This window comes from Triticum aestivum, chromosome 1B, assembly GCF_018294505.1.
Source record: "Triticum aestivum cultivar Chinese Spring chromosome 1B, IWGSC CS RefSeq v2.1, whole genome shotgun sequence".
Lineage (NCBI taxonomy): Eukaryota > Viridiplantae > Streptophyta > Magnoliopsida > Poales > Poaceae > Triticum > Triticum aestivum.
The window spans coordinates 368,227,795-368,299,883 of record NC_057795.1 but is presented as its reverse complement, the minus strand read 5'-3'; positions in this window follow the sequence as shown (position 1 = coordinate 368,299,883).

The following is a 72,089-nucleotide window of genomic DNA, read 5'->3' as shown; positions in this document are numbered from 1 at the left end:
AGAGGGTCGCCACCTGGTCCCATCTCGCCAGGCGGATCTGACAGACCGAAACTTGCACATCCAGCCGCAGTCATGCTCCAGCCATGGAGGACGACTTCAGGCAGCCAGAGAGCCACAAACCGCACCTCCACCCTCTCGACCCAGTGGCTTGGGAGTCTCCCAAGCGTTTCTAAGATGCATCAAAGCCAGAGGGCCAAGCCTCCCTTCCATCACGTGTGCACACTAGAGGACACATCCCGTTGCCATCGGCAACTAGCAGGCTTCGCTCGATGGCATGTGCCGATGACGACAAAGGGGGAGAGGAGGCCGGGGAGTAGCAGCGCCAGATGCTAGGGTTCTACCCAAGGCACTCAAAGGACCGACGTAGGGTGCACGATGTTTGTGCTATGGTCACTTGCAGTATTACATCGATGGCACAACAGAAGAGAAACAATTTGTGTTTATTTTGTGTGTAGAAATTTTTTCAAATATGTAAATCCCATAAATATAGGGTATGCAAGGTTTTTTTCACACTATTCTTAAACTTAGGAGTGTAATTTTTTATCTTTTGGAAATTTTAGGCTCTGAGTCCTCTGGGAGCCAAAATGCCTCTCTCCACTATCAAATCGTCAATATATGGCACATAGTTATGTACCATATAATTTCCCAAGTTTTCAGGAAACTTTAAAAGAACTAGACTACTGTTGTGGTCGCATAAATACAAGTGGTAGAGAAAATTTAAAAATAGCTAACACGCCATTAGATAAAAATGTATATTTTATATTGAGGTTCATGTGCATAACAACTCATAATTGGGCCCATCATCTTTTAAGTGCTACATTCTACAAACGTTGATTCCATTCTCACCCTCACATGTGATATCTATCACTTCACTTATAGTGCACCTTGCACACCTCCATTCTCCTTCGTTGCTAACTGTGGTGCATGTGTTGATTTCACATAGTTGCTTTTCTCAGTGGAGGATCAACTATGTCGACTAGGGGAGGTAAATAGTGGGCTAATTTTTAAAAAAGTGTTGATTATAGGAAATTGCTAAATCATAAATTCACTAAATTGCAACTAGTGAGCCAACCTGTATGACAATATTCAACTAGCAAGCAATATACCACAAGGACAACAAGCTAGCTAACACCAAATAAGAATATGAGCAATGGATTAAACTAACCAAGACCACATACATGAAGATGGATTATACTATAGTTCAACTCATGGGAGGAAGGGGTCTCTGGTCTCCATTAAAGAGGCTTGGGACACCAAGTCACCAATGTCCACAAAGGTCTAGATCCAACCTCAACCACTAAGAGATGATTGAGGGGCTTTCCAACACCTTTGCAAACTTTTACGAAGCTAATCCACGACATTAAAAGCTTCGAGGAACCTCCAATCTCTAGAGTTTTCTCACAACACTAAGAGTATGAAGCTTACAAACAACTCAAGGGGAAATAAATTTTGTAGTGGTGGACTTCACAAATCCTAGGTCCCTCTTTCTCCCCCTCACTCGAATCAAAGTTTGGTACACGATGCAGGAAGAAGTGGAAGCTCAGAGAGGTCAAAATGGTGGTAAATCTCATTATCTAGCTGGTACCCTCCCTTAGGGGAGAAGGGGTACCTTTTTTATGCACCCAAATAAGCGTGTAAAACAATTTTTTTCCTACGAATCAGCCAAGATCTATTCTATGGAGATGCTAGCAATGAGAGGGGGGTTATCTACATACCCTTGTAGTCTGAAAGCATTAATGATCTAACGATCATGGTTGGTGTAGTCGTACTCCCTTAGCGATCCAATGTGATCCAGCACCGAATGGACGACACCTCAGAGATGTGCACACATATGGCTCGATGACATCTCCACCTTATTGAACCAGCAAGGGAGGGTGGAGAGCCAGATGGGATCTAGGCCATCATGATGGCATGATGGTGATGGTGGTAGCGGAACAGCACCAGGGCTTCGCCAAGCGTCTGCACGAGGAGATGGGAGGAGTTGGGAGAGACGACGGCCAAGGGTCAAAGGCTGGTTGCCCCCATGCATCTCCCCTCTCTTTATATAGACTAGGGGGCAAGGGAGGGTGGCCACAACCCTCCTAGGGCTGGCCACAAGGGAGAAATCACTTTAAATTTGGAGGTAACATCTTATCTCTATATTCAACCCTTTAAATTTAGAGATAAGACCTTATCTCTAGATTGAAATGACATGGGCCTTGGGGATGGTGCAGCCAGCCCAGGTAGGTTGTAGATCCACCCCTCGGTCCATGTGGGCCCTTCTCGGGTCGTTGGGCCCGACAGTGGAACCCTCGAAACCTTCCCGGTACTCAACCAAAAATTCTCGGACTTTTCTCGAACCCTGAAAAACCACGTCCCATATATAAATCTTTACCTCCGGACTATTCTGGAGCTCCTCGTGAGGTCCTGGATCCCATCTGGGACTCCAAACTACTTTCGGTCTTCACCATATGAATATCCCAATATTACCCTAGCGTTATAGATTGTTAAGTGTGTGACCCTACTAGTTCGAGAACATGCAGACATGACCGAGACTCCTCTCCGATCAATAATCAATAGCGGGACCAAGATGCCCATATTGACTCCTAAATATTCAACAAAGATCTTTATCAGTTTGAACCACGATATCGAGGACAAAACTAATCCCATATAAAATTCTCTTTGTCCGACAATATGTTACTTGCCCGAGATTCAATCATTGGTATCTCCATACCTAGTTCAATCTCATTACAGGCAAGTCTCTTGACTCGTTCTGCAATAGAAGTTCCCATGACTAAACTCATTAGTCACATGATTGAAATCTATTCACGATGTTGTATTGCTGAGAAGGCCTAGAGATATCTCTCCGTCACATGGAGTGGCAATCCCAACTCGACCCATGAAACTCAACAAACACTTTCTAAGATACATGTAGAGAACCTTTATGATCACCCTATTATGAAGTGACATTTGATAATCCACAAAGTATTCTTCCAGTATTTAGGAGTGACATGATCTCATGGTCTAAGGAACAGATACTTGACATGAAGAAAGCTATAGCAAATAAACTAAGTGATACGATATGATGCTAAGCTTACGGTTGGGTCTGTCCATCACATCATTCTCCTACTGATGTGATCCCATTATCAAATGACAACTCATGTATGTTGTTAGGAAACCTTAACCATCTTCGATCAACGAGCTAGTCTAGTAGAGGCTTACTAGGGACACAATATTCATTTATGTGTCCACACATGTATTTAAGTTTTTGGTCAATACAATTCCAGCATGGATAATAAACATTTATCATGAACAAGGAAATATGATAATAACATCTTTATTGTTGCCTCTAGGGCATATTTAGAACAGTCTCCCACTTACACTAGAGTCAATAATATAGTTTACAACGTAACGAATGTAACACCTACAGACTTCTGGTGTTGATCATGTTTTGCTCGTGGAAGAGGTTTAGTCAACAGGTCTGCCACATTCAAATTCGTATTATTTTGCAAAGATCTATGTCTACCTCCTTGATGCTATCAAGGATGGAGTTGAAGTGATCTTTGATGTGCTTTGTTTTCTTGTGAAACCTTCATTCCTTGCCAATGGTAATGACACCAGTGTTGTCATAAAAGATAGTCATTGAATCTGATGCACTAGGTGCCACTCCCAGATCGGATATGATCTCCTTCATCCAGACTCCTTGTGTCGGTCCCGAAGCAGCTATGTATTTCTCTTCACATGTAGATGATGCTTCCACGCTCTTCTTGGAGCTACTCCAACTGACTGCTCCACCATTAAAAATAAATATGTATCTGGTTTGAGACTTTGAGTCATTCGTATTAGTGTTGAAGCTTGCTTCTACACAACCCTTTACGACGAGCTCTTCGTCATCTCCATAAACAAGAAACATTTATTTAGTCCTCTTTAGGTACTTCAGGATATTTTTGACCGCTATCCAGTGATTGATTCCTGGATCACTCTTGTACCTACCTGCCAGACTTATGGCAAGGCACACATCATGTCTGGTACACAACATGGCATACATTATATAGCCTATGGTTGAGGCATAGGGGGCGACTTTCATCCTTTCTCTTTCTTCTACCGTGGTCGGGCTTTGAGTCTTTGTCAACTTCACACCTTGTAACACAGGCAAGAACCCCTTGTTCAACTGGTCCATTTCCAACTTCTTCAATATCTTATCAAGGTATGTGCTTGGTGGAAGTCCTATCAGGCATCTCAATCCCAGGTATTTCATTGAAAACTATTGTTCAAATAACCCTTTATGTTTTCTAGAAATTATGTATCATTTCCAACCAATAATATGTCATCCACATATAGTATTAGAAATGCTACGGAGCTCCCACTCACTTTCTTCTATATACATACTTCTCCATAAGTTTGTTCAAAAACAAAAGCTTTGATCACCTCATCAAAGCGAATATTCCAACTCCAAGATGCTTGCACCAATCCATTGATGGATCGTTGGAGCTTGCATATCTTATTAGCATCCTTAGGATCGACAAAATATTCTGGCTGCGTCATATACAAATCTTCCTTAAGGAAACCATTAAGGAATGCCGTTTTGACATCCATGTGCCAGATTTCTTAATCGAAAAATGTAGCGATTGCTAACATAATCCTGAAAAACTTCAACATCACTATGAGTGAGAAAGTATCATCGTAGTCAACCTCTTGAACTTGTTGAAAACCTTTTGTGACGTGTCGAGCTTTATAGATGGTGACATTACCATCAGCGTCCGTCTTCTTCTTAAAGATCCACTTGTTCTCAATGGCTTTTCGGTCATCAAATAACTCCACCAAAGTCCATACTTGGTTTTCATACATGGATCCTATCTCGGATTTCATGGCCTCAAGCCATTTGTTAGAATCCGGGCTCATCATTGCTTCTTCATAGTTTGTAGGTTCACTGTTGTCCAACAACATGGCTTCGAGGACAGGGTTACCATACCACTCAGGGGTGGTACATGTCATGGTCGACCTACGAAGTTCTATAGTAGCGATCAGAAGTTTCATGATCATCACCATTAGCTTCCTCTCTGGTCGGTGTAGGCATCACGGGAACTTGTTTCTGTCATGCGCTACTTTCCAATTGGAGAGAAGGTACGATTAGCTCATCAAGCTCTACTTTCCTCCCACTCACTTCTTTCAAGAGAAACTCCGTCTCTAGAAATGATCCATTTGGCAACAAAGATCTTGCCCTCGGATCTATGATAGAAGGTGTACCCAATGGTCTCTTCAGGGTATCCTATGAAGACACACTTCTCTGCTTTGGGTTCGAGCTTATCACGTTGAAGCCTCCTACAATAAGTGTCGCATCCCCAAACCTTAAGAAACGACAGCTTAGGTTAGTTGCCAAACCATGATTCATATGGTGTCATCTCAACGGATTTAGACAGTGCCCTATTTAAAGTGAGTACAATTGTCTCTAATGGACAACCCCAAACACTAATGGCAAATCAGTAAGAGACATCATAGAATGCACCATATCCAACAAAGTACGATTACGACATTCGGACACACCTTTATGTTGTGGTGTTCCAGGTGGTGTGAGTTGTGAAACAGTTCAACATTGTCTTAAATGCATACGAAACTCGTAACATAGATATTCTCCTCGACGATCAGATCGTAAGAATTTTATCTTCTTATTACGATGATTCCGCACTTCACTTTGGAACTGTTTGAACTATTCAAATGTCTCAGACTTGTGTTTCATCAAGTAAATATACCCGTATCTACTCAAATCATCCGTGAAAGTTAGTAAATAGCGATATCCACTGTGTGCTTCAACATTCATTGGACCGCATCGGTATGTATTATTTCCAACAAGTCACTTGCCCGCTCCATTGTGCTGGAAAACAGGGTTTTGGTCATCTTGCCCATGAGGTATGGTTCGCATGTATCAAATGATTCAAAGTTAACTAATTCCAAAAGTCCATCAGTATGGAGTTTCTTCATGCTCTTTACACCAATATGACATAAGCGGCAGTGCCACAAATATGTGGTACTATCATCATTAACTTTGCATCTTTTGGCATCAATATTATAAACATGTGTATCACTACGATCGAGATTCAACAATAATAAACATTTACATTGGGTGCATGACCATAGAAGATATTATTCATGTAAATAGAACAACCATTATTCTCTGACTTGAATAAGTAACCGTCTCACAATAAACAAGATCCAAATATAATGTCCATGCTCAAACAGGCACCAAATATCAATTGTTCAGGTTTAAAACAAATCCCGAACGTAGACGTAGAGGGAGTGTGCGAACGGCGATTGCATCAAACTTGGGTCCATTTCCAACATGCATCATCACTTCATCCTTAGCTAGCCTTCATTTATTCTGTAGCTCCTGCTTTGAGTTACAAATATTAGCAACCGAACTATACCTAGGCGCTACTGCGAGCACTAGTAAGGTACACATCAATAACATGTTGTATATCAAATATACCTTGCAGTGGCCATTCCCCTTCCAACCTTCTTATCTGCCAAGTACTTGGGGCAGTTCCGCTTCCAGTGGCCATTCCCCTTGCAATAGAAGTACTCAGTCTCGAGTTTGGTCCAGCCTTTGGTTTCTTCATGGGACCGGCAACTAGCTTGCCAGTGTTCTTAAAGTTCCCTTTCTTTCCCTTGCCCTTCTTGAAACTGGTGGTTTTATTGACCATTAACACTTGATGCTCTTTCTTGATTTCTATGTTCGCGGTCTTAAGCATCGCGAAAAGCTCGTGGACTTTCATCTCATGCCTTGCATATTATAATTCATCATGAAGCACTTATAGCTTGGTGGCAGTGACTAGAGAACCCTGTTAATCGCTACTTCACCCGGAAGATTAACTCCCAACTTATGCAAGCGGTTGAAGTACCCAGACATTTTGAGTACGTGCTCGCTAACGGAGTTGTTCTTCTCCATATTACAACTAAAGAACTTGTCTGAGGTGTCATACCTCTCAACCCGAGCGTGAGCCTGAAATACGAATTTTAGCTCTTGGAACATCTCATATGCTCCATGGTGCTCAAAACACTTTTGGAGCCCCGTTCTAAGTCATAAAGCATGGCACACTGAACTATCGTGTAGTTATCATTTCTTGCCTGCCAGACGTTCATAGCGTTTAGATTGGCAGGAGCGGGTGGCGCACCTAGCAATGCATCAAGGACATAAGCCTTCAGTACAGTAGTGAGGATAATCCTTAGATTATGGACCCATTCCCCATAGTTGCTTCCATCATCTTTCAACTTTTCTTTCTCTAGGAACACATTAAAATTCAGGGAGCTACAACTCAAGCCATTGATCTACAACATAATTTGCAAAGACATTTAGACTATGTTCATGATAATTAGTTCACTTAATTGAATTAGGAAAAAACTCCCACTTAAATCAACATCCCTCAGGTTGTTAAGTGGTACATGATCCAAATATACTAACCCAAGTATGATCATCACATGAGATGGGGTAGTTATCAATGGTGAACATCTCCATGTTGATCATATCTTCTATATGACTCATGTTCAACCTTTCGGTCCTCCGTGTTCATAGGCCATGTCTATACATGCCAGACTCGTCAAGTTTAACCCAAGTATTCCGCCTATATCCATTGTATGCAAACGCAGAGTCTATCACACTTGATCATCACGAGGTGCTTCAAAATGATGAACTTTACCAATGGTGCATACTTTAGGGAGAACACCTTTTATCTTGAAATAATTTGTGGGAGATCATCTTATAATGACATCATCGTTCTAATCTAAAATAAGATGCATAAAAGATAAACATCACATGCAATCTATGTGACATGATATGGCCATTATCATCTTGTGCTTTTGATCTCCATCTTCAAAGAACCGACATGATCTCCATCATCACCGGCATGGCACCATGATCTCCGTCATCTTCAAGGTGCCTTCATGTGGTTGTCTCCACAAACTATTGCTAACTCGTAGCAATAAAGTAAAGCAATTACATGGTGTCTAATAATTGACACGGAGGTCATACAATAAATTAAAGACAACCCTATGGCTCCTACTGGTTTCCGTACTCATGTACATGTAAGTCATGAACTATTACAAAACATGATCATCTCATATATCAACATATATCAAATCACATCTTTTCCATACCACATCACATCATATGCCCTGCAAAAATAAGTTAGACGTCCTCTACATTGTTTTTGCAATTTTTACGTGGCTTCTAGGGGCAACTAATAAGAACCGTTCTCATCTATACAAAGCCACAACGGTGATATACAAGTTGCCTTTTAATCTTCTACAAGGACCACCATTGTCAAATTAGATTCAACAAAAGTGGGAGAGATAGACGGCGCCAGCCACTCTATGCAATACAAGTCGCATGTCAGTCGCGGAACCGGTCTCTTGTGCGTGGACAAGTAAAGTTGGTTCGGGAAGCTTCATCTCACAATACCGTCAAATCCAAAAATAACAAGGGAGGTAAGCAATCTAAACATCAACACTCACAACCAATTTGTGTTCTACTCATGCATAACATCCAAGCATATACCTACTCTATGGAACATTGCATGGAAAACAATTTTTTTCCCTAAGAATCACTCAAGATCTATTCTATGGAAATGCTAGCAATGAGAGGGGGAGTGTCTACATACCCTTTTATACCGAAAGCGTTAATGATCTAAAGATCATGGTTGGCGTAGTCGTACTCCTTTCGCTATCCAATTCGATCCAGCATTGAACAGACGACACCTCTGAGATGTGCACATGTACAACTCGACGACGTCTCCGCCTTCTTGATCCAGCAAGGCAGGGTGGATAGGTAGATGGGATCTAGGCCAACACGACAGTGTGGTGATGATGGTGGCAGCGGAACTGCAGCAGGCTTTGCTACTTCTTGACCTTGCGTTGGTTTTTCCCTTGAAGAGGGAAGGGTGATGCAGCAAAGTAGAGATAAGTATTTCCCTCTGTTTGAAAACCAAGGTAACAATCCAGTAGGAGTAACACACAAGTCACCAATGGTTGCACCTACACAAACACACAAATACTTGCACCCAACGCCAAAAAGGGGTTACCAATCCCTTCACGGTTACTTGCAAGGATGAGATCTGATAGAGACATGTATAAAAGATGAATAAAAATGTAAAATAAAGTAAAGGTAAATAAATTGTAGCAAGGTATTTTTGGGATTTTGATGTTGTAGATCTGAAAATAATATAATAAAAATAGACTCGGGGGCCATAGTTTTCACTAGAGGCTTATCTCTTGAAATAACGCATACGACGGGTAAAAACTTACTGATGAGCAATTGATAGAAAAGCGCAAAGTTATGACGATATCTAAGGCAATGATCATGAATATAGGCATCACGTTCGTGACAAGTAGACCGACTCTTGACTGCATCTACTACTATTACTCCACACATCGACCGCTACCCAGCATGCATCTAGTGTATTAAGTTAACAAGAACAAAGTAACGCCTTAAGCAAGATGACATGATGAAGAGGGATGGATCCAATCAATATGAAATAAACCCCACCTTTTTATCCTTAATGGCAACATTACAAATACGTGTCATGACCCCTTGTGTCACTGGGTATGAGCACCGCAAGATTCAACCCATTACAAAGCACCTCTCCCATTGCAAGAAAAATCTATCTTGTTAGCCAAACCAAATCAATAGATCGGAGAGAAATACAAAGCTATCTTAATCATGCATAAAAGAGTTCAGATAAGACTCAAATAATATTCATAGATAATCTGATCATAAATTCACAATTCATCGGATCTCAACAAACGCGTCGAAAAAAAAGATTACATCAAGTAGAACTCCAAGAACATCGAGGAGAACATTGTATTGAAGATCAAAGAGAGAGAAGAAGCCATATAGCTACTAGTTATGGACCCGTACGTCTGTTGTAAACTACTCACACATCATCGGAAGGGTAGAAAGCTTGATGTAGAGGCCCTACGTGATTGAAGCCCCCTCCAGTGGAGTACTGGAACAGGTCTCTAGATCAGATCTCACGAGGATAGAAACTTGCTGCAGCGGAAAAGTATTTTTAGTGTGCCCCCTGGTATACGGGGAGTATTTGAGTTAGAGGAGCATCAGGGGCCCCACAAGCCTAAGGGCGCGCCCACCCCCAAGGGCACGCCACCCGAGCTTGTCCTTAATGGGTGTCCCCTCTAACCTCCTCCCGAAGGTTCCTGGGTGTCTTCTAGTCCAAGAAAAATCATCAAAAAGTTTTGTTCTGTTTGGAATCCGTTTGGTATTGATTTTTCTGTAAAAGAAAAAAATAAGGAAAAAACAACAACTGGCATTGGGCACTAGGTTTTTAGGTTAGTCCCAAAAATGATATAAAATAGCATAATAATGCATATAAAAAAAATTATAGATACGTTGGAAACGTATCAGGCTTCGCCAAGCATCTACACGAGGAGATGGGAGGAGTTGGAAAGACGGCGGCCAAGGGCCAAAGGTTGTGAAAGCACATTTGCTCCCTTGGTGTTTTTGCTAATTCATGCCAACATAAATGTTGTTGGACTAACACTTTGACCTAGTATATTTCAGAAAAGTTCAACATTGGCATGGCAAGGACATAAGATTGTGGACCCCTTCAAAATGCTAAGGACATGGATTGGCAAAGCTTCAGGACTCTAATTTTTTGGTTAAGTGATCCAAGGTCACATTGAGTCCATAGGAAAGACAATACTATTAAAAGGGGATGAGGTCTTGATAATGACTCAATGCTCAAGTGCTTGAAGATGTTGCTCCAAAAGCCCTAAACCATTTTATCCAAGTCATATCTGTCCAAACCCTAAAAGTCCAACTCGGTCCCACCAAAACCACCCCATCAGGACTAACCTACACAATGCCAGAGCCAAACCCTAGGGTTTCAGTCTCACTGAGATGATGATCGGTCCCACCGATTTGCACTGACCAAGTTTATGTAACCCAATTGATTCACTTCGGAATTACCAAGTTGAACCGATCAGGATTACTGAAACGAAGTCTCTCTTAGGTCATCACATATCGGTCCGTCTGAGATTCTCTATTGGTCCCACTGAAAAGCTCAACTTCAAATCTTTTACACAGGTCAGTCTCACCGAGTTTTTGATTCAGTGTCACCAAGTTCAGTCAAAAGGTTGCAATGGTTGGTTTATGGGTGAAGGCTATATATATACCCCTCCACCCCACTTACTCTTAGAGAGAGCCATCAGAACGAAACAACACTTCCACCATTCATTTTTTGAGGGAGAACCACCTACTCATGTGTTGATATCAAGGCATTCCCATCTATCCATTTGAACCTAGATTTCTAGGCTCCCCAAGTTACTTTCCATCCAATCCTTTCTTCTACCCAAGCCAAATCTGAGAGAAAAAGATTGCGTGTTGAGGAGACTATCTTTGAAGCACAAGAGCAAGGAGTTCATCATCAACACACCATTTATTACCTTTTGGAGAGTGGTGTCTCCTAAATTGGTTAGGTGTCACTTGGGAGCGTTCAAGATCATGTGGAGTTCAACCAAGGAGTTTGTAAGGGCAAGGAGATTGCCTACTTCGTGAAGATCTACCCCGAGTGAGACTAGTCCTTCGTGGATGTAAGCCATGGTGGAATAGACAAGGTTCCTTCTTAATGGAACCTTCATGGGTGGAGCCCTCCATGTACTCGAGCAGCCGTTGCCCTCCATAGGTTGAAGTCTCCATCAATGTGGACATACGATAGCACCACCTATCAGAACCATGCCAAAAATCACTGTGTCTTCATTGCATTTGATCTTCCCATCTCTAGCCCTTTACTTTCCTTACACTTGCATGTTGTATTATTTTTGCTGCTCTATCTCTAGATACGCATGTGTAGAAAGTATTGGGTGTATCTTAACTAGTGCCAAAATCTGCCTAAACTTCAAGAAAACTAAAAACTACACTTTTGGTGGGTTAAGAGTCTATTCACCCCCACCCTCTAGACCTATCTTCTCAATCCCATAGGTTGGCTACCCCCATGAGCCTCCACTCTCTTTATATAAGCTAGGGGCAGGGGAAGGCGTCCAAAACCCTCCTAGGGCCAGCCACAAGTGAGAAATCCCTTTAAATTTGGAGGTAACATCTTATCTACAGAGTCAGCCCTTTAAATTTAGAGATAAGACCTTATATCTAGGTTAAAATGACATGGGCCTTCGGGATGGTGTGGCGAGTGCATGTGGGCTGTGGCCCCACTCCTTAGTCCATGTGATCCCTTGCCCGGTTGTTGGGCCCCATAGTGGAACCCCCGGAACCTTCTAGAACCTTCCCAGTACTCTACCAAAAATTCTCGAACTTTCCTGAACCCTGAAAACCCACTTCCTGTATATAGATCTTTACCTCCGGACAATTCCGGAGCTCCTCGTGAGGTCCCGGATCCCATTCAGGACTCTGAACTACTTTTGGTATTCACCATATGAATATCAAATACTACCTTAGTGTTACCGAACGTTAAGTGTGTGACCTATGGGTTCAAGAACATGCAGACATGACCAAGATTCCTCTTCGATCAATAATAAATAGCGGGACCTAGATGCCCATATTGACTCCTACATATTCAATGAAGATATTTATTGGTTGGAACCACGATGTCGAGGATTCAATTAATCCCGTATACAATTCCCTTTATCTGGCGATATGTTACTTGCTCGAGATTCGATCGTCCGTATCTCCATACCAGTTAAATCTTGTTACTGGCAAGTCTCTTTACTCATTTCATAATACAAGATCCCGTGACTGAAGTCATTAGTCACATGTTTGCAAGCTATTCACAATGTTGTATTACTGAGAAGGCCTAGAGATATCTCTTTGGCACACAGAGCGACAAATCCCAGTCTCGATCCATGCAACCCAACAAACACTTTTCGAGATACCTGTAGAGCACCTTTATGATCACCCAGTTACAAAGTGACGTTTGAAAACCACAAAGTATTCTTCTGGTATTTAGGAGTGGCATGATCTCATGGTCTAAGGAACAGATACTTGACATGAAGAAAGTTGTAGCAAATAAACTAATTAGTGATACGATCTCATGCTAAGCTTATGGCTGAGTCTGTCCATCACATCATTCTCCTAATGATGTGATCCTATGATCAAATGACAATTCATGTCTATGGTTAGGAAACCTTAACCATCTTTGATCAACGAGCTAGTCTAGTACAGGCTTACTAGGGACACAATATTCATTTATGTATCCATACATGTATTTAAGTTTCCAGTCAATAAAATTCTAGCATGTATAATAAACATTTAACATGAACAAGGAAATATGATAATATCTTTATTATTGCCTCTAGGGCATATTTCTAGCAAACCATTTTTGCCATCTTGGAGTCTCACATGCATCACTGAAATTTTAAGGTCTCCCGGAAATCATCCTAGCTGAACAGAACGGTTTGTCCCTATCCTATGTAGGCTCCAAACCTCCATGATGGCCATTTCGACAACATATCAGTTCAAGGAGAGTTCATTTTCTTAGGAGAAACAATGGAGAACCCCTACTACTATTTTACAAGTAACAAAAATTATTTACAAGCAGGTATTGAGGCAAGCCAAAAAGCAAAAAAGAAAACCAAAGGAAGGGTAATAACCCACAAGTACAGGGATCGCAACAGTTTTCGAGGGTAGAGTATTCAACCCAAATTTATTGAATCGACACAAGGGGATCCAAAGAATAATTGCAAGTATTAGCAGTGGAGTTGTCAATTCAACTACACCTAGAGACTAAATATCTGCAGCAGAGTGATCAGTAGCACAGTAGTATGGTAATTTGATAGTGATAGCACTGATAGTAACAGTAATAGTAACGGTAATAGTAGTAGCAATTGTGACAGTAGTATCAACAATAGTAACTTGGAAAGGATAACTATGTGAAAAGCTTGTGGGCATTGGATCGGTTATAACATTGGATAATATTCATCATGTAACAGCCATAACCTAGGGCAACACCGAACTAGCTCCAATTTATCAATATAATCTAGGCACGTATTCCGTATATAGTCATATGTGCTTATGGAAAAGAACTTGCATGAAATCTTTGTCCTACCCTCCCATGGCAACGAGGTCCGTAAGAAACTAAGGAATATTAAGGCCTCCTTTTAATAGAGAACCAGAACAAGCATTAACACATAGTGAATACATGAACTCCTCAAACTACGGTAATCCAAATTATTATCACCTTGGGGTATGCGGATCACAACACGTAGCAGGTGCATATAACTTGCATGGTACAATCAAGAACACAAATATATTCGCGAAAACATAAAGGGTGCATATCTGAAATCATGGCACTCGGGCCCTAGTGACAAGCATTAAGCATAGAAAAGTCATAACAACATCAATCTCAGACATAGTGGATACTAGGGATCAAGCCCCAACAAAACTAACTTGATTACATGATAAATCTTATCCAACCCATCATCGTCCAGCAAGCCTATGGAGGATTTACTCACTCCTGGCGGTGAGCATCATGAAATTGGTGATGGAGGATGGTTGATGATGATGAAGACAGAAGATCCCCCTCTCCGGAGCCCCGAACGGACCCCGGATTTGGCCTCCTGATGAAGAACAGGAGGTGGCGGCGGCTCCATATTGTGAAACGCGATGAAACTTCCTCTCCTATTTTTTTCTCGGGAAATAGGAATTTATAGTGCTAAGATTAGGGTCAGCGGATCCATGCGGGCCCCACAAGCCACTAGGGCGCGCTCTGGTGCCTTGTGGGCACAAAGTGGCCCCCTCCAGTGGGTCTTTGCTCCAGTATTTCTTATATATTCCATAAAAAATCTCCAAAAAGTTTCATCCAATTCCGAGAACTTTTATTTCTGCATAAAAACAATATCATGGTAATTCTGCTGAAAACATCATCAGTCCGGGTTAGTTTCATTCAAATTATGCAAATTAGAGTCCAAAACAAGAGCAAAAGTGTTTGAAAAAGTAGATACGACAAGACGTCTCAAAGGGTCACTTTGGGTGCTTGTATTGAGGTTTATAAAAGTGCAAATAATCTGTATACGGTATGGATCTGCACTCTTCATCCTCCACTAAACCCCTCCTATGGGTACACTTTTCAGAAATATAACAAAGAAAACTAACGATGACGTCTTGTTATTTTTTTTGCTTCCGGGGGGGGGGGGGGGGGGGTCCAATTTCCTACAACTGGGATCTGAAACCCGGATCTGAAAACGCATATCACGATCAGTGGCACAGGGCACTGGTTGGCTTGAGCAAAACTCAGGTCGCCTGAAAGGGCATGCCTGAGGGGGGTCCAGCCACTTTCACTTCATTTACATGCGAATAAATACAAGTTTATATACTCATGAATAAAATTAATCTTATAATCATCTATAAATATCACTAAAGGCCACATAGAAGCTACCTATCAGTTTAGTTGTTGGTGACATTCAACATCGTTGAGAGGAGCCATGACTGTCTTGAGATGGCTATTATTGAAAGCATGTACTCCCTTCGTCTGGAAATACTTGTCGTAGAAATGACTAAAAATGGATGTATCTAACACTAAAATACGTCTAGATACATCCATTCCTTCGACAAGTATTTCCGGACGGAGGGAGTATTATAATTTAGACTTACTAGACTGGAAGTTAAAATGGCTAATTTGAGATTGCCATTTTATGTGCTAGATGTTTTAATAAATTGAACAATAAAAACTATTCATTCTTTTCCTACATCGCATACATAAGGAAATCTCAAAACAAACTGTGAAAACATGTTTCATTTGCAAAAAGGGGAATAAGTGAAAATGGAATAGCTTGTCGAAAGCGCATCATCCTTAAAAGCACTAAGATACAACTCACTACACATGCGCTAGGGTAGCAGTGGGAGTTAGATTGTAATAACCACAGACATACGCATAAATTCAGGTTTTTCGACCGCCCGTTTCCCCGCTCCCCAACAAAAATAGATAAAGATACAAAAAATGTCTATGTATGACATTTCAAAGATCATGCTCACGCCCTCTCTCTCTCTCTCTCTCTCTAAACGAGAAAGTTGTATATCTGCAATGGCTAAATGATAAAAACACGGTATAAAACCCTAGAAATACTATTACAAAATAAGGAAACGACAAAAATAAACCTAGAATAACAACATGCGTGAAGAAACCATAAAACCATAACATGTCAACTTTAACTAGTGACACAAAGAACATACAGAGAAAAAAATGTCTGGACAATGATAATGTCATTTGCAACATCACCCCTCCACTCCCTCCCCCGTTCTCGCTCTCCAAACGAGAATTCGGAAATCCGTGATCGAGATTAAGACAACTACGAGTAAATTCTTGTTGAATGCATTTGACCCACCTCCAAACCTCTCTATTTCTCTTATTGTGTGGGTCTCCGTATTTGTCATCGCACCTCCGGTGATCGGCACCAAGGGAGCCATGAGAAATAAACCTTTGTCCATAGTCCCTACCTACTTATTATAACTTCAAGTAGAGGAAGTAAAGTTATCAACTAATGAGTAATAAACACGTATTATCTAATTTAGACTTGCTAGATTGTAAGTTAAAATGTGAATTTGAGATTGCTCTTTTATGTGCTAGATGTTTTAATAAGTTGAAAGATGAAAACTAATTGTCCTTTTTAACCAAAGTATACATAGGGAAATTTCAAAACTATATATATATATATATATATATATATATATATATATATATATATATATATATAGGAAGAAGTCAAATTGGAATAGCTCGTCAGAAGCGCATCACCTTAAAAGAACTACAACACAACTCATTACACGTGCACTAGGGGTGAAGTGGGAGATAAATTGTAAAAACCATGTACTTACTTATAATTGTTTTTGGACAAACTCTGTTCATGTAATGATCTATTACGATGTTATATTAATTACTATGAGACTTTAAGTCACATTTAATGCATTGTTCTACCATCACTATTATTCTTCATTTGAGAACTAGAATGCTAAGCTACATCAAAACCTAGACGTTCTATATAAAGAACATGTAAAGCCATTAACATGCTAATAAGTCACATGACTAGGGGTGAATAGGGTGGTCCATGAACCATCATGAAATTTTCTTCTATCTTTCTTCCCTATAATAAACAGAAGCATGCATATCATATATTCATAGAAGAAAGGGTTAAGAAGACATCCACAATTTATAAGTATTCTCGCGGCCTACGACACGCTAAACATACTCTTCGCTAATCCCCCACCTAAATAAAGTTAGGAACATGCATGTCATATTAGTCTCAAACAGTCCCACCATGCTCCAAGCTCTACCTTCGTCTATAGTTCTGGTCATAAGACGAGGCACCAATGGAGATGCGTTGTAAAAAATCATGGCATTATGATGTTTCCATGTCTCCTAAATCACTAAGAGCATAAGTGTGTGAATATATATCCTTTCGCATTTCATAGTGGTGGTTGAAAGAAGTTCTCCATTTGCGGATATCATTTATGTATAGTGCCAAAATAAAAATTCAAATGGAAAGTTCTACTCTTGGCCACCATGCAACTTTAACTAGATTCATAAAGGGTAAAAAGTGTCTAAACATGACATCAAGTATCATGCTCAAGCCCCCGCCCCCCTCTCTCTCACACACACACGATGGCTAAATGCAAAAAACATGCTATATAACCCAGGAAATACTATCATAGAAATAAGGAAACAACGAAAAATAAAGCTAGAATAATAGCCTGCGTGAACAAACCCTAAAAGTTTGAACACGTCAACTATAACTAGTTACACGAAGTACATAAAGAGTACGAAAATACGGAGTCATTTGCAACATCGCCCCTCCCCTTCCCCACTTTCTCTCTCTCTCTCTAAACAAGAAATCACATATATGTGATCAAGAGTAAGATAATAACTTTGCTAAAAGAAGTGTAAGATAATAATGATTAGATTCTTATTAAATGTATTCGACCCGCCCCAAACTCCACTATATTCTTGTTGTTTATGTGTTTTGATGTGTTCGCCATCATGCCTCCGGTGACCGGCGCCGGGGAGCCATGGGACATAAAAGTGTGTGCCCAGCTACTTATTAAAACTTCAAGTAGATGAAGTAAAGGTATCAACTGATGAGTCGAAAACACAAATTATCTAATTTATACTTGCTAGACTAGAAGTGAAAATGGTTAATTTGAAATTACTCTTTTATGTTCTAGATGTTTCAATAAGTTGAAATATGAAAACCAATCGTTCTTTTCCGGCGACGTATATATAGGAAAATCTCAAAAAAAGTGAAAAGTAAGTAAATATTTATTTATAAAGATAGGAATAAGTTAAATCAGAATAGCTCGTCATAAGCGCATCATCCTTAAAAGCACTACAACACAACTCACTACACATGCACTAGGGGAGCAGTGGGAGATAGATTGTAAAAATCACACATGTACGCATAAATTTGGGTTTCATGTAATTATCGATTAAAATGTTATATTAATTACTATGACCATTACGTGACACTATATGCATAGTTCTATCATTACTATGTATTATTCTTCATTTTGACCACTAGAATGATAAGCTACAACAAAAAACTAAACGCTTTATATAAAGCTACCATTAACATGCCAATAAGTCACGTAGTTAATGGATTAATATGGTGGTCCATAAACCACACAGAAATTTCCCTATGTATTTTATATATAGCCAAAAAAATTAAATTCAAATGGAAAGTTCTACTCTGGGGACAACATGAAACTTTAACTAGATACATAAAGAAATACATGAAGGTACTAAAAATGTCTAAGAATAATAAGGTCATTTCAAAGATCATGCCCGCACCCCCTCTCGCACACACACTCTAAATGGAAAAGGTGTATCTCTACAACATCTAAATCAACAAAAAATATAACCCAAGAAATACTATCATAGAATAAGGAAACAACGAAAATAAACTAGAATAGGACATCCGTGAAAAAACCCTAAACCATTAACACAACAACTTTAACTAGTTACACAAAGAACATAAAGAGTAAAAAATGTAAGGACAATGATGAAGTCATTTGCAACATCACCCCTCCCCTCCTCCCAGCTCTAGTTCTCTAAACAAGAATTTACATATCTTTGGTCAAGATTAAGACAAGAACGAGTAGATTCTTATTCAATGCAATCGCCAGCCCCAAACCCATTTGCGTTCCAGTCTTTTGTGTCTGTCTCCGTATTTGTTGCGCCTCCGGTGATCGGCACAGGGGATCCAAGAAACATAAAAGTTCATCCCCGACTACTTACTAGAACTTTAAGCAGAGGATTTAAAGGTATAAATAGATGAGTCAGAAGCACGTATTATCTAAATTAGACTGAGATTGCTCTTTCATGTGCTAGATTTTTTAATAAGTTGAAAGATGAAAACTATTCATTCTTTTTTTGACAATGTGTATGTAGGGAAATCTCAAAACAAAATTTGGAAAAAATAATATTTATTAAAAAAGAGAGTAATAAGTGAAAATGGAATAGCTTGTTAGAAGCGCATAACCTTAAAAGCACTACAATTCACCTCACTACATATGCGCTAGAGGAGCAATGATAGTTAGATTATAAGAACCGCGTGTGTGCACATAAATTTGGGTTTTTGGACCACTGGTGTCCATGTAATGATCTATTAAGATGTTATATTAATTATTGTGGGCCTGATAACCCACAAGTATAGGAGATCGCAACAGTCTTCGAGGATAGTATTTGACCCAAATTTATTGATCCGACACAAGGGGAGCCAAAGAATATTTGTGAGCCTTAGCAGTTGAGTTGTCAATTCAACCACACCTAGGACATTTTATTTCTGCAGCAAAGTGTTTAGTAGCACAGTAGTATGATAGTTTTGATGGTAGTAGCAACAATGGCAATAGTAACAAGAACAGTAACGATAGCAGTTTGTGATGATTGTGACAGTAGCAGCAATGAAAGTAACTTAGGGAAACCAATATGAGAAAAGTGTAGGCATTGGATCAGTGATGGATATTTGTGTTGGATGGTATCCATCATGTAGCAGTCACAACCTAGAGCGATACACAATAGCTCCAATTCATGAATGTAATGTAGCCATGTATTCCGTGTATAATCATACGTGCTTATAACAAGAACTTGCATGCCATCTTTTGTCCTAACCCCCATGGAAGCGGGGTCCATAAGGAAATCTAAGGGATATTAAGACCTCCTTTTAATAGAGAACCAGAACAAAGCATTAGGACTTAGTGAATACATGAACTCCTCATACTACGGTAATCACAGGAAAGAATCCCAGTTATTGTCTCCTTGGGGTATGCGGATCATAACACGTAGTATATAGGTGCATACAACTTGCAAGATAGGATAAAAAACTCAAATATGTCATGAAAACATAATGGGTTTGGATATGAAATCATGGCACTCGGGGCCTAGTGATAAGCATTAAGCATAGCAAAGTCATAGCAACATGAATCTCAGAACATAGTGGATAGTAGGGATCAAGCCCTAACAAATTAACTCGATTACATGGCAAATCTCATGCAACTCCATCACTGTTCAGCAAGCCTATGAAGGAATTACTCACTTCCGGTGGTGAGCATCATGGAATTGCTGATGGAGAAGGGTTGATGATGATGACGGTGATGAATTCCACCTCCGGAGCCCCGAACGGACTCCACATCAGCCCTCCCGATGAAGAACAGGAGGTGGCGGCAGCTCTGTACCGTAAAACTCAATGATTCCTTCTCTCTGTTTTTTTCTCTGTGAGACGGTACCTATGGAGTTGGACTTAGGGAAAACGGAGGCTCTAGGGGCCCACAAGCTCATAGGCTGCACCCTGGGGGGTGGGCGCGCCGCCTGAGCTTGTGGCTCCTGGGTGGCCCTCTCCAGTAGTTCTCGTTGCCGATCTTTTTTATATATTCTGGAAATAATCTCCATAAATTTTCAGCTCAATCCAATAACTTTTATTTCTGCACAAAAATAACTCCATGGCAATTATGCTGAAAACAACGCTAGTGCGGGTTAGTTCCATTCAAATCATGCAAATTAGAGTCAAAAACAAGAGCAAAAGTGTTTGAAAAAGCAGGTACATTTGGGACATATCAGGGCCTTACGCGAGATTATATCCATAATTCTAACATTACTATGTTCTATTCTTCAGTTGAGCAGATCTAAGACACATCAAAACCTAGATGCTTTATATAAAGAAACGATAAAGTCGTTAACATGCCAATAAGTCCCATAGCTAGGGGCAAATATGGTGATCCCGGAACCATCTTGATATTTCCCTACATATTATATATATATATCAACAATAAATAATTTGCAATTGAAATTTCTACTCCGGAGTCATCGTGCAACTTTAAATAGATACATAAGGAGGAAGTCCCCCCCCCCCCCCCCCCCAAGTAATCATACTAAACAAGAAAGTTGTCTACAACAGCTAAATGCATAAAACACAGTATAAATCTTAGGAAATACTATCAAAGGATAAGGGAACAACAAAAATAAACCTAGAATAACAACCTACGTGGAGAAACCCGAAATACGTTAACATGTCAACTAGAACCAGTTACATAAGGAGTCCAAAAATCGTCTAGAACATACCGAATTCATTTGCAACATCATCCCCGCCTCTCTAAATGAGAAATCACATAACTGTGATCAAGACTAAGACAACAATGATTAGATTCATATTGAATTCATTCAACCTGCTCCAAACCCCGTTGCATTCTTGCCTTTTGTGTGTGTCTCCGTGTTCGCCATCGCACCTCCAGTGATCGGCGCCGGGGGGATGGGACATAAACGTGTGTACCCAGCTACTTATAAAACTTTAAAGTAGAGGAAGTAAATGTGTCAATTTATGTGTCGAAAGCATGTATTATCTAGCTTAGACATACTAGAATGGAAGTTAAAATGGTTAGATTGATGTTTTATGTGCTACATGTTGTAATAAATTGAAAGATGAAAACTATTCATTCTTTTCTACAACATATACATAAGGAAATCACAAAACAAAAGGTTGAAAAATAAATATTTTCTTTAAAAAGAGTTAAATAAGTGAAAATGGAATAGCTCATCAGGAGCGCATCATCATAATAGACCATAAAACAACTCACTACATTTGCGCTAGGGAAGCAGTGGGAGTTAGATTGTAAAAATCATGCACACACGCATAAATTTGGGTTTTGAAATCACCTACGCCCATGTAATGATCTGTTAGGATGTTATATTAATTCTTGTGGACCTTACGTGTCATTATATGCATAGTTCGGATGTTACTGCATTTTATTCTTCATTTGAGCACCAGAAAGCTATGCTACATCGAAACCTAGATGTTTTATACAAAGAAATCATAAGTTCGTTAACATACCAATAAGTCATGGTGAACATAGGGGGGGAGGGGTCCATGAATCACCTTCAAATGTCCCTATATCTTTTAAATATAGTAGCAAAAATAATTAATTCAAATGGAAAATTATATTCCTGGGCCACTGTGTAACTTTAACTAGATACATAAACAGTACCCTCGGAAAATATTCATAAAGAGTAAAAAAATGTCTAAGCGTGATAAGGTCATTTCAAAGATCATGCTCATGCCCCCTCTCTCTCACACACTAAACGAGAAAGTTGTATCTCTATAGCGGCTAAACGTAAAAAAACATGGTATAAAACCGATGAAATACTATTGCAGAACAACATGCGTGTACAAATCGTAAAACCATCAACATGTCAATTTTAACTAACTATACAAAGAACAAAGAACATAAAGAGCACACAAAGATTTCTAAACCATGATGAAGTCATTTGTAACATCACACCCCCCCCCCCCCCCGTGCTCTCTCTCTCTAAACGAGAACTCACATAGCTCAACGATTAGATACTTATTCAATGCATTTGAACTGCCCCAAACCCTATCACATTCCTATTGTTTGTGTGTGTGTCTCCGTGTCACTGTCACGCCTCCGATGATCGACGTTAGCGGAGCCATGGGACATAGAAGTGTGTGCCCAACTACTTATAATTTGAGATTGCTCTTTGATGTGCTAGATGTTTTAATAAGTTGAAAGATGAAAACTATTCGTTATTTCCCGATAATGTATATATAGTGAAGTCTCAAAACAAAATGTGGAAAAAGCAATATTTCTATATAAGAGAGGAATAAGGGAAAACAGAATAGCTCATCATAAGCGTATCATCCTTAAAGCACGAAAAAAATCTCACTACAAGTGCGCCAGGGAAGCAGTGGGAGTTAGATTTTAATAACCTCACGCATATGCATAAATTCTGGTTTTTGGACCACCCGTGTCCATATAATGATCCGTTGTGACATTATAATACTCACTTCATTCCAGAATACAAGGTGCATAATTTTTTATGAAAGTCAAACTTATGTATATTAACTAAGATTAAAGAATAAAATACTAACATCTACAATACAAAATAAATGTAAATTTAAAATACTCTTCATGACTGATTTAATGATACAAATTTGGTATTGTAAATATTAATAATTTTCTGTAAAAATTGATCAGACATTGCACAAGTTTGACTTTCAAAAAAAATACACCGTATATTTTGAAAAGGAGGGAGTAAGTAGTATGGTCCTTGCATGACATTATATTCATAGTTCTAATGTTACTATGTTTTATTCTTCATTTAAGCACCAAAAAGCTAAGCCACAATAAAACCTAGACATAAAGTCGTAACATGCCAGTAAGTGATGTAGTTGGGGTGAATAGGGTGGTCCATGAATCACACTAAAATTTTCGTATCTCTTTTATTTATAACAACAACAAAAATTAAATTCAAATGGAAAGTTCTACTCTTAGGCCACTGTGCAACTTTAACTAGATACATAAAGAGTACCACCCCAAAGTACTTAGAATAAAAAATGTCTAACATGATAATGTCATTTTAACGACCATGTTGATGCCCCTCTCGCACATACACACACTCCAAACGAGAAAGTTGTATCTCTACAACGTCTAAATGCAAAAGAAAAAACATGGTATAAAATGCAGGAAATACTATCATAGAGCAACGAAACAACAAAACTAAACCTACAATAACAACCTGCGTGAAGAAACCCTAAAAGCATTAACACGTGAAATTTAACTAGCACAAAAAGAACATAAAGAGTATAAAAATGTCTGGACTATGATGAAGTCATTTGCAACATCACCCCCTCCGTCTAAATGAGAACAGGCATATAGGTGATCTAGATTAACACAACAACGAATAAATTCTTATTCTATGCATTTATACATGCCAAGTTTGCTTCAGGGGCCTCTTTGCCATACACATACTTGATGTCGGGTTTCCTAATATATGAGATTCGCTAGAGAATTGGCGGTGTGAGGAGTACAGAAGACTTTCAAAGATCAAATGTCGTTGGTTTGATTTTCTGGTCATGCTAACCTATTGGAGTTTGTGGAAACAACACACTGCTCGTGTCTTCGGTAACCAACAACTCCAAGTGAACGGGAAGGACCTGAATATGATTTGTAAAGGATTTAAAACATGTGGGCGTCGCCACCAGGAAGATGGATTGTGGCGACCAGTGAGTAGTTGGCTAGGTGTGTGTGGCAGGAGGGTAGTGATGTTCTTTGTTCTGTTCTGTGCGGTTTCTTGTACCTTAGCTCCCTTCCTCCTCCTTATTCTTCCATAAAGGTGAAGTACACATTTTCGTCACTCTTGAAAATTCATATCCACATCGGCTAAATACAACATATATTCCAGACCAAACTCGCTACATTTTCACCGAAACCCTAAACATGTGGTGGCTGCTAAGGCGGCTAGGGTTTTGAGGGGAACCTTCTTTCGGCGCCTTCCTCCTCCGAATCCCCTCCATCACCGACCTTTTGATCGTGGTGGTGACGGGGGTCACCGTACCCCACGCGCAAAAATTGTTAGCTTTAGGTTTTAGGGCTTAGGGCATGAGGTATAGGAGCAATACCACTCGATCCACCTAGGAGAAAAGGGTGAGGCTACAAGTTTGATTTTTCTCTCCCTAATGCAGAGATACGAGGCTACCATTAGGTGGACCTTACACATATTCTATCTCTCCTAACATTTCATCTCTCGCCTTAGCTTTCCTTCAACTTTTCCGGTGAGGAAGCTTCCTCTTCTACAGGCTTCGCATGGCACATGTGTGCTATACATTTTTAGCCGCCATGGCATCCAAACCCTTGGCAGTAGCGTCATCATTGTTGTGTCCCTTCTTGGAGGTGTTGATTGGTACCGGTGCTTCGGAGTCTAGGAGCTTGGTGGGAGATCTTCGATGGGCGCAATGGTCGTGAGGCTTCTTCATTTTTGTTGATCCGCTGTTGTCGGCATTTGTTCCTTTTGTATTTTATCTTTTGTTTCTTTTGGGCGTGGCTGTGCTGCTTCCATCCCAGCACCTATCATTGGTTGTATCAGTGTTGTTGCTTTGTAATACAAAGCGGGGGAAACCCTTTTTAAGGAATCGCATATGAACCTAGTTGGCACATGGTGTTGGGGAACGTTGCATGGAAAACAAAAAACTTCTATGCACACGCAATATCTATCCATGGAGATGCATAGCTACGAGAGGGGGAGAGCATCTACATACCCTTGTAGATCTCTAAGTGGAAGCATTAATCAACACGGTTGATGTAGTCGCGCACCTTCACAATTTGTTTTGATCAAGCACAGAACACACGGCACCTCCGCGTTCAGCACACGTTCAGCTCGATGACGTCCACGCCTTCTTGATTCAGCAAGAGGGGCGAAGTAGTAGATGAGTTCCGGCAGCACGACGGCGTGATGACGGTGGTGGTGAAACTATTCCCGCAGGGCTTTGCCAAGCACAATGTTTTAGATGGAGGATGAACTAGAGGGAGAGGGAGCGCCGCACATGGCTTGAGGATTCATAGTTTGTAGTGCCCCCTCCCCTCCTCACATACATATAGGTGGAGGGGGAGGGGAGGAAGCCTACGCACCCCAAGGAGGCCGGCGGCTGCCCTAGGGGTCTGCCCTGGGCGCCCCTTCCTTTCTTGGCGCATGGGGAGAAGGCAGGAGGGGAGCCCCCCCCCCCCATTTCCTTTTTCTCATGTGGAAGAGAAGGCAAGAGGGGGCCGACCCTCTTCAACATTTTGCAGGAGGCTATGGAAGAAGGAATTGATGAAACTATGAGCTCATTGGATGAAAAAGATGAGGAGGAGAGTCAACAACAGAAGGAGGAAGAGCGGATTAGCTACCCGTGCCCACCTTCTAATGACAGTAACTCTTTAACTCATACATTGTTTAATGCCCCTTCGTTCTTACCGAAGGATGAATGCTATGATAATTGCTATGATCCCGTTGACTCTTTTAAAATATCCCTTTTTGATGAACGTGATGCTTGTGGCCATGATGCCAATATGAATTATGCTTATGGAGATGAACTTGCTATTGTTCCTTATGTTAAACATGAAATTGTTACTATTGCACCCATACATGATAGTCCTATTATCTTTTCGAATTCTCCAAACTACACTATATCGGACAAGTTTGTTCTTATTAAGGATTATATTGATGCGTTGCCTCTTACTGTTGCGCATGATAATTTCCATGAATGTAATATGCATGTACTTGCTTCTCCTACTTGCAATTATTATGAGAGAGGAACTACATCTCCACCTCTTTATGTTTCCAACACGATAAAATTGCAAGAAACTGCTTATGTTATGTATTGGCCTTTACTTGATGTGCATGAATTGTTCCTGTATGACATGCCGATGCATATGAAGAGAGTTAGACTTCGTCATTGCTTGATTTATGTTGCTTTTTGCTCACTACTAAATGCCAAATCACTAATTAAAATTGGCTTTGATATACCTTGGGATCTGGGTGGATCCATTACTTGAGCAATTTATGCCTAGCTTAATGGCTTTAAAGAAAGTGCTGCCAGGGAGACAACCTGAAAGTTTTAGAGAGTCATTTTATTTCTGTTGAGTGCTTTTATAAAGTTTAAAAACAAAATGTAGAGGGGAACTTAAAACTTCACAAAAAGGAAAGTGAAAGTGAGAGAGACGAGCATTGTTGAAGTGGGGGAGCTCCTTGAACTTTGTTCATGCCCATGGAAACTTTGTGAATCTCAATTACAGAAACTTTTCAACAAAAATAATTATCCCCTTGTACAAATCCTTTGTATTGTAAAATTATTGTGCCAAGGTTTGCCTTTAGGATGATTAGATTGCTTGTTGGTGTGTGCGGTGCGGAAACAGAAACTTTGGTTGTGCGCAGGAATTTTCATTTTTTACTGGAAAGCCAAAAGGTTCTGAAACTATTTGCACACTATTTCTATACAAATTGTTTATTTCTTACTAATTTTTAAGTATTTTTGGAGTACCAGAAGTATGGTAGATGTTCAGATTTCTACAGACTGTCTTGTTTAAGACATATTCTATTTTTGATGCATTTTTTTACTTGTTTTGATGAAACTATCGATTCTATCGGTGGTATAAGCCATTGGAAATTTATATTACAGTAGCTACAATGCAAAAACAAAATATGCATTGGTTTGAAACAGTACTTAGAGTAGTGATGTGCTTTATTATACTAACGGATCTTACCGAGCTTTCTGTTGAGTTTTGTGTGGATGAAGTGATCAAAGATCGAGGAGGTCTTGATATGCGGAGAAGGAGGAGAGGCAAGAGCTCAAGCTTGGGGATTCCCAAGGCACCCTAAGTAAATATTCAAGGAGACTCAAGTGTCTAAGCTTGGGTATGCCCTGGAAGGCATCCCATCTTTCTTCAACAAGTATCGGTATGTTTTTGTCTTCGTTTCGTTCACGTGACATGTGTAAATCTTGGAGCGTCTTTTGTGTTTATTTTTTTACTTTTCTTTTATGCACCACGCTGGTATGAGATAGTCCATGGTTGATTTATAGAATGCTCATTGAACTTCGCTTATATCTTTTGAGTATGTCTTTATAGAATGCTTCATGTGCGTCACTTATATCATTTGAAGTTTGGATTACCTGTTTCTCTTCACATAGAAAACCGTTGTTTGTAGAATTCTCTTTTGCTTCACTTATATTTGTTAGAGCATGGTCTTTTGTAGAAAGAATTAAACTCTCGTGCTTCACTTATATGTATTTAGAGAGTCAAGAGGAATTATTCATTTGCATGGTTAGTCGTGAAATCCTACATAAAACTTATGGATCACTGAATATGATATGTTTGATTCCTTGCAATAGTTTTGCGATATAGAGATGGTAATATATGGGAGGTACTAGTAAAATGTTGTGGTTAGTAGGAACATTGGTGTTAAGCTTTGTGATTCCCGAAGCATGCATGTATAGTGTCTCGTTATGCTATGAAGTTGGAGCATGATTTATTATTGACTGCGTTCCTTATGAGTGGCAGTCGGGGACGAGCGATGGTCTTTTCCTACCAATTTATTTCCCTAGGGGCATGCGTAGTAGTACTTTGCTTAGAGGGCTAATAAACTTTTGCAATAAGTATATGAGTTCTTTATGACTAATGTGAGTCCATGGATTATACGCACTCTTAACTTTTTGCAATTTGCTAGCCTCTACGGTACCGTGCATTGCCCTTTCTCACCTCGAGACGTGGTGCAAACTTTGCCGGTGCATCCAAACCTCATGATATGATACACTCTATCACACATAAGCCTTATTATATCATCCTCAAAACAACCACCATACCTACCTATTATGGCCTTTCCATAGCCATTCTGAGATATATTGCCGTGCAACTTACACCGCTTTCATTTTGATGACTTGAGCATTCATTGTCATATTGCTTTGCATGATCATATAGCTAACATAGTAGTTGTGGCTTAGCCACCGTGCATCATTTTTTATACATGTTATGCTAGATCATTGCACATCCTGGTACACTGCCAGAGGCATTCATATAGAGTCATATTTGTTCTAGGTATCGAGTTGTAATTTTTATTTTTTCGTTTGAGTTATAAGTAAATAGAAGTGTGATGATCATCATTATTCTTTTTTAGGGCATTGCCCCACTGAGGAAAGGATGATGGAGACTATGGTTCCCTCACAAGTCGGGATGAGACTCCGGACAATGAGAGAAAAAAAAGAAAAAAAAAGAAAAAAAAGAAAAAAGAAAAAAGAAAAATAGGAAAGGAAAAAAGAAAAAAAAAGAGGGAGAAGGGGCATGGTAATTCCATAGTTGTGCTTCAAAGTAGCACCATGTTTTTCATATAGAGAGTCTCCAATGTAGTCACTTTCATATATTAGTGGGAATTTTTCATTATAGAACTTGGCTTGTATATTCCGATGATGGGCTTCCTCAAATGCCCGAGGTCTTAATGAGCAAGCAAGTTGGATGCACACCCACTTAGTTTTAATATTGGGCTTTCATACACTTATATCTCTTAGTGCATCTGTTGCATGTCAATCCCTACTCCTCGCATTGATATCAATTGATGGGCATCTCCATAGTCAATTGGTTAGCCACGTCGATGTGAGACTTTTTTTGTCTTCTCTATATTTACCCCTATCATCATACTCTATTCCACCTATAGTTCTATATCCATGGCTTGCGGTCATGTATTGCGTGAGGGTTGAAAAAGCTAAAGCGCGTTAAAAAGTATGAACCAATTGCTCGACCTGTCATCGGGGTTGTGCATGGTAAATACTTTGTGTTAAGAAGACAGAGCATGACAAGACTATATGATTTTGTAGGGATAGCTTTCTTTATCATTGATATTTTGAAAGACATGATTGTTTGTTGGGATGCCTGAGTATTGATGTCTTTATGTCAGATTATAGACTATTGCTTTGAATCACTTATGTCTTAATATTCATGCCATGATTAGATATATGATCAAGTTTATGCTAGGTAGCATTCCACATAAAAATTATCTTTTTTTATCATTTACCTACTCGAGGACGAGCAAGAATTAAGCTTGGGGATGCTGATACGTCTCCGTCGTATCTATAATTTTTGAATGTTTAATGCCAATATTATGCAACTTTTACAAACTTTTGGCAACATTTCATATGATTTATTTGGACTAACATATTGATCCAGTGCCCAGTGCCAGTTCATGTTTCTTGCATGTTTTTTGTTTATCAGACAAATGAAGTACAACTGCGATAAAAATTTATGGAGAATTATTTTGGAATATATGTGTTTTTTGGGACTTGGAATCAATGCTAACAGAGGCCCGCAGCCTCCACAACCCACCAGGGCGCACCAGGCACCCCCTGGTGCGCCCAGGTGTCTTGTGCCCACCCCATAAGGCGGTTGGGGCCCTTCTTATAGCGTAAGAAAGATAATTTATGGAAAAACATGTAAAAAAATAGTGCAATTGGAGTTACGGATCTCTGAGAATTTAAGAAACAGTGAAGGTCCAGATCTGGGGAACGCAAAACAGAAGAGAACAGAGAGGGAGATCCAATCTCGGAGGGGCTCCTGCCCCTCCGCCGCCATGGAGGCCGTGGACCAGAGGGCGAACTCTCCGCCCATCTAGGGGGAGGCCAAGGAAGAAGAAGAAGGAGGGGGACTCTCTCCCCCTCTCTCTCGGTGGCGCCGAAGTGTTGCCGGGGCTAGGATCATGACGATGATCTACATCGACAATCTTGCTACCGTCAACACCAACTCTCTCCCCCTCTATGAAGTGGTGTAACACCCCTTCTACTCGCTGTAGTCTCTACTTAAATATTGTGCTCAACTCCATATATTATGTCCCAATGATATTTGGCTATCCTATGATGTTTGAGTAGATCCGCTTTGTCCTATGGGTTAATCGTGATCTTGGTTGGTATGATTGTATATTTTATTTATGGTGCAGTCCTATGGTGCCCTCCGTCTCGTGCAAACGTGAGCACCCCCCGCTGTAGGGTGTTGCAATATGTTCATGGTTTGCTCATTGTCAGTGTTGCGGGGGATGACACCAGCCCAAACGCGGATAAGTGGGTTATGGCGTATGGGATAAAGAGGACTTGATACTTAATGGTATGGTTGGGTTTCACAACCTTAATGATCTTTAGTAGTTGGGGATGCTTGCTAGAGTTCCTATCATAAGTGCATATGGTCCAAGTAGAGAAAGTATGTTAGCTCATGCCTCTCCCTCATATAGAATTACAAGAAAGATTACCGATACTTGTTATCGATTGCCTAGGGATAAATGACTTTCTTGTTGACAAAACCTATCTACATTTATCACCTTGCAATTTATTCGTAGTTTTATTCTCGCAAAGTACTCGTAGTTTTATTCTTGCAAAATAGTTTCATGCTTGTTTTAGGTAAATCAAACGTCAAGTGTGTGTACAGTTGTATCGATGGTCGATAGAACTTGAGGGAATATTTGTTTGGCCTTTAGCTCCTCGTTGGGTTCGACACTATTATTTATCGAAGAAGGCTACAAACGGTCCCCTATACTTGTGGGTTATCAGGTTCCTACATATTCTACGAAGATCTTTATCGGTCAAACCTATATGACAGCATACATAGTCCCCTTTATCTGTCGATATGTTACTTGCCCGAGATTCAATCGTTGGTATCTCCATACCTAGTTAAATCTCATTACCGGCAAGTCTCTTTACTCATTTCGTAATACATCATCTTATAACTAACTCCTTAGTCACTTTGCTTGCAAGCTTCTTGTGATGCTGTATTACCGAGAGGGCCCAGAGATACCTCTATGTCATACAGAGTGACAAATCCCAATCACGATTCACGCCAACTCAACAGACACCTTCGGAGATAGCTGTAGAGCACCTTTATGATCACTTAGTTACGAAGTGACGTTTGATAGCACACAAGATATTCCTCCGATATCCGGGAGTTGCATGATCTCATGGTTGAAGGAATATGTATTTGACATTAAGAAAGTAGTAGAAAAGACTGAACTATCATATGCTATGCTAACTGATGGGTCTTGTACATCACATCATTCTCCTAATGATGTGATCCCATAATCAAGTGACAACACATGTCTATGGTTAGGAAACCTTAACCATCTTTTGATCAACGAGCTAGTCTAGTAGAGGCTCACTAGGGACACAATATTTTTTTATGTATCCACACATGTATTTTAGTTTCCGGTCAATACAATTCTAGCATGAATAAAAAACCTTTATCATGATTAAGGAAATATAATAATAACCACTTTATTATTGCCTCTAGGGCATATTTCCAACAGTCTCCCACTTGCACTAGAGTCAATAATCTAGATTACATAGTAATGAATCTAACACCAATGGAGTCTTGGTGTTGATCATGTTTTGCCCACGGAAGAGGTTTAGTCAATGGGTCTCACACATTCAGATCCGTATGTACTTTGAAAATTTCTATGTCTCCATCTTTGACCTTTCCACGAATGGAGTTGAAGCGTCACTTGATGTGTTTGGTTCTCTTGTGAAACTTGGACTCCTTAGCTAAGGTAATTGCTCCAGTGTTGTCACAAAAGATTGTCATTGGACCCGATGCACTGGGTATTACACCCAGATCGGATATGAACTCCTTCATCCAGACTCCTTCATGTGCTGCTTCTGAAGCAACTATGTACTCCAGTTCACATGTAGATCCCACCACGATGCTTTGCTTAGAACTGCACCAACTGACAGCTCCACCATTTAATATAAATACATATCCGGTTTGAGACTTGGAGTCATCTGGATCTGTGTCAAAGCTAGCATCGACTTGACCTTTTACACGAGCTCTTTGTCACCTCCATAAATTAGAAACATATCCTTGGTCCATTTTAGGTACTTCAGGAGATTCTTGACCACTGTCCAATGATCCACTCCTAGATTATTTTGGTACCTCCACTGGTACAGCGAAGTGCTATACAAATGGTTTTTAACCCCTTTCCGCAACGGCGTTCTGAACGTCGCCAAGTGAGTGACTGTGATAGGGGGGTCCTTCCCACACGACCTAGAAACCATCGGGGATAGGGAGCCTCGATGCATATACAGTACTCCCTACCCGTTTGTGCTCGCATTGCCATCGTAGTTGGTATTCTATGGTGCTATTTTTACGATGCACGACCCATCACAAATAGTTCACGGTTATAGAAGTAGACAATCACACACATTTACTTTTCCTCGACTTTGTGTGACTTGATGTAAGAGCGCACACAGTTGTCTCTATAAAACTGTATGCGAAGTCTGAATACATCCCACACGATTCATCCGCCATACCCGCGTTGAATGATCGACGTATCACATGCGTTCTTCTATGACCAAATGTTTGTGATGCGCACAACATGACAAAAAATCCATAATTGCGAAGCATGTGTGATAAGGTGACTATCACAAAAATTTAATCGGAAAGAACTGTGTGCGATGCTATTGTTAATCGCACGCGTGTTTTCTTGGCTGGTCATGTGTGAAGTAGAGATTGATCGCACACGTAGATCCTAGAAACGTGTCTGATCTCCATGTCTATCGCAGACGTTTTGCTTTCACAAACCGTGTGCAGTGTAATCCATAATTAATCCCTAATTTGAAAATCACATGTTTTGAATTTGAAAGTAGGCAATCACTTATTTCATATCCAACCATGTTTATTACAAATATAGGTTGAACCACGAATGCATAATTCGATGCATAGGTACATATACTGAAGAACTATAGAAGCACCAAGTAAAGAATGCTAAACCACAGTTGTACTAAAGACTGTAAAGAGAGAGGCGAAAGACATTCTGGTTGCTAGAGAAGGTGAAGCGGAATGCCCATATTGTGCCCTCCTCCATGCGTAATGTGCACACGACTCTAGACCAACCCCTTGTGATGGCTGCCCGTCCATCCTTCACTGTCTTTGTTAGGACTTCTCGATGCTCATTGTAGTCTAGATGAAATACTTTATCCTTAATTGTGTGTCCACCAATTATGTACTTTGCGAGGTAATCTTGAGTGAACTACTTTGGGAACCACTGCGAATGAAAAAGATTCAAACATTGTTGTCTAACAACTCATTATGGGCAGTAAAAAGAGAAGGCTGCAAAGTTTGTAGTTACCATCCTACAGCTCATTGTTGTGTTGGCTAGAGCATAAACAAATATTTTGCTTCCCACCATTCGTATATTTTTGCTAATAATCCTTATCAGTTTCCTCACTTGATGCTTGTTCATGAATATCTCATTGCCCCATATGCAAAAATGGTCGATGCATGGATCCTTGCCAAGGGCATATGTGCCTACAAGCAACAAGTCAATATTAGGAGCTAGCAAGTGTCCAGGCCTGGATCTATATGCACTACATTATGGAATGACGGGGGGAGTACAAGCCTGTCGGCGTTCTGGGAACGGGGGTCCCCAGACTTGCCTGCCTGCGGCCTGCGGCGTGGCTCAAAGGGGGTCCAGCATGGCCCATCTTCATCAGCACAAGCTCAAGACGCTCGCGAGGGGCCAAGCCTCGCGGGGCGGACGGCAAGGATCTTCCTCAGGCTCGGCCTTGTCAGGCTGGCTCACGAGGAGGCGGAGAGTTCAAGGCGGGGTACCTCGCGAGGTGCCCATGACGCAAGCCATGACGACCAAGGGCGCCAACCCGCACAGTGTCCTTCTATCCTCTTTGGTGCAAGGGGAGCAAGCGCAGGCGAGAGCATCAAGCAAAGGCATCCATTTCAGTGCAACAAGACCAAGACCGGTCCAACGGCAGGATGGAGGTCACCGTGGAGCCCAAGTCGGCGTCACCACCAGAGCCTTTGACAGGCGAGGACCAACTTTAGTCAGGATAAGTGTACTAGATGTTCCCCTTCAAATTGGCCAATTGTTGGTGCCCTTCCCGCTCAATATTTGGGAAGAGGCCCAGGGCCTTAGCCTATAAATAGGACTAGCCACCCACAGGGTGGAGGGATCGACCCATCCGGCCGGCAAAACGAGAGAGACCACAAGAACAGACCCTCGGGAGGCTGTTCTTCCTTGTATTGTCCATCATCAGCCCAAGAGGCAATCCACCACGCCACACACTGGAGTAGGGTATTACACCACAATGGTGGCCTGAACCAGTATAAATCCTGTGTCTCTTGTGTTGTTCTTCTCGTAGTTTAGATCCTAGCGATTCGGCGAGGAACAGGTAGGTAGAAGGCGAAACCTCCGCGCGCACCCCAGTGTTCGAACCTCAAGGGTCTGCCGGAACCCTAAATCCGACATTTGGCACGCTAGGTAGGGGTGCTCCGGACTTCGTCTTCCATCGCCCTGTTCTTCTCTGACCGTCGCGACCATGTCTGACGCACGCCGGGTTCGCGCCGAGCACCGAGCTGCCCTCGCTTCCCGCGTCGCCCAGACGGCTCCCGTCAGTGGGTGCCCTCGTCGTTCCCCGTCGCCTACCGTCAAGGCTGCCACCGGCCCGGCGGGGAACGAGCAGCAAGCATCGTCCCAGCACCCGTCCATGAGGCGAGACGGCCGCACTGCTACGCCCTCGCTCACCCCCGCTGGTTCTTCATCCCGCGCGCCCCGCGCGGCCATGGAGGCTCGAGCTGCGCTCATCGCGGCAAACGAGCTACTGCACTACCGCCCAGTCAACGACGTCTACAAAGAGTGGCTCGACCGAGTCGCGGAACTCGTCTGCGCCACTAGGGGCTCCCCCACGCCATCTTTCTCGCTGCACCGCGCCCCGCCATGCGCAGGCAATGAAGCTCCTGGGGCACCTCAGGAGCCTCCCCCTCAAGAAGGCGCCCTGGCTCCAAGGCGCGCGGCCCCTGGGCGGAACCCGCCCCGTCAGGAACCAGCGCGGCAGGAGCAGAGCTGCCAAGAGGTCCCACGCCCTCAAGAAGCTGCCCGAGCGCTCCCTGCTCCGGCTCGTCCCGACCACGCTCCTGCTCCAGCACGTCAAGACCCCGCACTGCACCCAGCTGCGGCCCACGAGGACCCGCAAGACCGAGCCCTTCGTCCTCCAAGGCCTCCTGTGGCCACAGCAGGCTGCCGCGCCTTCACCACCGAGCTACGCACCATCGCGTGGCCCGGCAAGTTCAAGCCAGACCTGCCTCCTTGCTACGATGGCACGGCAGACCCAGCAGAGTTCCACCAGCTCTACGAGCTGGGCATCGAGGCTGCCAACGGAGACGAGAAGGTCATGGCAAACTAGTTTCCCATGGCTCTCAAGGACGGGGCCCACACCTGGCTTCTGAACCTGGCCCCAGGCACGATCTCCTCCTAGGACGAGATGCGCACCCGCTTCATCGCCAACTTCCAGGGTACTGGCGACCGGCCACCCGCCGAGAGTGACATGCGCCGCATCAAGCAACAACCGGGGGAAACCCTGCAGAAGTACATCCAGTGCTTCAACAACGCGCGCCTCAAGATTCCCAAGGTGACCGAGGAGGCCATCATCTCAGCCTTGTCTGACGGCGTGCGTGACGTCAAGATGAAGGAGGAGCTTGCAATGCATGAAGATCTGTGCACTTCCTTGGAGCTGTTCAACCTGGCGACCAAGTGCGCCAGGGCTGAGGAAGGTCGTCTCTCCCTCCTCGAATTTCCTGCCGTAGACCCTGAAGAGAAGAAGCCCAAGGCCAAGGACGTGAAGCGCAAGGGGGCTGTCGTACTCGCGGCAGAACCAGACACCAAGCAGGGCAGAGATCAGCCGAAATCCTCCAAGGGCAGTCGGTACTGCGTGTACCACGACCTCCACACCCATAACACCAATGAATGCCAAGAGCTCAGGGCCGTGCATGAAGGACGGACTAGTCGGCGTCCCGACCGCAACGACCGGGGCTACGGCCAAGGGGGAGGAAGGAACGCAGGATGCTGGGAAGATCGCGGCCCACATCAAGGGTGGCGCGACCAACCTCGCGAGGATCGCTGGCAGGACCCGCCTTGCGAGGGAGGCTGGAGGGATCAGCCTCGCGAGGATCGCCCGCAAGGTAACACAGGCCTCCCTCCGCTACCGCCGCAGCCAAGGAGAAATGAGGACCGTCATCAGGACGAAGGGGCTGGGGGCTTCCAGGAACCACGTGCGATCGCCTGCATCCTAGGCGGAGCTCAAGCCCCAGCCTCTCAGCACATCTTCAAGCAGTTCGCCCGCGAAGTGAATGCAGTCCTCCCCAAGCTCGAGGCCATGCGCCCTCTCAGGTGGTCGGCGTGCGCCATCACGTTCAGCTCAGCAGATCAGCTCAAGTGCGCGGCCACAGCCGGAGTCCTCCCGATGCTTTGTTCCCCAATCATCAGCAACGTGCAAGTCACCAAGACCCTCATCGATGGCGGGGCAGGGCTCAATGTCCTGTCCGTGGAAACATTCAACAATCTCCAAGTACCCTACAGTCAGCTTCAGCCCACCAAGCCATTCTCCAGAGTCACCGACGGCTCCACGGTCCCGATTGGGCAGGTCCGCCTCCCTGTCACCTTCGGGGCACGTGACAACTACCGCACCGAGCTCATCGACTTCGACGTCGCCCACATTCGCCTGCCGTACAACGCCATCCTCGGGTACCCAGCGCCGGCCAAGTTCATGGCCGTAACCCACCACTGCTACAACGTCATCAAGATGCCAGGAAGTGGCGGAGTCATCACGGTGCCCTGCGAAGAGAGAGACGCAATTTGCTCCCTGGAGAGAGCCTTTCAGGCCGCATCACTGGAAGACCCGGATCGTGGAAGCAGGAGGCTTCCCGAGGCCACCCCCAAGAAGAAGAAGACATCGACCGGCCCGGCCCCTCAGGAGGCAGGTCCCTCTGGGCCCGCGCCTGCTTAGGGGGAACCTCCTACCATCGCATAGGGAAGCGCGCCCGGTGCCCTCCTCAGGCAGGGCTCGGGGGCTCTCCCCTGGAGGGCTGTCGACCTCGCCAAGGTCACGAGGGAGGCGCTTGGGCACCACGTGGAGGCGTGCTTCGAAGCACGTTTCCAACAAGAAGGATCAAGGCAAGGAGGGCCAAACCCTCAGGAGTTCGTCAGCAAGGCCATTCAGTAGCTACATGAGTCAAGGGTCATGAGCGGCAGCCGCCGCTTACCCGGTGTGGCCCCCCATCCAGGTGAGGATGGTGGGCTGCGCGTCTGCATCGACATACCAGGGCTCAACCAAGCCGCGTCTCAGGAGCGCTACTGGCCTTCGCGAGTGGGACGCTGCGAGGGCCCGCCCCACAGTTACGTTCGCATGCCTTATGGCTTGCCGAACACGGCTGCTGCGTACTGGCGCATCATGAGGGCCATCCTGGAGGCTCAAGAGGTCAGGCATTCCGCAGCCCTGGTGGAGATGGAGATGGTCCGCGAGGAGCCACCAACGCCTCTGGAGCCTCCCGAGGCCACAGGGCCTGGGGGCTCGTGAGGATCTCCTCCCGCAGCCCACCGAGTCTGCTGCATCAACATCCCTTCGTCTTCAGCGTCATCAGGTGACATCTTTCTAGTTTCATTCCCAGCTGGGAGCGCCCCCAGGGCTGCATTATTCCCAGGCCGCGTGGGTCCGTCCCTGTGGCATGTATCTCTTTTATTTCATGTTCTTAGCTCACTCTGCTGGGGGCGCCCCTCGGGCTGCATTATCCCCAAGCCGCTCGGGTCAGACCCAGTGGCATGTACCCCTCTTGCATTTATCTTAGGGCCATGTTTTCGACCCGTCATGCTTGTTATTTGGTGCCGGTTCATGGTACCTTTTTTATTCCTGGATGTCGCAAGCTTGCGGTTAAAGGGGGGTGCCTGAGAATCGCGACTCAGGGCTCCTATCGGCTCTCCGGCCCTCACCCTCTGGTATGCCCACGGCATCGCGCCCCAGCACACCAGCGACGGCTGAGACCAGCCCGAGAGCCGGGACCCAAGGACGTAGAGTTTCGACATCTAACCCAGCTTGCGCATTAAAGGGGGGCACCTGAGCATCGTGACTCAGGGCTCCTACCGACTCTCCGTCCCTCACCCTCTGGTCTGCCCACGGCATCGCGCCACGGCACACCAGTGACGGCTGAGACCAGCCCGAGAGCCGGGACCCGAGGACGTAGAGCATCGACATCTAGCCAAATTTGCAGGAACACACTCCAAGATAAGGCCCAGTCTGGGCGCAACCCGCCTTGGGGTGGGGCCCCATGAGTCCCGAGCTGGATCACGGGTGAACCAGCACACCTCGCCAGGCCTTTCGTGCCTCGCCGGCTCTCCAAGGAAACTAACGGTTAACCGTCGTTTGTCGCGACGAACTCTTGTTTCTTCTGTGATGACCTTGCAGGGTTCCCCCCAGGAAGATCATCATGCGAGGCCCTCACAGTGTCTTCTTCACCCTCGTCCACGCAAACCGCTTGCACGTTAAAGGGGGGGTACCTGAGCATCGCGACTCAGGGCTCCTACTGGTTCTCCAGCCCTCACCCTCTGGCCATGTCCATGGCATAGCGACCTGGCATACCAGCGACGGCTGAGACTCGCTCGAGGGCCAGGACCCGAGGACGTAGAGCAAAAAGGGGAGCGGAGGGGAGAGGAGAGAAGCACATGATGACCTCGCCAAACAACCCTCCGACGGCCAAGACACGGACTTAGCGCTGCACCACGAAGTGTTCCCGACCCTCGACATAAGTCACTCTCCGGAAACACTAGCTATCGCAGCACCGTCCCCGCACCTAATACCATTCCGTCTTAGCAACGTCGCTCTCCTTTCTCGCCGAATGATGGCTGCTTGGGCGCCAAGGGGGACCTCCTAAGCATCATGACTCAGGGGCTCTTACCGGGCCCCGGGCCGCTCACCTCCTGGCCTTGACCACGGCATCGCGACCTGGCATACCAGCGACGGTTGAAGCTGCCTTGGGACTGGGACTTGTCGGCGCAGAGCACCAAGCCCTCACGAGGTCTGACAGGAAGAAACTAAGCTAAGACGTAATAACCACTTTGCACTGCTTCATAATGAGGATCATATTGACAAAAGGAGCTGCAGACACCTTACAAGCCCCCCACAGGGTGTGTTCTTGGCTCCTCGCAGGGACAAAAGACGCATATCCTAAGGAGTCCTAACTACAGGAACCGCCGCGGCATACGCCATCATCAACAGTGGGCTGTCAGGCACCAGCGCCAACCTCATCCAGATCAGAGATGGCGGCGGCCTAATGAGCCTGTCCTGCTCCGAGAGCGGCGCAGGCTTGGGGGCTCGTAGCTGTCGTCGCTCGTCTCCTGAGTCGCGAAGGGCTCGGCGGAGCCGCTGGATCCTTTGAGGCGTCCGCTGCCACCGGAGGAGCTGCTGGAAGGGCGAGCAGCAGGCCTAGTCCTCGCCGCTCCGGAGCTCCAGCCGCTACCTCTGGGGCAGCACTCCAGCCGGCGCCCTTCTTCGTCGAAGACCTTGAAGAGTATCATGGAAGCGCCATCGAACTCCAGGTGGATCACAAGGGCGCCCCTCGTCCCACAAACCCGAGCGACCTCGCCCCAGCCATGGGTCATGAAGACCTTATCTGGAGTGACGACCTCGACATCCGCATCGGTCGCGGGGGCCTGGCAGTCGGCGTGCTGCAGCCGGAGCCTGAAAGGCCCCCTCGATGGGATCTCAAAGGCGAAGGAAGGAGGGAGGCGAACCAAGATCGAGGAGGCATGGCGGCGTGGAGCACAAACTCTCGGGAGGAGCCCTCGGCGTGGATTCCAGGAGGAACAACACGCACCGCTGTGACCCGCCGGCGCCGACGGCGGCGTCGTCCATGGCGCTCGGCGTCAGCTCCTGCAGGGCCTTCAAGGTGGGCGTACAAGGGCAGCGGAAACCCTGGCGGCGGTCGCTCGCACCAAGGCCTCGACACCTCCTGCCGTGCACCCTCATCTCGGCGGCAGAGGACCAACCGCTTCTTCGGTGGGAGCGGGTCAGGACCCTCTCGGGGGGCCTTTCCCTTCTCCTCTGCAGAGAACCGACGGATCGGAGCCATTTCGGCAAGGTGTGGCAATGGCGAAGATGAAGAGGAGGGGGAATAGCAGAGGAAGATGAACTGGAATGGCTCGCGCCGTTCCATACTTATAGCCGGAGGAGGCCAACCGTCGGCTTCCATGATCGCAGGTAATCATGACCCGTTTTTGCATGCAGGGACTTGTGAGTTCGTGCAGTTGCCGAGGCATCGTGGGGGAACGGAGACGCCCGCGTCCAATCAACCGCCACGCGGCGCCCAAGGCCGCAGGCTATTAGGGCCCGTGACGCTTCGCACTTGCCCTTTCGCCTCTGCTCGGCCAAGTCCAGGCGCGCCTTGGGCCCGGGGGCTACTGTCAGCGTTCTGGGAATGGGGGTCCCCAGACTTGCCTGCCTGCGGCCTGCGGCGTGGCTCAAAGGGGGCCCAGCACGGCCCATCTTCATCAGCACAAGCTCAAGACCCTCGTGGGGCGGACGACAAGGAGCTTCCTTAGGCTCGGCATCGTCAGGCTGGCTCACGAGGAGGCGGAGAGTTCAAGGCGCGGTACCTCGCGAGGTGCCCATGACGCAAGCCATGACGACCAAGGGCGCCAGCTGGGCGCCAGCCCACGCAGTGTCCTTCTTTCCTCTTTGGTGCAAGGGGAGCAAGTGCAGGCGAGAGCATCAAGCAAAGGCATCCATTTCGGTGCAACAAGACCAAGACCGGTCCAACGACAGGATGGAGGTCGCCGTGGAGCCCAAGTCGGCGTCACCACCAGAGCCTTTGACAGGCAAGGACCAACTTTAGTCAGGATAAGTGTACTAGATGTTCCCCTTCAAATTGGCCAATTGTTGGCGCCCTTCCCGCTCAATATTTGGGAAGAGGCCCAGGGCCTTCGCCTATAAATAGGACTAGCTACCCACAGGGTGGAGGGATCGACCCATCCGGCCGGCACAAAGAGAGAGACCACAAGAACAGACCCTCGGGAGGCTGTTCTTCCTTGTATTGTCCATCATCAGCCCAAGAGGCAATCCACCACGCCACACACTGGAGTAGGGTATTACACCACAATGGTGGCCTGAACCAGTATAAATCCTGTGTCTCTTGTGTTGTTCTTCTCGTAGTTTAGATCCTAGCGATTCGGCGAGGAACAGGTAGGTAGAAGGTGAAACCTCCGCGCGCACCCCAGTGTTCGAACCTCAAGGGTCTGCCGGAACCCTAAATCCGACAAAGCCGAGGGATGAAACTAACCTCGTCAGAAAATGGTGGCCACTCCCGTTAATGTTGTTGTCCTGCATAATTAGTGGAAAGGCATGATAAGTACAGCAACCTTAACATCAAATAATATAGCAAAGGTAAACAACATCATCTCCAAATGATAGCTTGAATGTGTTGGTTTCAGCATGCTGTTAAAGCAGATATAAAATGGAAGGCAATGTTACCGACAACAGGCTTAACAGCCATCAAATATTGCAAATGAATAGAACGTAGGTAATGGTTAAACATCACACTGGATAAATGTGTAAAACTTAAATAAAGGGCATGTTTTAACTACGCCGGGCATAACTGGAACCAAATATAGCCGTTCAAATTGGTATTGATGCAGTCGAGCGGCACAGTTCCGACTTGCACATAATGAACATCACATTGTGAATGACTGAGATAAACAAGGCATAAATGATCAGTATAACAACCAAATATAGCCATTGAAAACTGGACAAAGTCTCACTGCAACCAACCTAACAAGCAAATACAGAAACATGGCATATGCTTGAAAACTGGACAAATGCTCACTGCAACCAACCTAACAAGCAAATACAGATAAAAAGGCATCTGCTTGAAAACTGGACAAATGCTCACTACAACCAACCTAACAACCAAATACAGATATACAAGACATCTGCTTGATAACTGGACACATACTCACTACAACCAACCTAACAACCAAATACATATAAACAAGGCATCTGCTCGATAACTGAAAAAATGTTCACTGCAACCAACCTAACAACCAAATACAGGTAAACAAGGCATCTACTCACTATAAAGAACCAAATATAGCCATTCATGAAACCGAAGTGGACAATTCATACTTAAACATCACATAGCCCTATTGAACAATACATTTTTGCATAACTAAGATAATTAAACACGACACAGTTAAAGCACCGCACAGCAAATGCTACTACAACAAAGGGTACGGATTGGAAAGCTAGAAAAGGTAAGATTTGCTGATAGGATGTTGCCTCACATGTCATGGGTGGGATCCTTCTAGTTGTAAGAGCACAGACCCATGGTGCGCTCTCTGATGTCACAGATGGGATGTTTCACCTTGGAAGAACCTTTGTGGGTGCCCTCCTCATGGTCGTGGTCGGTGAGATCTGACTTGGCAATTTAGGATTCCAAGCCGCCGCCATAGAACGTGTCCTTTAAGAATGACAAAATGGGCTCGATGACATACAAGGATCGCAAATCCTTAATGGCTTGGCGGAGAGATCAGCGGAGGGTCGTCGAAGAGATCGACGGCAGTTAAACCAGAGGGGTTGGGGATGGATCACTTAACCTGTGACATGGCCCGCGTGAAGCCGTCACTGTCGACGAGCTTGATGTCGTAGCCAGCTTTCCCAAGATATAGTAATACGCTAGCCCTCTAACATGAAGCCTTTGGCATGGCAATGTAGTCAATGTCTTCGCCGGCTTCCACGGCGACGTGTTTCTCCAGGATCAACAGGTCGGGGCGAAAGGTGGCCACCTCACCAACATCTGCCGGAGAGGCCATGATAAACCTCTTCTTGGCCGAATGCTAGTCGGGCTCCCCGGGATACATGGTCGAGCTTAGGCTGCGACATTCTGGAGCAGGGGATGTGGATCTAGCAGGGAGGGACACTGCATGCCTTATCTGAAAACTCAGGGGAGTGGCGTGACAATATGGGAATCGGTGGGTAACCTGAACTTTATTATCTAAGCTAGGAGGAACGGGCAGACCGGCAGGGGTTGGCGGCTGCGAGATAGGGTTCAAGGGGGGGGGAGGGGGCCGGGTGGGGGACTGTGAAGGTGGTGTTTGAGGATACGCCGCGGCTACTCAAAATTTTAGTAATGGTAGGTGGAGATGGTGGTGGAAGAGGGAGGGCGACGGTTCAAATGCCCCGGCTACTTCAATTTTACTATAAGGTCGGTGCTGAAGGAGTGTGGGCGATGGTCGAAGTATGGAGGCTACTAAAATTTGGGTAAAGGAATTGATGCGGCGCGGGAGTACACAAGATCGCGCACGGTCCAATAAAAATATGGATGTATGATAATAAGGAAAAGTGGCGGGACCGCCGATTTTTGCAGCGCGCAAGGCAGGTAGTTTATTTTTACATTTCTAGCTAGCTGGTCTATCCCACACGGTTCTTCCTAATTTCTAAATAAACTACCCACCTTTAGCTTGTGAAAGTGGTGATTTTACAGCGCACTTGCATCACACACGGTTAAGCCATGACCTCCACCCTTTGCTCGTGCTTGTGCAGCTGTGGTGATTTTATAGCACACTTGCATCACACACAGTTGAGCCAGTACCTCCACCTTTGCTCGCGCTTGCGCAGTCGTGGTGATTCACAGTGCACTTGCATCCCACACGGTTAAGACATTATACCTGTGTCCGTTGACCGTCATCAGAGTCTTTGCAGCAAAAAGATGTTAGAGAGGGTCAGAAGACAGCCACACCAGCATGTGTCCCAAATATATATGAGTAAAAAGGGTGGTCCGTGATGTTCAAAATTCCAATGCACAACTTTGACCGCGCGGGCCCACGGTTGGGCGCGTCATCAAAGATCGATGAGAGGGGCCAGAAGTCAAGAACCACCTGGAAGTGGCCAAATATATGTAGGAATATTGGGTGTGATGTTTAAAACTTTAAATACACAATGCACAACTTTGGTGGCATCTGCCTCACAAACCCGGAAGCACCCTTGGATATATCTATAATTGTATAATGTTGTAGCTAGCTAGGATGCTTAACCCACCACCTCCCACTTCGTGTAAGTGGGGGCGGATGCATGTAATGATACTTTAGTCATACATGCATGTCGCCATGACCTACCATAAGATGGACTGGTGAATATATCATTTTATCAAACCACAACTGTTGTTGTCGATAAACCGCTTGACCCAATAGATTGAACCATCATAAAAATCGCACGAGAGGGACCACCAAACCAGCACCTCTTGCATGTGGCCCAAAATGATGTATGTTGGAAGGGCTGATGTGTGTTTTCAATATAGAATAATGTACAATTTAGATGTGGTGCCTACCTCTCGATACTGACAACAACCATGAAGGCCAGGTAGTTAAGGACGAGATACGCATGGTACGGTGTAGGTCAAACCCAGCAATCTGAGCATGTGGGAGGGAATCCTGACAACACATGAGCTCGAGCTTTGGTTGAACGACATGTGAGGGTGACCAAACCTAACACGAATTAGGAGGAATACATTCATGGCCAACACATACCTCTTGTTATCAGTCACACACACACACACACACACACACACACACACACACACACTCCGGGAGCCCACATATATGTGTGCCGTCAGAAAAAACCACACAAGGTAGACATGGTCTATCAGAAGACCCCGTATACACTGCATGCGACCCAAAAATATGTATGGCTACGGTGGTGTGTGATATGTTTAAATCCCGAATGCACAACTTCAATGGGCCACCAACTACATTACAAACCGAACACCGTACCTGACCTCAAGCCTGGTTCAATACGTACGATGTCGGTCCCAACTTCGAGGCGGCGACGGGGGGGGGGGGGGGGTCGTCCAACGCATGCGCTCAAACTTTATTTGGTCTAATATGGCACACATAGCAATAGGAAACCACCATGGTCAAACCCTTCTCGTTGTTGGGTCAAAGGGATAGATTTTGTGGGCCCCCCTCATTATCGGTAAAGGATAATATATATACCTCAGGGAGCCCATAGATATGTGCAGCGTCTATAAACCGCACGAGGGAGACATGCTCGATCAGAACACCCTGCCCCTATACCCTACATGCGACCTGAAAAAGGTTTATATAATCGCCATGAAAGGACACTATAGAGTCAATCATTCTTTAATTTTTTAGAGCAAAAAATAACCAATAAAAACATAGTCTACAAATTACCAAAACAAGGATCCCAAGGTTTATATAATCACCATGACAGGTCACTATAGAGATATTTATCTCTTTATCTCTATAATGACTGTGTCATAGCATTTAAATGAAGCTTGAGATATGCAACTTCCCACCAGGTCACCCATCCTTGGACTACTCCAGCCCGAGCACGCTTAAACGTATGCGTTCTATTCGACTAGGCTAGCGGATGGGAAGCTGCACCTTGCTGATAGGAATTGCTTCCTTGCCTTTAAGGCATTTCACGCTCGTCACCCTATGGGACCTACTTCCTCCTATCACACACATTTGTGCTTTTTGAAACTGTGTGTGATATTTACATGGCCGGTGTGTCGCCACCTAGCCTTCAATGAGCACTGACACTGGTAGCAGGGAAACGATGGGAGAAGAGGCGGGAAACCGATGAGAGGAGTGGCGGGAAACAGTAGCTTGTTTGGATATATAACAACATTAATATAGAAAAGTTAGTACAGAAGGAAGCGTGAGCTAGCATGACGCATGCGCATAGTGCTTACCCGTGTTTTTGAAAGGGCTGAGGATAGCCATTCGATCTGGGAGCATCCAATGGTGCAGTTTTAGGATCCATGGGGTTTGGGTTCTGGCCAATCTGAACGCACGACTCAAATCGCGCGCGTAGCAGGGGGGAGTGGGGGCATCGAACATGGTTTGGTAGGCACACGGCTTTCGTGAGTGAACCATGTGCTATTTGAAAATGTTTCGTGAGAAGAATCTCAGTTTTTAAATCCCCGTAAATCCCAAACTCCCCCAAAAATTGTGAAACTTGGCATGGTGTCACGACATGGCACATATATGTCGAGGATTTTTTTGTCCATTTTGGCGCGAGTTTTATTACAAGCCTCTTACAAACCAGAGCTTCTCTCAAAGAAGCATCATGGTTCCGATAGGGAAACGTGTCCCCCTTATGGGCGAAACGATAATAGCTGCCTCTTTTCACCTTGTATTTTCTTCTATGGCCAACATGGAACAACAAGATATCTGTGCTGAAATTTAAACTTATTCAGGGTTCGTTTGGCCTTTTTATACAATAATTGAGTTTCCTAGGCATTTAATGTCCATAATTCAAATCTGAACTACAAATACATGCTCTAGTTCACCAAAATGGCTAGAAAAATTATACATGTGTCCTTGGGTGCATGTTTAGGTCCCATGCCAGGAATGGGAATGAATTGCAGCCGTACCAGCGTCCTAGCTCGTCCTCAAACATTTGGAATCTCAGTTTTTAAATCCCCATAAATTCAAAACTCACGAGAAAGTCATGAAAGTTGTCATGGTGTCACGTCATGGCACATATATGTCATGGTAAAAATATTGTCCAATTTGGGCCAAGCTTTATTACAAACCTCTTACAAACCAGAGCTTCTCTCAAAGAAGCCTCGTGGTTCCGATAGGGAAACGTGTCCCCTTTGTGGGCGAAACGATAATCACTGCCTCTTTTCACCTTGTATTTTCTTCTACGGGCAACATGGAACGATAGGATATCCGTGCTGAAATTTAAACTTATTCAGGGTTCATTTGGCCTTTTTATACGCTACTTGAGTTTTCTAGGCATTTAATGTCCATAATTCAAATCTGAACTACAAATACATGCTCCAGTTCACCAAAATGGCTAGAAAAATTATACATGTGTCCTTGGGTGCATGTTTAGATCCCATGCCACTAATGGGAATGAATTACAACCACACTGGCATCCTGGCTCGTCCTCAAACATTGGGAATCTCAGGTTTTAAATCCCCATAAATCCAAAACTCAATAGAAAGTCATCAAAGGTGGCATGGTGTCACGTCATGGCACATATATGTCGTGGTAAAGACATTGTCCAGTTTGGGCCAAGCTTTATTACAAACCTCTTACAAACCGGAGCCTGTCTTAAGAACCTTCGTGGTTTTGATAGGGAAATGTGTCCCCTTGTGGGTGAAACGATAATCGCTCCCTCTTCCAGCCTTGTATTTTATTCTACATGCAACACGGAACAACAATAGATTCACGCTGAACTTTGTAATTATTCAGGGTTGGTTTGACCTTTTTTATTCATTAGTTGAGTTTTCTAGGCATTTAATGCCCATAATTCAACTCTGAACTACAAAAACATGCTCCAGTGCACCAAAATGGCTAGAAAAAACGTACATGTGTCCTTGGGGCATGTTTAGGTCCCATGGAACGAATGGGAATGAATTCAACTGTCTCGGCGTCCTGGCTTGGCCAGAGACATTGCGAATCTCGGTTTTTAAATCTCTGTAAATCCAAAAATCACCAGGAAATCATGAAACTTGGCATGGTGTCACTACATGGCACATATATGTCATGGTAAAACAATTGTCCAATTTGGGCCAAGCTATATTACAAGCCTCTTACAAACCGAAGCTTCTCGCAACCCTCGTGGTTCCGGTAGGGAAACATGCCCCTCTTATGGGCGAAACAATAATCGCTACCTCTTCTCACCTTGAACTTTGTTTTCTACAGGTAACATAGAATAACAAGAGTGTCGTGCTGAAATTTGAAACTGTTTAGGGTTCGTTTGTCCATTGTATATATTAAGTTTTCTAGGCATTTAATGTAGTCCATAATTCAAATTTGAAATACAAGCATATGATCCAATGAAGCAAAATGGGTGGGAAATCCTACATGTGTCATTGGGTGCATGTTTAACTCTCATTTAAGGCATGGGAATGAATTACAAACTTCTCGTTGTTCTGACATGTTAATATCGCAAACGGTTGTATTATATGAACAATGTGTTACCGTAACCATTTATGTGCGCCCACTACCTCTACCAAAATTTAACCATACACGGTGGCGTGCGTGCAGCTGTTTGATTAGACGGGATGAGCGCGAGAAGTCCACCGTGCAGGCTCAACGGGACACGTGCGAGCAGTACGCCATGCAGGCTCGACGGGATGCGTGCATCATGTCCACCTCATAGGCTCGACATGACACGTGCGAGCAACAAGGCCACCCATGCTCACCGGGAAGTGAGCTCTTTGACCTCCATCCACCAGCCGCTCGCCTCGCTCACAACTTCTCCATTAATGGCGGTCGAGCCGCTGTTTAACACGTGATTAATCTAAACACCTGGACAGAGGGGGTTTGCTTGTGATCCCATGGCAGCATTTGCTTTGTTCGTGTTTTCAACTCGTATCCAGCCAAATTTAAATTGCCATATAGGACAACCGATAATACGACGACAAATAAAATGGCAACGGATAATGCGACGACAAATTTACAATGGCACGGATAATATTTATCTTACATATTCTGGATAATTTAAGATGCCACGTGCGTCAAAGCTCGAAAGACACGGGGACAAGAGAAGAAGGAAATCGCAGACAACGATCTGGGTCGCTACTGTCTCCACTCGTTGATGGATTGCCAGGCAACAACATCCTCTAGCTCCTTCTTCAGTTCCACACGACTTTGCTTGAAAGCAGCCACGGATTCCTCCACCTCCTGCTCGCACTTGATCTGGAGCTTCCTCAAGTCACCCATCAGTTCCTCGATGACAACTGTTGGTGTCATCCCCGAGGCAATGCTCTGCTCATGTAGCATTTTCTAGCCAGTGTCCTCCTCCTCCTTCTCGGCGAGCACCTTGAGGAGCTTCGCATTTTCACCCATGAGTTACTCAATGAGGTCGGTCACCTTGTCAACCGAGGCATCGCTGATCTCGAGCAGCTTCATCAAGCCATCGACCAACTCCTGCTGCTTAATGAGGTTGGCGAGAATGTCGTCGTCGCCGGCCAAGGACTTCAGCAATGCCAGTTCATCGCGATTGCCGATGCGGTGAGTGCGCTTGTGAGAGCCCTCGCGTGCCCGTGATAGCTCGTTCGAGGGCTCCGCGGCGCGCCGGGACATCTTTGTTGCGGCTGGAGCTTCGTGACGGGACCTCTCTAGTGCTTCCGCGGCCTTAGCCTTTGCTGCCTGGTTATATGTCCACCTGAAACTCGTCCTACCGGCCATGGCAGAATGACTTGACAGGAAAAAACAGTTTTGTGGGTGATGAGGAGAGGAACTGTGAAGTAATTTTCGAGTGGGTAGTTTTTATAGCCGAATGCTAACTTTGAACACATATTAGTTTGATAGGTGTGAACACAGATTAGTCTGATAGGTGTGAATAGATTTGCAATTACTTATTGTGTTGTAATCTACAATGTGACGAGAAACAAGGTCAAAATTTACTGATGGTTCGGATCGCAAAAAAATTTATTGATGGTTCTGGGCCACGTCTTATTTATCACACACGTGTTAACAGAAGGAAACGTATGTGCAACTTACTAATCATCGCACATGAGTACTCGCAGATGCATCGTGTGCGATACTCCTAGCCACCATAAGCAACTAGTTTGCATTTTCCAAAGTTTTTGGTACGAACAAAATTGCACACGAACTAACTATAGTAACCGTCTGTGTTATAATTTCTCATCGTAAACAGTTCATCCGAGTGGGATGTTTGCTGTGTATCACACACCTCTTGTTTACATGAATCATTTGCGTTCTTTTGGCTCATCACAAACAGTTCATCTATATGAACTATATGCCGCATATCACACACATCTTGTTAAGTTGAACCATTTATGTTCTCTTCCATAATCAGAAATAGTTTGTCCGAGTGAACCGTATGTCGTATATCACACACACCTTGATCTGGCTGACTGTTTCTATCGCATTGCCTAATAGCAAACAATTCATCGGAGCGAACTACATGCCGTATATTGCACACACATTGATATGGTTGCCCGTCTCTGTTGTTCTGGATCACCGCAAACACTTCGTATGGATCAACCATATGCCCCACATCGCACACATAATTGAAATCTGAACCGTGTTTGATGTCTCCGCCATCGCAAACGTTTTGCATCATTTTTGACAGTTTTTCTACATCCCCGTTTTCCATTAATGCATCGCACACATTTTCGTTAAAGGGTCCCTAATCATGGTGTCACATTAGTAGAATCCTGCAGTAGTGCTCCCTGCCAAACTTATGGCAAGGCACACATCAGGTCGGGTACACAACATGGCATACATTATAGAACCTATGGCTTATGCATAGGGAATGACTTTCATTCTCTCTCTATCTTCTGTCGTGGTCGGACTTTGAGTCTGACTCAATTTCGCGCCTTGCGACATAGGCAAGAACCCTTTCTTTGACTGGTCCATTTTGAACCTTTTTAGAACTTTTTAAAGGTATGTGCTTTGTGAAAGTCCTATGAAGTGTCTCGATCTATCCCTATAGATCTTGATGCCCAATTTGTAAGCAAATTCACCAAGGTGTTTCATTGAAAAATTCTTATTCAAATATCCTTTTATGCTATCCAGAAAATCTATATCATTTCCAATCAGGAATATGTCATCCACATATAATATCAGAAATGCTACAGAGCTCCCACTCACTTTCTTGTAAATACATGCTTCACTGTAAGACTGTATAAAATCAAATGCTTTGATCACCTCAACAAAGCATGTATTCCAACTCCGAGATGCTTGCACCAGTCCATAGATGGATTGCTAGAGCTTGCACACTTTAGCACCCTTAGGATCGACAAAACCTTCTGGTTGTCATACACAAGTATTCTTTAAGAACCCGTTAAGGATTGTAGTTTTGACGTCCATTTGCCAGATTTCATAATAAAAAAATGTGGCAATTGCTAACATGATTCTGACAGACTAAAGCATCGCTACGGGTGAGAAAGTCTCATCGTAGTCAACCCCTTGAACTTGTTGAAAACCTTTTGCGACAAGTCAAGCTTTGTAGACAGCGATATTACCATCAGCGTCCGTCTTCCTCTTGAAGATCCATTTATTCTCAATGGCTTGCTGATCATTAGGAAAGTCCGGCAAAGTCCACACTTTGTTCTCATACATGATTCCTATCTCAGATTTCATGGCCTCAAGACATTTGTCGGAATCTGAGCTCGTCATAGCTTCTTCATAGTTTGTAGGTTCGCCATTGTCTAACAACATGACTTCCAGGACAGGATTACCATGCCACTCTGGTGCGACACGTGTTCTGGTCGACCTACGAGATTCAGTAGTAACTTTATCCAAAGTTTCATGATCATAATCATTAGCTTCTTCTCTAGTTGGTGTTGGCATCACGGGAACAGTTTTCTCTGATGTGCTACTTTCCAATTCGAGAGAAGGTACAACTACGTCATAAAGTTCTACTTTCCTCCCACTCACTTCTTTCAAGAGAAACTCCTTCTCTAGAAATGACCCATTCTTAGCAACAAAGTTCTTGCCTTCAAATCTGTGGTAGAAGCTATACCCAATAGTTTCTTTAGGGTATCCTATGAAGACGCACTTCTCTACTTTGGGTTCAAGCTTATCGGGCTGAAGCCTTTTGACATAAGCGTCGCATCCCCAAACTTTAAGAAACAACAACTTAGGTTTCTTGCCAAACCATAGTTCATACGGTGTCGTCTCAACGGATTTAGACATGTCCTATTTAACATGAATGCATATGTCTCTAATGCATAACCCCAATGATAAAGGCAAATCAGTAAGAGACATCATAGAACGCACCATATCTAATAAAGTATGGTTACGATGTTCAGACTCACCATTACGCTGTGGTGTTCCAGGTGGCGTGAGTTGTGAAACAATTCCACATTGTTTTAAATGAAGGCCAAACTCGTAACTCAAATATTCACCTCCATGATCAGATCGTAGAAATTTTATTTACTTGTTATGATGATTCTCCACTTCATTCTGAAATTCTTTGAACTTTTCAAATGTTTCAGTCTTGTGTTTCATTATGTAGATATACCCATACCTACTCAAATCATCTGTGAAGGTTAGAAAATAATGATACCCACCGCATGCTTCAGCACTCATCAGACCGCATACATCGGTATGTATTATTTCCAATAAGTCATTAGCTCGCACCATTGTTCTGGAGAATGGAGTTTAGTCATCTTACCCATGAGGCATGGTTCGCAAGTATCAAATTATTCATAATCAAGTGATTCCAAAAGTCCATCTGCATGGAGTTTCTTCATGCTCTTTACACCAATATGACCTAAACGATAGTGCCACAAGTATGTTGCACTATCATTATCAACTTTGCATCTTTTGGCATCAAATATTATGAATATGCGTATCACTACGATCGAGATTCAACAAGAATAGACCATTCACTAAGGATGCATGACCATAAAAGATGTTACTCATGTAAATAGAACAACCATTATTCTCTGACTTAAATGAATAACCGCCTCGCAATAAATAAGATCCAGATATAATATTCATGCTCAACGCTGGCATCAAATAACAATTATTGAGGTGTGAAACAAATCCCAAAGGTAGATGTAGAGGTAGTGTGCCGACGGACACATCAAGCTTGGAACCATTTCCAACACACATTGTCACCTTGTCCTTATCCAATCTTCATTTATTCCGCAGCTCCTGTTTCGAGTTACTAATATGAGCAACCAAACCAGTATCAAATACACAGGCACTAATACGAGCATTAGTAAGGAACACATCAATAAAATGTATATCAAATATACCTTTGTTCACTTTGCCATCCTTCTTATCTGCTAAGTACTTGGGGCAGTTCCGCTTCAAGTGACCATTTCCCTTGTAGTAGAAGCACTCAGTTTTAGGCTTGGGTCCTGCTTTGAGCTTCTTCACGGGAGCGGAAACTTGCTTGCCATTCTTCTTGAAGTTCCCTTTCTTTCCCTTGTGAAAGGATCGAGAAGAGGTGTCTAGAGGGGGGTGATTAGACCCTCAACAAATAAAGTTGCCATTTTTTAAGATTTTCAAGTTGAGGTGGTAGATAGACACAATTTCAAGCATACACAAAACAATTCAAGCAAGCATGCAAAGAGTATATGAGCAGTGGAAAGTAAAGCATGCAGCTTGCAAGAAAGTAAGGGGATGGGATTGGAGTGTGCAAACGCAATTGGAGGCACAAAGATTTTTGGCATGGTTCCGATAGGTGGTGCTATCGTACATCCACGTTGGTGGAGACTTCAACCCACGAAGGGTAACGGTTGCGCGAGTCCATGGAGGGCTCCACCCAGGAAGGGTCCATGAAGAAGCAACCTTGTCTATCCCACCATGGCCATCGCCCACGAAGGACTTGCCTCACTAGGATAGATCTTCACGAAGTAGGCGATCTCCTTGCCCTTACAAACTCCTTGGTTCAACTCCACAATCTTGACAGAGGCTCCCAAGTGACACCTAACAAATCTAGGAGACACCACTCTCCAAAAGGTAATAGATGGTGTGTTGATGATGAACTCCTTGCTCTTGTGCTTCAAATGATAGTCTCCCCAACACTCAACTCTCTCACACAGATTTGGCTATGGTGGAAAGATGATTTGAGTGGAAAGAAACTTGGGGAAGGATAGAGATCAAGATTTTTGTGGTTGGATTGGAATATCTTGGTATCAACACACGAGTAGGTGGTTCTCTCTCAGAAAATGAATGTTGGAAGTGTAGGCATATGCTGATGGCTCTCTCCACGAATAAAGAATGGGTGGAGGGGTATATATAGCCTCCACACAAAATCTAACCATTACACACAGATTCCCAAACTCGATGGGACCGAATGGTAAAAATTGGTCAGACCGATTCATGTCAAAATGTGAATGTTAGAGTTTTTGGTGGGACCGACAAGGTCAACTAGGTGGGACCGATGTGCAGGGGTTAGGGTAAAACCTCAACTCGGTTTGACTGATTTCTCAAACTCGGCGAGACCGATTTTAGTAATAAATAAACAAAGGATTGGTCAAGCAAACTCGGTGGGACCGACTGAACAAACTCAGTTAGACCAAAAATGTTGCAATAGACAATAGAGAATTTGCAAGACCATCTCGGTGAAACCGAGATCCCATCGGTGAGACCGAACTGATTAGGGTTTGGCAGTGGCTGTATTAGATGAAACTCGGTGGCGTCGGATAGATCAAATTGGTGGGGCCGAGTTTGACATTTAGGTTGAGGACATATGTGGATGTGAGAAAGTGGCTGAGGGTTTTGGAGCATATCACTAAGCACTTTGAGCAAGCAAGCCATTAAGCAACACCTCATCCCCTTTTAATAGTATTGGCTTTCCTATTGACTCAATGTGATCTTGGATCACTAAAATGAAAATGTAGAGTCTTGAGCTTTTGCCAACATTTGTCCTTAACATCTTGAAGGGGTTCCACATCATCTTGTCCATGTCCATGCCACTGCAGTGTTGAACTTATCTAAAATATGCTACGTAGAAATATTAGTCCAACAAGAGATATGTTGACATTAATTACCAAAATCACCCAGGGAGCACTTGTGCTTTCAATCTCCCCCTTTTTCGTAATTGATGACAACATACATCAAAGCTTTAGATAATATGAAGAAAATAGCAAGTAAAACTTTGGAAGGACATGCAACATACATTAACTCCCCCTACATGTATGCAATCATGTGAAGACAGATCATAAGAGTGTGAGAATGCATAAACATGACAGAGCAAGCAATGAGTTACATGTGTCTTAGCTATATGCATCAGATCAAATGATGTAGACACCGGAAATATACAGAACTAGCTTTGGAAGAGGTGTACCTGGGTAAACAAGGTTAGATAACACAAGAACATCTACTAGACAGAGCAAGAACAGGAGAACACAAGAATACCAAGATTGGGATGACATGTTGAGAGTGAGTACTAGGTACTCTATTTGGTTGTAGACAAGTCCCCAAGAATAAAGATATGCAATGAATTCCAAAGATTTTCTTCCCTTAGGTGTCTTTCTCCCCCTAAATCTGACATGGGATAATGGGAGAAGATAGGGTAGTAGAAAATCAGAGCAAACAAGAAAATAACTAGAGCAAGATAGAATTACACCATATACTATCATGCTATCATGTCTTTTACCCTCTTAAAGACATGAGACAACTTTCCTCTAAAGAATAAGCATTAGGAGAAGCTTTAGGAGTGCATTCTCTCTAATGTGATAAGCTTTGATGTGCTCTCTCTCTCTCTCCCCTTTGACATCAATTTCCAAGAAGGGACTTCTGGAGCATGATTCAAGTGGGTTTGGTCCTTGAGTCACATTACAAAGCCACATGTAGTAGGATGCTAGTAGAGGACAAGTTACAAAGAGTGGAGCTGGAACAGATATATAGGATGCAAGTGACACAGGTTTTATCTCAGAGTTGAAATTGGTAGCACCGAGTTGTTATTTTCGGTGGCACCGAGATGGTTTGGCTTGACCGAAGTAAAGAACCCGGTGAGGCCGAGTTCAATCCAGAGAGAAAAACACTTGTCACCTCATCTCACTTAAAAAATAATATCTCACAAGGATATGCAAGGAATTAACTAAAGGATTTGCAATGAATTGGATGCAGGGAAATGCAGAAAAGAAAAGAGAAAAGAAAAGAAAACAAATCTAGATGAAGTTTTTTTGAAAGGGGAATTAGCATGCATGGGACAAATGCAAGAGCACAGAGAAATAATAGAGAACGTCATCTAGAAATGGTTGGCGACGAAGTCACCTATGTTAGAGTATATTGACTTAGGAGTCGAGTGAGGACACTTGATCATAGGTCATACTCATCGTTTAAGCTCAAAATGGGGCTGCCATTTTTCGTTTAAGTATTTTGATGTATTCACATCTTGTTGAGTTGCCTTAACCCATGTCTTGGGGTAAAGCTTCTCTGAGATGCAATGACATACCTTGGGTGGTGGTGTTGAGCTTGGTCATGTAGTTGAACTTGTGTAGAGTGCTCAAGTTGATGTAGATCATCAAGAGTTGGGAGCACCACTTGTAGTTGAAGTTCATCTTCCTACATGGGTTAGTCTTGCAAGGAAGATCACTTGTGTATCCAAAATGACAATCATGAAATTTGATATTAATTGAAATTTGATATAAGGAATTTGTCAAAGGATATATTGAATGGATTCATGCTTCCTTGTCTTCAACCACCATACTGTAGAGACTTGGAGATGTATAGATTGCTTAGAGTGTGATTGAGTTGCAATCTCATAGAGTTGGGTTCGTCCAAGTACCTACAAGGGTTAGATAGCATGCAAGAGTACAAGAATATCCAAGACATATGATCATCATCATGAGAAAAAAGTCAAGGATTAGTCATAGTAAGGCTCATGCCTTGCATGCATTCACATGGAGTTTCTACTCCAAATTTGAAGCATTAATGATGTTCAATTCACCTCTCAACGTGCAAAATAATTTCTCATCAAGTGGTTTGGTGAATATATCCGCCAATTGCTTATCGGTACAAACATGCTTAAGTTTGATATCTCCCTTAGCAACATGATCTTGAATGAAATGATGACGAACGTCAATATGCTTAGTTCGAGAATGTTGCACGGGATTATGAGCAATCTTAATAGCACTCTCATTGTTGCAAAGCAATGGAACATGTTTCACATATATCCCATAATCTTTAAGAGTTTGGGTCATCCAAAGTAATTGAGCACAACATGAACCGGCGGCAATGTATTCCACTTCGGCGGTGGATAAGGATACCGAGTTTTGTTTCTTGGAGGACAAAAACACAAGAGATCTACCAAGAAATTGACAAGTACCCGAAGTGGACTTTCTATCAACCTTGTCGCCGGCATAGTTCGAATCGGAGTAGCCAACAAGATTAAAAGAAGACCTCTTAGGATACCAAATGCCAAAATTTGGTGTATGTATTAAGTTTCTAACTATCCTTTTTAGAGCCTTAAGATGACACTCTTTGGGGGCCGCTTGATATCGTGCACACATGCACACACTTAGCATGATATCAGGATGGGAGGCACATAGGTATAACAATGAACCAATCATAGAGTGGTAAACCTTTTGGTCAACCGGTTCGCCATCCTTTGTTAAGTCAAGATGTCCACTAGTAGGCATGTGGGTATTCATACCTTTGCATTCTTGCATGTTGAACTTCTTGAATAAGTCCTTGGTATACTTTGTTTGAGAGATAAAGGTTCCCTCCTTAGTTTGCTTGATTTGCAAACCAAGAAAGAACTTGAGCTCACTCACCATAGACATCTCAAACTTCTCCGACATATGCTTTCCTAACTTCTCACTAAAATGAGGGTTAGTTGAACCAAATATGATATCATCAACATAAATTTGGCACACAAATAATTCTCCATTGACCCTTTTAGTAAAGAGTGTAGAACCAATTTTAACAATTTCAAACCCTTTATCAAGAATAAACTTAGTCAATCATTTATACCAAGCTCTAGGAGCTTGCTTAAGACCATAAAGAGCTTTGTGGAGTTTGTAAACATGGTCGGGTTTCTTACGATTAACAAAGCCGGGAGGTTGTTTAAAATAAACTTCCTCCTAAATTTCACCATTAAGAAAAGCACTTTTGATGTCCATTTGATATAAGGTAATGTCATGATGATTGGCATAGGAAAGTAAGATGCGAATGGACTCAAGTCTAGCAACAGGGGCATAAGTCTCACCATAGTCCATACCTTCGATTTGAGTGTAGACTTGAGCAACGAGACGAGCCTTGTTGCATACAACTTGTCCATCTTCATCTTGCTTTTTACGAAACACCCATTTGGTTCCAATGACATTGTGCTTCTCATCGGGCTTCTAAACCAACGTCCATACTTGATTCCTCTCAAAGTTGTGTAGCTCTTCATGCGTGGCATTTATCCAATCCGGATCTTCTAATGCTTCTTCAACCTTCATAGGTTCAATGCAAGAAATGAATGAGTAATGTTCACAAAAGTTAGCTAAACGAGATTTTGAGCGAGTAACTCTCCCGGTTTGAATGTCATCAAAGATTTGTTCGACGGGATGATCTCTTGAAACTCTTGCTCGAACTCGTGAGAGCTTTTGTTTGGGTCGGGGTGTAACATCCTCTTCATTATCTTGTTCTTCCTCTTGTCTTTCTTTGTTGTTGTTGGCGTTGTTGTTCTCCCGTGGAGGTAGAGAAGGAGGTTGTAGAGGTTCATCTTGTTGTACATCCTCATTTTCATCGTCTTGATGTGTCCCACTCATGGATGCCTCCAAGTCAACTTGTGGTTCACCTTGGCGTGAAGTTGAGGCTTCCACTTGGATGGACGAGGTACTCTCCTTCACCTCTATTGGGCGAATCTTTCCAATAGACAAGTCTTGGATTGCTGAAGGATCTTTCTCACCTAAATCAATTGGCAATTGCTCTACTTGCGAGCCGTTAGATTCATCAAACTTCACATCTATTGTCTCTTCAACCTTTTGGGTGAAATTGTTGTAGACATGGTAAGTGTGAGAGTTTGAGCCATAACTGAGTAGGAAACCTTCATTAGACTTAGTAGAAAATTTTGAACGATGATGCTTATCAAGAATGTAACACTTTGAGCCAAATACCTGAAAGTATCCAACTTGGGGTTTGTTACCGGCGAGGTGCTCGTATGCCATCTTGCCGAGTAGCTTGTGAAGATATAGATGATTCTTTGCATGACAAGCTGTCTCAACCACTTCCGCCCAAAAGTGTTTTGGCGTCTTGTACTCATCAAGCATCGTTCTCGTCATTTCGGTGAGCACCCAGTTCTTCCTCTCAACAACTCCATTTTTTTGAGGTGTGTACGTAGCCGAGAACTCATGTGAAATCCCTTCTTCATCAAGAAAGGTGTCCACATTGGCGTTCTTAAACTCATTCCGTTGTCGCTACGAACCTTCTTGATATTCACTTCAAATTGATTTTGGGCCTTCCTAGCGAAGTTTTTGAAGATCTTTTGGACCTGCAATTTATCATCAAGAAAGAACACCCACGTAAATCTTGAAAAATCATCTACAATGACTAGTCCGAACGAGTTACCACCAATACTCTTGTAGGCGTTGGGACCGAAAAGATCCATATAAAGTAGCTCGAGCCGTCTCCTCGTGGTCATGATGTTCTTCACGGGGTGGCTTCCTCCAACCCGTTTTCCTACTTGGCAAGCGCTGCAAAGTCTATCCTTGTCAAATATGTCATCTTTAACACCAAGGATATGATCACCTTTAATAAGCTTGTCATGGTTTTGCATGCCCACATGACGTAGCCGTCTATGCCACAACCATCCTTTGGAAGATTTAGCAATTAAGAAAGTTCTAGGTTGAGCCTTTTTTAGTGAAATCAACAATGTATGGATCACCTCTATGTATGCTAGTAAATATCATTTTATGATTATCTCTTTGAAACACTTGGGAATCTATTTCAGTAAATAGGACATTGAATCCAAAGTCAGCTAGTCTAGATACAGGAAGTAGATTATAGCCAAGAGATTCAATGAGCATAACATTTTGTATGGAGCTGTCATGTGAGATGGCCACCTTACCGAGGACAAAACACCTTACCCTTTGAGTTATCACCGAAAGTGACATACTTTCAAGGGTTGTCATTTTCAGCAAGCTCACGAAACATATCTTTGTCTCCGGTCATGTGATCGGTACATCCACTATCAAGGACCCATTCCTTTTCTCCAGCCATGTAGCCGCGAAGGTTAGCCATAAGACCAAAGTGTCTCATAGACTCATGAAGATCAAAGTCACTATCATCATCCTCATCATAGTATCCATGTTCAACATCATCTTGCAAATGATCATTTCCTAGAGAGAGTGATTCATTAGATATATGATTTTGACAATGTTCATCTCTATGAATTCTAATAGCTTCAAAAATAGTATTGCTAATGATTCCAACATCTCCTTTGGCACGCATAGGATTGGTAACCTCAAATACACAATCTCCAAACTTAGGATCATTGAGATTCATCTTATTCAAAGCAATAAACTTGTGAAGATTCCCATCTAAGTTTTTTCAAGGAATAGTCCGGAAATCATTCCTCAAGGAATCTCCATATAGTATAAGCACAATCAAGAGTTGGCAAGTGACCAATCAAATTTCCAGGCAAGCCTCTAGTGATAAGATTGATAGTTCTGAGATTGTGAATCATGTCAAGAGACTCATCATGGGTAGGATGCAAGGGATCAACAAGGGGTTCACAAGGAGTAGTAATATACTTGTTCAAGTGATATTCATGAAAAATTCCAAGCATCTCATTTTTCCACTCACTAAAGAACTCTCCATCAAGCATAGGCACTCTATGTCTAAGACTCCCCAACGTAGACTCATCCATCTTCCTCCAATGGTGATTAAACCAAAGCAATGGAAACCAAAGCTCTCATACCAATTGAAAGGATCGAGAAGAGGTGTCTAGAGGGGGTGATTTGACCATCAACACATAAAGTTGGCAGTTTTTAAGGTTTTCAAGTTGTGGTGGTAGATAGACACAATTTCAAGCATACACAAAACAATTCAAGCAAGCATCCAAAGAGTATATGAGCAGCGGAAAGTAAAGCATGCAACTTGCAAGAAAGTAAGGGGATGGGATTGGAGTGTGCAAACACAATTGGAGACACGGAGATTTTTGGCGTGGTTCCGATAGGTGGTGCTATCGTACATCCACGTTGGTGGAGACTTCAACCCATGAAGGGTAACGGTTGCGCGAGTCCATGGAGGGCTCCACCCAGGAAGGGTCCAGGAAGAAGCAACCTTGTCTATCCCACCATGGCCATCGCCCATGAAGGACTTGCCTCACTAGGGTAGATCTTCATGAAGTAGGCGATCTCCTTTCCCTTACAAACTCCTTGGTTCAACTCCACAATCTTGACGGAGGCTCCCAAGTGACACCTAACCAATCTAGGAGACACCACTCTCCAAAATGTAATAGATGGTGTGTTGATGATGAACTCCTTGCTCTTGTGCTTCAAATGATAGTCTCCCCAACACTCAATTCTCTCACACAGATTTGGCTATGGTGGAAAGATGATTTGAGTGGAAAGAAACTTGGGGAAGGCTAGAGATCAAGATTTTTGTGGTTGGATTGGAATATCTTGGTCTCAACACATGAGTAGGTGGTTCTCTCTCAGAAAATGAATGCTGGAAGTGTAGGCACGTTCTGATGGCTCTCACCACAAATGAAGAATGGGTGGAGGGGTCTATATAGCCTCCACACAAAATCTAACCGTTACACATAGATTCCCAAACTCTGTGGGACCGAATGGTAAAACTCGGTCAGACCGATTCGGTCAAAATGTGAATGTTAGAGTTTTCGGTGGGACCGACAAGGCCAACCCGATGGGACCGATGTGCAGGGGTTAGGGTAAAACCTCAACTCGGTGAGACCGATTTTGGTAATAAGCAAACAGAGGATTGGTCAAGCAAACTTGATGGGACCGACGGAACAAACTCGGTTAGACCGAAAATGTTGCAATTGATCATAGAGAATTTCCAAGCCCATCTCGGTGAAACCGTGATCCCATCGGTGAGATCGAACTGATTAGGGTTTGGCAGTGGCTGTATCGGATGAAACTCGGTGGCGCCGGATAGATCAAATCAGTGGGGCCGAGTTTGACATTTAGGTTCGGACATATGTGGATGTGAGAAAGTGGATGAGGGTTTTGGAGCATATCACTAAGCACTTTGAGCAAGCAAGCCATTAAGCAACACCTCATCCCCTTTTAATAGTATTGGCTTTCCTATTTGCTCAATGTGATCTTGGATCACTAAAATGAAAATGTAGAGTCTTGAGCTTTTGCCAACATTTGTCCTTAGCATGTTGAAGGGGTTCCACATCCTCTTGTCCATGTCCATGCCACTCCAATGTTGAACTTATCTGAAATATGCTAGGTAGAAATATTAGTCCAACAAGAGATATGTTGACATTAATTACCAAAATCATCTAGGGAGCACTTGTGCTTTCACCTTGCCTTTTTTTCTTAAAATTGGTGGTCTTGTTAACCGTCAACACTGGATGCTCTTTCTTGATTTCCACCTCCGAGGCCTTAAGCATCGCAAAGAGCTCGGGAATTGTTTTCTCCATCCCTCGCATATTATAATTCATCATGAAGCCTTTCTAGTTTGGTGGCAGTGACTGAAGAACTCTATCAATAACACTCTCAGCTGGAAGATCAATTCCCAACTGAGTCAAGTGGTTGTGGTACCCAGACATTCTGAGTATGTGTTCACTGACAGAACTGTTCTCCTCCATCTTATAGCTAAAGAACTTGTTGGAGACTTCATATCTCTCAACCCGGGCATTTGCTTGAAATATTAACATCAGCTCTTGGAACATCTCATATGCTCTGTGGCGTTCAAAACGCTTTTGAAGTCCCGGTTCCAAGCCATAAAGCATGGTATAGCAAACTATCAAGTTGTGTAGGACCTTGAAGTATGTCTAGAGGGGGGTGATTAGACTACTTGACCAATTAAAAACTTAATCTTTTCCCAATTTTAGTCTTTGGCAGATTTTAGCTATCTTAGCACAAGTCAAGCAATCTTCACACAATTCAAGAAAGCATGCAAAGAGTATATGAGCAGCGGAAATTAAAGCATGCAACTTGCAAGAATGTAAAGGGCAGGGTTTGGAGAATTCAAACGCAATTGAAGACATATATGTTTTTGTCCTGGTTCCGATAGGTGGTGCTATCGTACATCCACGTTGATGGAGACTTCAACCCACGAAGGGTAACGGTTGCGCGAGTCCATGGAGGGCTCCACCCAAGAAGGGTCCACGAAGAAGCAACCTTGTCTATCCCACCATGGACGTCACCCACGAAGGACTTGCCTCACTAGCGGTAGATCTTCACGAAGTAGGCGATCTCCTTGCCCTTACAAACTCCTTGGTTCAACTCCACAATCTTGTCGGAGGCTCCCAAGTGACACCTAGCCAATCTAGGAGACACCACTCTCCAAGAAGTAACAAATGGTGTGTTGATGATGAACTCCTTGCTCTTGTGCTTCAAATGATAGTCTCCCCAACACTCAACTCTCTCTCACAGGATTTGGATCTGGTGGAAAGAAGATTTGAGTGGAAAGCAACTTGGGGAAGGCTAGAGATCAAGATTCATATGGTAGGAATGGAATATCTTGGCCTCAACACATGAGTAGGTAGTTCTCTCTCAGAAATGGTAAGTTGGAAGTGTAGGTTTGTTCTGATGGCTCTCTCCATGAATGAAGAGGAGGTGGAGGGGTATATATAGCCTCCACACAAAATCTAACCGTTACACACAATTTACCAATCTCGGTGGGACCGAATCAACAAACTCGGTCGGACCGATTCAGTAAACCTAGTGACCGTTAGTGATTTCGGTGGGACCGACATGCAACTCGGTAGGACCAATATGGTTAGGGTTAGGGAATAACATAATCTCGGTGAGACCGATTACACAAACTCGGTGAGACCAATTTTGGTAATTAGCTAACCAGAGAGTTGGTGAGGTAAACTCGGTGGGACCGATTCGCTCATTTCGGTGAGACCGAAGTGTTACAAAAAGGAAACAGAGAGTTTACATTGCAATCTCGGTGGGACCGATCGCTCACTTCGGTTAGACCGAAACGTTACAAAGAGAAATAGAGAGATTACAATCCCATCTCGGTGAGACCGAGATCCCTATCGGTTAGACCGATTTGCCTAGGGTTTGTGGCAGTGGCTATGACATCTCAACTCCGTGGTGCCAGATAGAAAGAATCGGTGGGGCCAAGTTTGACTTTAGGTTTAGGTCATATATGGATATGAGAAAGTAGTTGAGGGTTTTTGGAGCATATCACTAAGCACTTGAAGCAAGAAACTCATTAAGCAACACCTCATCCCTCCTTGATAGTATTGGCTTTTCCTATAGACTCAATGTGATCTTGGATCACTAAAATATAAAATGTAGAGTCTTGAACTTTTGAGCTTGAGCCAATCCTTTTATCCTTAGTATTTTGAGGGATCCACTTTCCTCATCCATGCCATGCCATTCATTGAGCTTTCCTGAAATATTTGTCTTGGAATAGTATTAGCTCAATGAGCTATATGTTGTTCGGAATTACCAAAACCACCTAGGGATAGTTGCACTTTCAATCTCCCCCCTTTTGGTAATTGATGACAACATATAGATCAAAGCTTCGACAAATGATAATAAGATTGAAAAACATTGTCGCTTTGAGAAGTATGTGATAAGCAAGAGCTCCCCCTAAATTTGTGCATAGTTTAAGATTTGCTTTGGACTGCAAATGCACAAAGAATTAGGGTCATGGGTTACTCTTCCATGTCACATACATCTTGGTGGAGCGCTCAAAATAAGAAAGATTGAATACATGCACTCATCACCAAGCAAAGTGAATGATCATATAAAGATAAATGGGATAATATCATCTAACAAGCATAAGTGTAGCTTATGATCAAACACATGATCATCAATGTCTCACAGGCAATAACGTAGTATCTCAAGCAATCAAAAGCAAACAAAGTTCAACCACGAAGACAAGAGAGAACAAAAGCAAAATCTCTCTCTCTCGAAGCCTATGATCTTTACATTTTTCTCCCCCTTTGGCAACAAGTTACCAAAAAGTTCCTAGAAAATGCATAGTACTATTTTGTCTCTCAGGCTTGGTCTTCAGCTGGTGGTGTAGAGATGGCTCCTTGGTCGAAGACTTCAGTTGATGTGGATGGAGCTGAAGGAGTTGGTGCTGGAGCTGGTTGCACTGGAGCTGTAGCTGGTGCAGATGAAGTGGCTCTGGTGTCTGTCACGGGCTCTGCAGCTGATCTCTGAGCTCGAGGCACTCTGGCAAATGCATCAGTAGTTGCCCAGCCCTTCCTCTCCTGCATGTCATCCTGTAGCTTCTCCACAACTGACTGAATCTCAGTTACTTTAACATCGAGGTCATAGAATTTTTGTTCCATGATTCTTTCCAGGCTCTCCTGGTTTTGAGTTAGGGTGGACAACCCTTTCTCAATCCTCAGTGTTGATGCTATTAAGTAACCAAGCTGGTCCTGCTTGCTCTTCAAAAAGTACTCATATGCCTCCTCTAAAGTTGGCATCTTGGCAGGCTTCTCCTTCTTTGCTTTCTCCTTTTTCTCTTGAGCTTGCACTGATGATGGTTCATTCTCGTTCATGACAACTTGATTGTCCTCAAAATCTTGATAGATGACAAAGTGTTCCTTATCCAACAGGTATTTTCCTGTGCCCATCTTGGAATTTATCAACTCCTGGATTTGTGGGGCATATCCACAACTTCTCTTTTGGTCTACTGCAGTCCTCTTGATAGTCTCAACTATGAGGCTCATGACATTGAATTTCTGTGGCACATCAAATATGTGTAGCAAATTAATTGCATGCCCTCTGATCATGTTGTGGTAACCTGACTTGGGCAATAGAGTGTGCCTTAGGATCCAGTTGATCGTTGGCAGCCCTGACAGAAGAAAATGGACAGACCCAAACTTGAAAGTTTCAAGTGCCTTGTCTGGGATCTCCTTATACATATGTGACATTGAATTGTGATCCTTCTTCTTCTTGGAGTAGACATCTAAGTCATCTTCTTTCTCTTCTGGGGCATTGATCAGATTTGCCCATTCCTCAATAGTTGATTGGTACCTTGTACCTTCAGTCATCCAGACTATTCTGCCATCAGGATAAAAGTGAGTTGTGGAGTAGAATTGCATAACTAGCTTATCATTCCAGTTTATGAACTTCTGTCCAACAAACTCATCAACTCCACAAGCCTTAAAGCTGTCAAATACTCCTGGGTAGTGATCCTCATTTTCCTTCATGTATTTCCAATCTACCCACCTCATATCACAAACTATGGGCTTCTTGTCCAACAACACAGTCTCATAAAAGTCCTGATGTTCCTTAGTGTGGAACCTATAATCAACAGCAGTTCTTCTTCTGATTGCATAGGGATCAGACAATCTCCACTGCCTGAGCCCTGCATCCTTCCTCAACTTCATATTCTCAGCCACTGGATGAGCATCGTTGTGGTCTGCAATCTTGGGTTTGAGCTTCCTCAGAACTTGTCCTTCATCTTCTTCCTCAGCAACTTCAGGTACTCGGGCCTTGTTCTTCTCAGTTGCTGGTATGCTCCTAGTATTCCTCTTAGGTGCAGACTTGGCCTTGGATGCAGCTTTGGGTGCTTCTTTGGGCTTTGATGATGCAGCCCCTAACCTTATAGCATCACCCATCAGCTTTTGTGTCTTGGGTGCTGGTGCAGCAACCTCTTCTTCTTCCTCCTCTTCCATCATGGAAGGTTGTCCAACAACTCTGGCCATGGTCTTTCTGACCCTTTCTTTCCTCTTCTTTCCTTCTGCAGCTAGCTCTTTGGGATCAGTTTTCTCAGGTTCTCGTGTTGATCCTCTGACCTTCAGCATAGGTGTCCTCTTGGCAGGGACCTTTCTATTCAGTCCAGGCTTTGTGGTCTTAGCTGAGCCATACTCCTTTTTGAGCACTATCTTCTTGGAAGTAGCCTCATCTTCAGCTGCCACATAGTCCTCATCCTCAGAGTCTGAGGTTCTCTTCTTTCTGGCTCTTGTGGCTGCTTTGGGCAAATTGCTAGGAGTGCTTCTGCTGCCATCATTTGAGGTGCTAGAGAGACTAGTGCCCTCACTCATGTGAATTTGCTCCTCTTCTCTGTTCTGGCTGTCACTTTGGTCTGACAAGCTGCAAGCTCTGACTGCTGACCCTATCAATAGTTGTAGTTGAGATAGAATGGATGAGCATCACAAAATGCAGAGATTTTTGCAAATGAATGACTCAAAAACTTAGTTTTAGTTTTCCACAGAAAGCATTTCGGATCAACCGATTTACAAACTCAGTGATACCGAAGCAGCTTTTGGAACCTAAACTAGTGAATTCGGTCAGACTGAGTCACAGTTCAGTGGCACCGAGACTGCTAGGGTTTCACAAAGTTCTAAAATCGGTCACACCGATTCGCAATTCTCGGTCAGACCGAGAATCACTTGTGCAATGGCGTTAGCCAAATCGTTGGAACCGAGTTTTTCAACTCGGTGGGTCCGAGATGGGTTCAGCGGAACCTAACCCTAAATTTTCAAATCTCATCTAATCTAAGGATTGTTTTGACTGGATAGGTGCATTTCAATCGTGGCAAGAGTCATAATGAACACAATGTGCTAGGAATCGGACGGGGATAGCACTGTGATCGAGTCCATACCCTAGTTTGGCGATGAACTCGCTACGGCGACAATGGCGGGGATGAATTCCGTTGACGGCGGCAGAGACCAGCGACTGGAGGCAGCTGGTGACGAAGTCGACGATCCGGAGACCTAGGAGGCAGAGCGAGCTATGCGCGGGCGAAGGGGTTTGGAGAAGTTTTCCAAATTTTTGCCCGTGAGTATATATAGCCCGACCCTGTCGGTGTGACCGAGTGGAACAACTCGGTGGCACCGAGATGCATAACTGTTGACAGTTACAGCAACTCGGTGAGACCGAAAAGTTCAAATCGGTTGCACCGAGATTGAAAACCTAGATCGACTTAGTGATCTCGGTATGACCGAAATGGAAGAATCGGTCAGACCGAAACACACAAAGAAGTTTTGGAAGTTTAAGTCCATGACGAATCGGGGACTCCGAGTGCTCCTCACACAGAGTGGTTCGAATCTGACTTGATCAAATTTTGTGATGTAGCATGAATAGAGTTTGAGACAAGAAAAGCATAGATAGCTAGAGAAGGTTCTTAGGCATTCTTGTTCATCCACTTGGCAAAAGAAAAAGAAGCCAATCAATCAAAGCAACAAGTGGATGTCCTCGAATGAGTTAAATATGCAACCAACATGCTCACACAATAAAATGGCAAATGAAATATGTGGCAAAGCATGCACAACCAATTCTAGCATCTATCAAACAATTGGCGATGACTAGGTCATCTATATATGAGTATATTGACTTAGGAGTCAAATGAGAACATTTGATCATAGGTCATACTCATCTTTTAAGCTCAAGCGGGGTTACCACTTTTACATAATGCATTGATGTGTTCACACCATTAGAGTTGCTTTGACTCAATTCTTAGAGTTAAGCTCCCCCTAGTTGTGAGATCCCCCTAAGAGGGATGAACTAACCTTGATTTTTGTCGATGATGACTTCATGTAGGTGTTGAAGATGTGGATGCTCAATGTTGATGAAGATCATTTGGAGCAATCCTTTGGAGTGAGTTGCACTTTCAATACCTACACGGGTTAGTCCCACAAGGAACAAACAAGTATATCCATAGACATAGAGTGATGCACACACAATATGATGTCCATGAAAGCATTAGGTTACCTTGTCCCTTGCCTTACCAACATGAGGGTTTGTGACTCCTTGAACTAGTGCAAGATGTGGAAGTTGATTGCACTTGTCCTTGCCATAATGATATGAGTGAAGAATGTTGGCGGAGTCGCCCTCAAGAACTCTCTAGTTCTTCTTCTTCGGGATCCACATCATCTTGATGGGAATCCTTGGAGTTGTAGTCGTGCTTGATGAAGTAGAACTTGACGTAGTCTTGGGAACCCACTTGACCAAGGCCTTAGGATCTTCTTCAAATGCATCAATCTCCTCTTGAAGCTTGTCCTTGCCTTTTTGCTTTTGGTCTTGTGGGGGAAGATCATCTTGAGCTTGTGTTCCCTTGAAGGAAGTAGGATCATACTTCTCTTGTTGAGGAACAAACTTCATCTTGGGGTATTGATCTTCTTCCCACTCAACTCCATTGGCATTGAACTTTCGTTCAAAACCAACACCTTGGTTGTTTCGGTGCCTTCCTTGCTTGCATACAATTTCCTCAAATTGCTTACTCCCGGCAAGGCTCTTGTAAACACCTTTCTCTATAATTCCCTTCAATAAGCTATTTTCTTGCTCAAGTGTAACTTGGCTAAGAGAATCATTAGTGGAATCAAGAGAACTACTAGAAGCAACAATATTGGATTTAGCATGATTATTGTTACTACTAGAGGAAGAATCCTTTTGTTCTTGTTAGTGGACTTGACTTGAGGCATGTAAGTAGATAAGAGTAAACGCTTGGCAATGTAAGAAGAACTTTTCTTGCGAAGATCATCATTGATTGCTTTTAAGAACTCATGCTCTTGCTCAAGATTGAGCTTTTCAAAGCGTAACTTCTCATGAGTCCTCAAAAGTTCTCGATGATCCCCTAAGATAGTTTCATGAGCTAACTTAAGAGTGTTTAGTTCTTTAGTTAGAAGCTCAATCTTCTCCTTATCATTGTCATTCGTTTTATCTTGTTTAGCATGATTAATTGACGTTTCATCATAGTATTCATCACTAGAGTTGTCAATAAGTAAATCATCATCACCTAACAAGTCATCTTCATCACTATTGAAATCAACATACTCGGGGTGAGTTACCTTAGGGCCTTTAGCCATGAAGCATCTTCCAATTCCTTCATTTGGTGAATCAAATATGTCGTAGGAGTTGGTCGACACAAGTGCTAGACCGGCAACACCTTCATCTTGAGTATGTTCGGAGTCGGAGTGATAGCTTCTCTCGGAGTGATGTTCAGAGTCGGAACCGGATACCCATTCACCAACATGAGCTTGATGTCTTCGTTTTGTGTAGCTCTTTGATGACTTGTCCTTCCTTTCCGAATCCTTGCTTCTCCGGGATGTTCTTCGTTCATAACGATCATCTCTACTCCTTCTCTCTCTTGGCGGTGATTCTTCTCTTCTACTTCTTCTCTTGGGAGAATCTTCTCTTCTTTTGTAGGGTGCCGTACACTCATTGGAATAGTGTCCGGGTCTCCCACAATTGTAGCAATTGCGCTCTCGACTGGAAGATCTTTTGTCATTGTAGGACCTTGACTTGGAGCTTCTTTCTTTGCTTCTACTCTTGTAGAATTTGTTGAAGTTCTTCACCATTAAGCTCAATTCTTCATTGAAGGTTTGTTTCTCACTTGATGATGTAGGGGCTTCACATGAGGCTTTGTAAGCACCACTTGACTTGTTGTGAAGTTCCTCCTTATCCTTGAGTGACATCTCATGAGCAACAATTCTTCCAATGACTTCCGTTGGCTTGAGATTCTTGTAGTTGGGCATCATTTGGATCAATGTGCACACGGTATCATATTTTCCATCCAATGCTCTTAGGATCTTCTTGATGATGAATCTGTCGGTCATCTCTTCACTTCCTAAGCCGGCAATCTCATTTGCGATAAGAGCAAGCCTAGAGTACATTTCAGCGACACCTTCACCATCCTTCATTTTGAACTTGTCAAGTTGACTTTGGAGCACATCCAACTTGGATTCCTTGACGGAGTCGGTACCTTCGTGCATATCAATCAAAGTATCCCAAATTTCCTTTGCATTCTCAAGACGGCTGATTTTGTTGAATTCTTCGGGGCACAATCCGTTGAAGAGGATATCACAAGCTTGAGCGTTGTATTGCAGCATCTTCAATTCATCCGCACTAGCTTCACGGTTTGGTTCTCTCCCATCAAAGAATTCACCTTGCAAGCCAATACACACAATAGCCCAAACGGCGGGGTTATGTCCGAGAATATGCATTTTCATCTTATGCTTCCAACTAGCAAAATTAGTGCCATCAAAGTAAGGACCTCTATGGTGATAATTTCCCTCGCTAGACGCCATACTCTCCTAGGTTGTGAAACCGAGGCTATGACCACCAAAAGCTATGGAAATCAAAGCAAATGGAGACCAAAGCTCTGATACCACTTGTAGGACCTTGAAGTATGTCTAGAGGGGGGTGATTAGACTACTTGACCAATTAAAAACTTAACCTTTTCCCAATTTTAGTCTTTGGCAGATTTTAGCTATCTTAGCACAAGTCGAGCAATCTTCACACAATTCAAGCAAGCATGCAAAGAGTATATGAGCAGCGGAAATTAAAGCATGCAACTTGCAAGAATGTAAAGGGTAGGGTTTGGAGAATTCAAACGCAATTGGAGACACGGGTGTTTTTGTCGTGGTTCTGATAGGTGGTGCTATCGTACGTCCACATTGATGGAGACTTCAACCCACGAAGGGTAACGGTTGCGCGAGTCCACGGAGGGCTCCACCCAAGAAGGGTCCACGAAGAAGCAACCTTGTCTATCCCACCATGGCCGTCGCCCACGAAGGACTTGCCTCACTAGCGGTAGATCTTCACGAAGTAGGCGATCTCCTTGCCCTTACAAACTCGTTGGTTCAACTCCACAGTCTTGTCGGAGGCTCCCAAGTGACACCAAGCCAATCTAGGAGACACCACTCTCCAAGAAGTAACAAATGGTGTGTTGATGATGAACTCCTTGCTCTTGTGCTTCAAATGATAGTCTCCCCAACACTCAACTCTCTCTCACAGGATTTGGATCTGGTGGAAAGAAGATTTGAGTGGAAAGCAACTTGGGGAAGGCTAGAGATCAAGATTCATATGGTAGGAATGGAATATCTTGGCCTCAACACATGAGTAGGTAGTTCTCTCTCCGAAATGGTAAGTTGGAAGTGTAGGTTTGTTCTGATGGCTCTCTCCACGAATGAAGAGGAGGTGGAGGGTTATATATAGCCTCCACACAAAATCTAACCGTTACACACAA